Source organism: Lemur catta, chromosome 7 (genome assembly GCF_020740605.2).
Source record: "Lemur catta isolate mLemCat1 chromosome 7, mLemCat1.pri, whole genome shotgun sequence".
Lineage (NCBI taxonomy): Eukaryota > Metazoa > Chordata > Mammalia > Primates > Lemuridae > Lemur > Lemur catta.
In genome coordinates, this window is record NC_059134.1 from 21429216 (window position 1) to 21498624 (window position 69409).

The 69409-nt window shown below is 54.1% G+C and overlaps 2 protein-coding genes across 6 annotated transcripts; one reads left to right on the forward strand and one right to left on the reverse strand.

Annotated features, from left to right (window-relative positions):
- Positions 1-9860: 9860 nt before the first annotated feature.
- BCL9L (BCL9 like) lies at positions 9861-38286 on the forward strand. 5 transcript variants are annotated; one of them, XM_045556332.1, is made up of 10 exons: positions 9861-10545; positions 16850-16907; positions 25394-25495; positions 26702-27087; positions 27773-27892; positions 30956-31166; positions 31322-31406; positions 31523-33812; positions 34255-34536; positions 34966-38286. In XM_045556332.1, exons 3-10 carry the CDS (start codon positions 25470-25472, stop codon positions 36057-36059), a joined length of 4494 nt encoding a protein of 1497 aa, XP_045412288.1. In that variant the 5' UTR covers positions 9861-10545; positions 16850-16907; positions 25394-25469; the 3' UTR covers positions 36060-38286. The 5 variants fall into 5 exon arrangements, with proteins under 5 accessions (XP_045412288.1, XP_045412290.1, XP_045412291.1 ...); XM_045556334.1 differs by lacking the exon at positions 16850-16907 and having other exon boundaries at positions 10016-10545; XM_045556333.1 differs by lacking the exons at positions 9861-10545; positions 16850-16907 and adding an exon at positions 24990-25206.
- An 874-nt stretch (positions 38287-39160) lies between these two features.
- Positions 39161-51094, reverse strand: CXCR5 (C-X-C motif chemokine receptor 5). The gene is made up of 2 exons (XM_045556337.1): positions 50862-51094; positions 39161-40740 (listed from the first exon to the last, which is right to left on the reverse strand). The coding sequence occupies exons 1-2, from the start codon at positions 50910-50912 to the stop codon at positions 39673-39675; spliced, it is 1119 nt and encodes a 372-aa protein (XP_045412293.1). The 5' UTR covers positions 50913-51094; the 3' UTR covers positions 39161-39672.
- Between the last annotated feature and the right edge of the window lie 18315 nt (positions 51095-69409).

Consider the following 69409-nt stretch of genomic DNA (forward strand, 5'->3'; position numbering starts at 1 on the left):
CTAAATGGAATGGGCTGCCATGGGAGGTAGTGAGCCCCCCATTACCGGAGGTGTTCAAGAAGATGCTGATGCACCACTTGGCAGAGATATTGGAAAGGAGGTGAGCATCAGAAAGAATCTGAACTAGGTGGTGGTCTTTGAGATCCATTCCCATCAAGAGCTGTGATTCTTCCTGCTTTTGCTCTTTCTGTGACTCTTACCAAGCCTTCTGTGCACCCCTGTACCTGGCCTGTCCTTCCAGGCTCAAGTTAGTTTCCTCTTTCTCTACCAGGTTTACCTGAAGATGCAACCTGCACTGACTGCATAAACTTCACATCTTTTAATTATTTAGCATCTCTTATTTTTCTTTCTTTGTCCTCATCTTATAAGCCCCTTGAGGGCAGGTACTTGTATTATCTATGACAAGAGAAAAACTCAATCATTGACTGGTCCCAGCCCCCAAGACAATTTTATCCCTCTCCTGTTGTTGGAAATCTTGTCTTGGCCTGCTCTGACCCAGGGCTTTTGTGATGCAGAACTGAGAGGACAGGAGGTGAGAGATAAGACTGGGGAGGCAGGAGGAGGGCAACTTGCTGTGTGTTAGGGATAATCGGAGTAATGGGTGGAGAAAAAGGAACATAATGAAACCTGAGCTGGCTACTCCAATCCATACAACAAAGAGATGGCAGTGGACAAAGAGAGGCAGAAAAGTTCTTTTGACAGCAGAGAACAGAGAGGGGCTGATCTGGGGTTTGCAGAGTGACTCTAACTGCTGCGAGGTGGAGCAGAACAGCAGAAGAAAGGAAATTGTAACAAGTGTTGCACTCCCACTGCTTCACTTGACCAGCCTTTAAAAAAAAATTAAAACAAAACAAAACCAAAAACAAGTGTTGCTGTGGGTTATGAAGCTTGGACCACCTTCAAGAGATACATATAAAATTTGGAATTCCTTTTTGAAATTATTGTTGGTATTTGGGTTGCAAGGTCTCAGAATATATTCAGTTTATATGTCCTGTCATTTTCACAGGACCCCAGCACGGTGCCAGGGGACAGGGTATAGGTGCTCCAGTAAGCAGCACTCCGGTCCCTTCGGATGGAGCAGAGGTGGTCCTGAGGCTGCGGGATCCCACAGGAAGACAGAAACATGAGGCTTATTCCCTTACCTCAGTGCTCTCTTTTAAAAACACTTCCTGATCTGAGATTTCAGATCTGGAATTACAAACACCCTAGGAATTAGAATAGGTTATGGGTCTTGACAGATGAAGAACGTGAGGCCCAGGGAAGTTAATCAGTTTGCTTGAAGTCACAGAGCAGATTTTAGGTCTGGCTGGGACTGGGACTATGCCTGGTCCAGGGCTTTGTCCACAATCCAGGGATGCCTTTTTGGGATGAGTAAGAGCGCCACATAAATATAAATAGGGTCATGATGAGAGAGAAAAGGGGGGCCTGGGGGAGGGCGGGTTTGGAGCACCCCTCCAGGCTCTGGGGGATGTCCAGATAAGGAGGCCAAGGCTGCCTTCCCAGATCTTATGGCCTCACAGGGAAAGGAGCCAGACACAGGAAGAAGTCCAACGGAAAGTTGGAAACAAGCACTGCAGTGGTGTCGTGGCAAGAGTCTGGATGGGGAATTAGGAGGCCTGGGTACCTCTTCCAGCTACCATTCCCCAGCCATGTGAGTTTAGGCAAAGTCCTTTCACCACTCTGGGCCTTCACCACTCAGTTTCCTCACCTGAGAACATTCCATCTCTTAAAAATAACAGTCCTATAGTGCTACATATAAGAGCAAATTAACGCAGTAACTAAACATATTCTGTGAGTGCTGTCTCCAATGTTCTCCACTCCAGCAACAATCTCACAGGGCTCTTCCCTTCAGTTAACGGCAAGAATTAAATGCTCCCAGGACTTGGAATTGCCAGACCAACTGGGCAGCAAGAAACAGGAGGTGACTGGCTGGGGCTTTCTCTGGGGCTCTGCCTCTGATAGCCACTCCTGGGTTTGTGAACTCTGCTCTGCCCAAGCAGATCAGAGGTAAGTGAGTGTTTTTCTCTCTTATTTGTTTGTTTGTTTATTCATTTTAACTTCCACCTCTCCCCCTGTGGTCTTTTTCTTCCAACAAGCCTGCTATTCAATCACTATCTTCAGGATAAAGAAGAACTTGGAGATAAATTCACCCAACCCTCTTGTTTTACATTTGAAGAAACTGAGGCCCAGAGACAGGGAGTGACTAGGCCAAGGTCCTGGACTTTGGATTCTCAGGCCAGTCTTCTTTCTTGGAGGACTTGGAGAATTAGAAATGGGTTGTTTGAGAATGCAAGCCTTAGAGGGCTCTCATAACATCTGGTGGAACTCCCTTGCGGGCATCCTGTTTTATCTTTAGACCTCCAGTGAGATGCACTGTTTGCCTGGACAGAACCATATCTGAAGCTGGAAGTCTCAGCTCAGGTGTTGGTCCCTGCAGCAAACTTTCCCTGACTCTCAAGTCCATGATAGGTATCTGTCTCTCCTAAACATGCCCCAAGCCCTCATCACACAGAATTAAAATCGCCTGATCACTTGACCCTGACCAGGCTGTAAGCTGTGGGAGGGCAAGGGCCACATCTACCTTGTCACTGGAGTAGACACCAACATATGCCTCGTGTCTAGTCCAGTGCTTGGCACATAGTAGGTCCTAAGTAAATATCTGTTGAATAAGTAGGTGGGGTTGGTCAGAGAAAGCTTCCCTTGAAAAAGGCAATTTTTTTTTTTTTTTTTGAGACAGAGTCCACTCTGTTGCCCAGGCTAGAGTGCCGTGGCATCAGCCTAGCTCACAACAACTTCCAACTCCTGGGCTCAAGCGATCCTCCTGCCTCAGCCTCCCAAGTAACTGGGACTATAGGCATGTGCCACCATGCCTGGCTAATTTTTTCTATATACTTTTAGTTGTCCAGCTAGTTTCTTTCTATTTTTAGTAGAGATGGGGTCTTGTTCTTGCTGAGGCTGGTCTTGAACTCCTGAGCTCAAATGATCCACCCACCTTGGCCTCCCAGAGTGCTAGGATTACAGGTGTGAGCCACTGTGCCCCAGCCAAGGCAATTTTTTTTAAAAGAAAGTGTCTCACTGTGTTGCCCAGGCTGGTGGTATGCAGTGGCTATTGAAAGGCGTGATCCTAGGCCAGGCGCGGTGGCTCACGCCTGTGATCCTAGCACTCTGGGAGGCTGAGGTGGGAGGATCTCTCAAGGTCAGGAGTTCGAGACCAGCCTGAGCAACAGCAAGACCCCGTCTCTACTAAAAATAGAAAGAAATAATCTGGACAGCTAAATATATATATATATATATATAAATTAGCCGGGCATGGTGGCACATGCCTGTAGTCCCAGCTACTCGAGAGGCTGAGGCAGTAGGATCACTTAAGCCCAGGAGTTTGAGGTTGCTGTGAGCTAGGCTGACGCCACGGCACTCACTCTAGCCCGGGCAACAGAGTGAGACTCTGTCTCAAAAAAAAAAAATTAAAAAAACAAAAAAAAACAAAGGCGTGATCCTGTACTGACTGATCAGCATGAAGAGTTTTGACCTCTCTGCTCCATTTCTGACCTGGGCAGGTTCACTCCTCCTAAGGCAACCTGGTGGTCCCTCACTCCCAGGAGGTCACCATATACTGATGCCAAACTTAGTGCGGATGCCCAAGGACGCCCAGTTGGCATATCACATGACGGCCCAGAGCTCCTGGGCTCAAGTGATCCTCCTGCCTCAGCCTCTAGAGTAGCTGGACTACAGGCATGTGTCACCTTGCCCACCAAAAAAGGCAAATGTTGAGTCCAGTAGCACACCTGACAAAGGAGGACAGAATTGTCCCTCGTTGGGTGAACTGCCTATGCAAAAGGCAGTCTTGGATAGAAAGTAGTGGGAAATGAAAAGAGGGAGAAAAGTAAGACGGTTGAAAGCCCAGCGGGTGGGAAGGAGCCCTTCCAGCTTGCTGGCTTTGCTAACCTGGGAGGGCTTCTGGGTAGACGGAAGGAAAGGTCTCAGCCATGCTGAGGATAAGAGGAAGTGGTTGTGAGCACCTAGAATAGCTCAAGTGGGGTCTTTTTATGGGAGAAAGCCAGAAGGCAGCTTGGCTGGAGGGGAGAGAAGGTAAAGGTGTGTTTGGGGGGGAGGTGGGTAGCTGGCAAGAAACTCTGAAGCCTAGCCAGATGTTTGCGTTTGACACTGGGATCCGGAGGGAATGGGAGCTCTGGGAAGGCCTGGGGCACAGAAAGAAAACGAGGTGAAGGCAGCTTCCTCCTACTGACCCCTTCTATTGTATGGAGACCCTGGGAGGACCAGGTGTCTGAGCACTTGGGACCCACAAGTAGAGTCCTTAGGGCAAGGAGCTGGAAGTGGCTGAGGCAGCCTGTGAGTGGGGATGGTGTGGTGGGGACTGTGGAAGCTCCCTCCTCCCACCAGCCTTCCCAGAAAGATCTCTTTCCCTCGGAAGGTGCTGTTCCCGAAAGAGGAGCACTCTACTGTCACCAACGTCTTTCTTCCGCGAATCTCCACGTGAGCATATTGTTGCCAGCGGCTGCTAAGCCAAATCTGGCCACCAGGGGGCAAAAAAGGCGGCCCTTAAGGTCAGTGTCCCTTCCCTTCCCCACCCACACACACACCTGAAGGCCAAGATGGGCGGTGCCTCACCTGGCTCCCACGTAGAGCCCGGTAGCTCCGTTAACCCCTTCCTGCCTAGTTTGCGGTACCTCCCTGGGGCAGAGGCATTCACAGCAGAACTGGGGGCGGGGGGGGGGCAAATCTGACAGGGGAGGGAATGTTGGCTACGGGAGGGGCTAGGGTAGAGGTGAAGTCAGGGTTTCCAATGATTCAGGTCCCTGTCCTAGCTGGAGCTGAGAGGCTAGCATTCCCTGCCTCAGTTGGGTAGCTAGCCCCTCGGGTGGGTGAAGGAGCCCCTCTAGAGACATGGCCTGTGGTCACCTGCGCTGGGCCTCAGGCGGGATATACAGAATGCTGAGGCAGCTACAGAACCCAGACTTCCGGGCTCCCTGCAGCCTTCTATCTGGCGAGGGCCTTGGCTGCAACGTGGGTGTGGGGGTGAGCCTGGGGTGGGAGGGACGGCCAAAGAGTAGAGGGAGAGACACAGAGGATGGGGGTGGGGAGGGTAGACAGCGAAGATTGGGCAAGAGACGGGACTGGATTCTGCAACGCTCAGGTGCCCTGTTTTGCGTGTTGCTCCTTTAGAACGAGAGAGCCTTTCAGAGATCTGACCAGCCCGAGTTCCGGGATTGCGTTCCGGGCCACAGAGTGTTAAACCGTGCGTAGGAGTGGGGTCCGGAGTCCCTCCCTCCTTCCTTCCCTCACGGCGTCACCACTCCGAGTCCATGGGGCTGGCACGCAAGGAGTTAAGTCTGCCCGCAATCTGCAAGACTGGAGCCGGGGAGGAGGAGGAGGGGGAAGCGGAGGGGGCAGAGAAGGAGAAGGGGGAAGCGGACTGCAGGGAGACAGCGCCAGGAACCCCCTCCCCAGGGACCTGGCCCCTGGGCCCCCAGCCCCAAAAGAGGCCCTGCCCTCCCCGGGGTCGTGCTCTCTTCCCTCGCCCTGCCCCCGCCCTCCAGCTTTGTGTCCCCAGGAGGGTGGGCTGCAGGATTTCCAGCCAAGCCTTGGCTGCCTGCTCAGTTTTTCCAAACCCTCCAGTCGGGGAAGGCGGGAGCCCTGTCAGGATAAGAGTCCCTCCCCTCTGCCCCTACCGGCCCCCTCTCCCAGCCTCCGGTTTCCTGCCCCCGCACCTTTTCTAAACTCCTTCCCCTTTCTGACCCTGGCCCCTGCGCCCCCTAGCCCCACCTCTACTGGCTCCCAAGTTCCAAGTTCAGGTTGGAGGGGGCCAAGTGGGTCCCACAATCCTCGAGAGGCGCTGGTAGAGCCACACTCCGCAGGCCGACCCTGAGACCTGCAGGGCGCCGACCCCATCCCAGGACATGACCCCAGGGTGGCCCTGGCGTCCCCCCTCCCCGGGATGGACGTAGTGCTCGGGGCGCCGGCAGAACTGGACAGCAGGTTGTGTGCGGCAGGTGCCAGGCCCTGGGGCAGGCTTCGAAGAGGGGGCAAAGTGTTCCGAGCGCTGGCACCGTTCTGTCCAGCAAGTCTATTATATAATAATCACCATCTATCAGGAAGCCAGGCAGCTGGAGTGAGTGGGGAAGCAGGATGCCCGGATCCGCTCCTCCTCCAGGGCCCAGGAAGGTGTCTCCATCAAGATGGGGGTGTGGGCGCACCCAAGCAATGCAATGATGTGGGGGTCGAGGGGCAAGCGAGGGGCGCTGGGCAGTCCGACTGCGGCCCCGAAAACCCCGCCCCCGGACCTCTAACTGACAGTGGCCTGAGCCAATGATTGAAGTCACTGTGGGGCTCAAAGTTAACCCTTTCTTGGGTCCCTAGTTGCTTTAGGAGATAGAGTTCCTTCCCAGAAACCGTTCTCCTGGGCTAAACCCCTCCCACCTTCTCTGGCTAGTGCATCAGTCGGTGAGGAGTACCGGGTGGAGGATCCTTTTGTCCTAGTAAACCCAGGAACAGGGTGCCTGATCTCAGAGAATCAGCAGCCCTAGCACCGTTCCCCCACCCCAACCCCAAAGTAAATTGTATCACAAGACGTGGTGTGTGTACACCCTGTATTTCCAGAAACAGCCCCGCGTGGCGCTGTGACACCCACGCTGCGCCACAAACAGCCACTCTCGCCAGCTCATACCCATGCCGGTACTTCCACCTGCAAACTCCGACACTGACACACCTGTGACACCCCTTGTGACACAGTGACACACAGATACACGGACACACGGTGGTTCCCCGAGTTTGCCAGTAGAGGGAGCCGCTCGATTCCAGCAGTGGGCCGCCTGCTTCTCTCCTTTCCTCCTCGCGCACTCCAGGGTTCCACCCAGAACTCGTGGCGGCGCGGAGCTCCTCGGCTCCGCATCCCAACCTGGAACCTACGCTGGGGCAATGAGTCACAGCCCCACCCAGGGGAGCGCTCCACATGGCGACTCCACAGGACATGCCGAGCACTCTTGAACTTTACTGTGTGCCACATTTAAGCGACCCCTTGCAACACAGCCATTATTCAGCCCTACTGGACCTCCTATGAACCTGAAATTGTGCCAAACGGATCATAACAAGCCCATGTGGTTTGTCATAGAGGTTACGGGGGACTGAGCCACATAAATAGAGCGGAGCCTTCTAACAAGTATTCTGTTTGAGAACTGGGGCTCATATTATTCCCTCCTGGAGAGAAGAATTTTTTTAAACTTCAGAATATTATGGGGGTACAAACGTTTTGGTTACATAAATTGCTTTTTTACAGTTTGAGTCAAAGTTATTGTACCCGTTAGGTGCAGATTTACCCATCCCTTTGTCCTGCCTCCCACCTGCTTGATTTCTGATGAATGTTGTTTCCATATGTATACATTTAAGTATTGATCGATTAATTCCAATTTAATGGTGGGTACTTGTGGTGCTTGTTTTTCCATTCTTGTGATACTTCACTTAGAATAATGGTCTCCAGGGGCAGGCGTGGTGGCTTATGCCTGTAATCCTAGCACTCTTGGAGGCTGAGGCGGGAGGATCGTTTGAGCTCAGGAGTTCGAGACCAGCCTGAGCAAGAGCGAGACCCCGTCTCCACTAAAAAAAAAAAAAAAAAAGAAAAGAAAGACATTAGCTGGACAACTAAAAATATATATACAAAAAAATTAGCTGGGCATGGTGGCACATGCCTGTAGTTCCAGCTACTCAGGAGGCTGAGGCAGGAGGATCGCTTGAGCCCAGGAGTTTGAGGTTGCTGTGAGCTAGGCTGACGCCACAGCACTCACTCTAGCCTGGGCAACAGAGTGAGACTCTGTCTCAAAAAAAAAAAAAAAAAGAATAATGGTCTCCAGTTCCACCCAGGTTAATTCAAGAGGTGTTAGTTCACCATTTTTTTATGGCTGAGTAGTACTCCATGGTATACATACATTGCATTTTATCAATCCACTTATGTATTAATGGGCACTTGGGTTGTTTCCACGTCTTTGCAGTTGTGAATTGTGCTGCTATAAACATTCAATGCGGGTGTCTTTTGTATAAAATGTCTTTTTTTTCTTTGGGTAAATACCCAGTAATGGGATTGCTGGATCAAATGGCAGTTCTACTTTTAGTTGTTTGAGCTATTTCCATACTACTTTCCATAGAGGTTGTAGTAGTTTGCAGTCCACCAGAAGTGTATGAGTGTTCCTATCTCTCCACATCCACGCCAAGAAGAGAAGAAATCAAACCCCATTCCTGTGGGTCAGGTACTATCCTGGGTGTTGGGATCTTTCACACCAGAAGCCTCTCTGGGCTTCAACTTTTTTTCCTTTAAATGAGGATAAAACCTACTTCACAGGATTGTGATCACTGAACCTCTAACCTAGCACAGTGCTTAGTATAGCAGTTAGTAGGCACTTGGGAAGGTTTTGTTGTTTGGATCAAAGCGTGGTCATGAGATAATGTGCATGAAAGTGCTTTGTAAACTGTGGTGGGACACACAAGGGGTCATGATGTTACTTTCAGGGTTTGTACCCCCCTCTACCTGTACCTCCCCAGACTGTGCCCAGTGCCCTGCTGCTGGCACCATTAACTCATCAAGTCAGTATGCACTGAAGTCCTCCAATAAACCCATCTAGCACTTGAGTGTTGTGGGGAATATAGAGGCTAGAAGGCATGGTCTGGGCCCTCAGGAATCATTTGGGGCCACCAGACATACACACAGGAGAAACAAGATAAAACACAGAAGGAAATACTCAGTTGGATGTTATAGACATGACAGGTGGTCAAAAGAGAGGGAGATCAATGAGGGCTACAGCTATCTGGGGACCCTCTGTGAGGAGGGCCAGGGGAGAGGGCAGAGGAAATATGTCACAGGAGCAAGCAGGCTTGCTAGTGACTTTCCTTTTTGAAGCAGTCAATGCTTGTCACTTGTTGCTATTAACTCTGAGTGGATGGGGGCAGTAGGCTACTAGTGCCCTGGGATAAGGAGACTCAAATTCTACTCCTGGGCTTATCACCTTCTAGCTGTGTAGCCCTAAGTCCTTAGGCAATGTAAACCTCAGTTTCCTCACTGCATAATGGGACCATAACTTCTTTCTCGAAGGTTTGTGGTGAACACTGAAATAACATGTGAAATGCTTTTAAAAAGTGCTTCACAATTTTTTTCCTTTGCTTAAAAAGTGCATCTGCTGTCCTATAGGGTCATGTGTGTGTGTGTGTGTGAGAGAGAGAGAGAGAGAGAGAGAGAGAGAGAGAGAGAGAGAGAGAGAGAGAGAGAGAAGCACTTTGAGGTTAGGAGAGAGTTCTTTTGAGAAGACAAAGGTTTCACTTTCACAAACATTTTCTCAGCACCCACTTCGTGCTGCTGAAGATTGAGATGAAAAAATTCAGTCTGTGTCCTCGAGGACCTCATGATCTACTAGGAGAGAGAGACGAATAAAGAGATGCTCAGTGCATAATGGGTGTGGGTGGGTACAATGAAGAGGGGACTCAGCCGTGTGTGTGTGCGTGTGTGTGTGTGTGTGTGTGTGTGTGTGTGTGTCTAGGCAACTCCCACTATTTCCAATCAGTGCAGATAGGAAGGTAGGTTTGTCAAACCTCTCCCTAGCCTGGGATGTTGTTGACGCATCTCTTCCCCAACCCTCAAGAACGTGGAGGAGAGCAGGGTAGAAGGCCCCCTCCCGGCCCCCAGGCCAACCTGCCTCCCGCTAGCCGGCCGGGCGCCTTACCGAGTCAGACCACTGGGAGGCTGGGGGAGCCGGGTTGAGCGAGGAGGCGAGCGAGATGGGGGAGCTCTTATTTTGACAGGGGCCTCTGTGGGCTCTGGTATGAAGGCAGAAGGAGGCAGCCAGAGAGCCCCGATGCTTATTCAGGCTGGGGAGAGGAGCCGAGTGGAGGGGCGAGCGAGGCTCCGGCAGTGCAGGGGAGCCCGGGGAGGCGGCGGCGCGCGGCGGAGCCAGTGGCCGGACATGCCCCGGACTCGGGGCCGCTGCACCACCGCCGCCGCCCGGAGCCAGCCAGCTGGACGCCCGCACGCCTGGGTCCCCCGGCGCCGCGCCGCCCGGGGGCTGCGACCCGGACCCTCGGCGTCCGACCAACAATAAGCGCCCAGACAGCCCCCTCCCCGCCCCGCGCCTGCCGTCCCCGCGGGCCTCGGGGAAAGTGAAAGGAGGAGGCGAAGGAAGGAAGGAAGGAAGGAAGGAAGGGAGGAGGAGCAGGAGCAGGAGCCGGAGCCCTGAGGTTCGGGGCCGAGACCCCAGCCCCGAGCCCCGGCCCGGGCGGGTGTGCGCGCTCTCCCGCCGCTGCCCGGCGCCCAAGACCATGCTCCGCGGTTGGGAGGCAGGAACCCAGGAGCCCTGCGATCCCCGGATACCCTCTCCCGGGCCGGGCTGGTATTGAAATCAAGGTGTCCGGGTTATCAAAAGATCACCGCCTGCCCGCCCCCTCTGCACCTCCAACTGGCGAACAGGAGGACCCCCATCCACCCACCGACCCTGACCTGGTCATGGCGTCCAGCTCCGGCCTGGCGTGAGGACCCCCAACCCGCGCGAGGTGAGGGGTGGGCTGGGGACGAGGGCGAAAGTCATGCCAGGCCAGCAGAGGCGGGAGGAGGGAGAGCCAGTTTGAATTGGGGAGGGGGAACACAGTCTGATTGTCTCTTGCTCTGTGGCACGCACCCCCAGGCTCTTTAGGGGGCAGGGTACGCCCCCAGGGTCACTGGAGGCTACTCTTAGGCCCCCAATCAGGTTGGCAGCCCCAGAGCACAGTGGGGAGGACTTAGGGGCAGCCAGGGGACCCTGCCACCCTAGCGCAGAGAACAAGGCCGGCCTTGGGCCAGCTGGAGCAGCGAACCCTGCCCTGGGGGCTTCTGGGAGATGTAGTCCCCCTCCCAGGCTCACCAACCCCGTGGGTCTCGGCTCCCCAGTACTCTTCTCCTGGCTGATGGGAGCCTCCAGAAGGAGGTAGGTTGGGATTGAGGAGAGCTGGGGGTCATCCTCTGCCCCCAGGCAGTGCCTAATGAGCAGCAGGGGCTGTGACTGAGGAGTCTCCCCTGCCGAGGATTCTGAGTGGTGTGGGCTTGGCTGGGGGGTGGGGCAGTCACACAGTTCCTTGGAGGTGTCCCTGCACTGTTAAGGGGAGGTGGCCCCTGCCTTGGTCCAGAGGAGCCCTTGAGGGAAGAATGTGGGGAAGAGAAGTGAGGCTTAGGCTTCTTGCTTGGCTGGGGTAGGTCCTACTCCAGGGCTGCTGGAATTTGATTTCAGGAGAGACTGAGGAGGCTGGGAAAGAGAATGTCGCTCAGAGTCTGGGAGTCTGGAGGGTGTCTTTCTGGAGCAGTGAAGCCAGGATCAGCTTCTGTCTGTCTGTCCAGCTTCCTTCCTTCCGGGTTTTTCTGACACCCCCTCCCTCCTCTTCTGTCTGTCTGCTGCTTGGGGTGTGTGTCTGTATCTGTGTCTGGGGGACCTCTGCTGCAGGGAGGGAAAGAGTGTGGCTCAGAGCGGTGTACTGAGCATGTGTCCGAGCACTCAGAAAGGGGCTCCAAGGCCCCCTTGATCTTTTGCTCACCCCCCAGCCTTGGTTTACTCTTTTACCTAGGAAAGCTGTCTGCACTGTATCTGCTATAACCCTGCAGATGCCCCTGAGCAGCTCTCGGAATGAGACCTCCAGGCTGGGTTGGCTTCCACTCCCCTTCTTCTCCCCCTCTCCTCAGCCTCTCCAGGGAACAGCCACTTCTGGGCAGGGGCTGCCTAGCTCCTCTGCTGCTCCTCAGCACAGGAGCTGCGTTCTCTGGGTCAGGACCATGATTTCATGGCCCCAGGGGAAGAGCATGCTCAGGCCCTGTCTTCCTGGTGTCAGCTCTGAGGTCCTGCTGCTAGAGGCCTCAGGACAGGGTGAGAACTGGTGAGGAAGGTGAGGAGTCTGATGCCAGGAAGGAAGGTGCTACCTCTCCCAGGTGGTCTGCCTCCTTGGCCTTGGAGGACCAGGCCTGGAAGTCCAGCCTTCTGGGCCACCTCCCTTTAGGGGTTCTCTGCTTACCCATGTTGCTCCTGTTTGGGTTGGTGTGGGGGTTCATGATGGATGGCATGCTGGTGAGGGGTAGAATACCTATAATCTTGGATCCCGAGTGACTCTTGTGCCTGGGGTAGCAGGGGTCCTGTGGCTGGAGATGGATTTTGAAGGCTCAGAATGAGTCCCTGGCTACTATGGTGGGGAGTCAAGGGAGAAGAAAGATATCACAGGGTCCTAGAAAAGGATTGGTGGACCACAGAAATCTGGGGCTAGCGCATCAGTGGCAATTTGGGACCCAGTGATCTTGCCTGTTGAATCTGCATTGGGCACCCATGACTCCACTTAGCAGGTTCCTGTCTTCCAACTCCTGGTACCTGGGTTAAGCAGGAGCCCTAGGCTGGGGGCTCAACTTCCAGGACCAGACAGGGCAGTAGCCTTCTGGGCAGAGTCCTAGGGGGTGGCAGTGTTGACTCAGCAAGGGCTGGAATGCCTGGCACCTGCTTTAGATTAAAGGAGATGCTGTGCAAAGTGGGGCTGCCCGCCTGTCGGGGCAGTGGCTGGGATGGAGCTCCGTGCAGCCCAGGAGTGGGGTGGGCCAAAAGGACCAGGGCTGCCGGCAGCAGCAGCTCTGGCAGGAGCGGAGGGAGCCAACTGTCACCAGCTCTGCAGCCCCTCCTCCAAGGAGTCTAAGAGGAGGAGCTGGGGGCACCCCACACTGCCTCTGGCATCACACGCTGAAGTTCTGTCCCAGCACCCTTGGGCAGCTCCGGGGAGCCAGGGTGTCTGAGCGTCCAGTCTTCCCAGGATGAGAAGAGGCCGCAAAGAGGTGGGGGCACTCCGGGGTTCTTTCTTTTTGCCCTGATGCCATGTTTACTCTTTCTGGAGCTCCTTGGTTGCCGGTAGTGAGGCACCTCAAGAGTGTCAGCACCCAGGGTGACAGGGAAATGGCATCCTTTCTTTCCTTGTACCAGGGCCCTGGGCACTGCCCGGGTGCTGACCTGGGGGGAGGGGGCCGGGGGGTGGATGGCACCGTGGGAAAGTGGGCAGCCGTGGGAGCCAAGCGGGTACAGGCTGGGTGCCGCGGGCAGAGTGCTTCTGCCAGGCCCGCTCTCCCTGGGGTGGGGCAGCTGTTCCAGGGACTGGCTCAACCTGTTGAGCACCTGGCTGCTCTTGCTTGGCATCTCTGCCCCTGCCTGCCAGGCCTGACAGCTGCCCACCCATAGCCACACTGTGGGGGCTGTCCCCAGGGATCTGGGCAAAAGAGGCTGACTGGCCAGAAGGGCCAGGATGGGACTGGTGGGGGCTCCTGCCAGGACTGAGGAGGGGGACTAAGTTCCCCCAAGGCCCGCCCTTTAACTCCCAGAGCTCGGGCTGGAGCCAGTTGGAGGACTGGGTGGCCAGGGTCAGGAGTGGAGGGGCTAGGTGAGGAAGACCACAGCACCAGAGCTCCTGAGCTGGTACATGTCACTTGGATGGGTGGCCCTGGAGGGAGCCTGAAGTTACAGCCTGGAATTTCCTCTGCCTGGTGCCAGGGCCAGGCCTCCAGAGCCCCACCCCCAGCCTGGACTGACCTCCCCTCCGTCCCCTCCTTGGAGAGCTCTGCCTACTTTCCCTAGAGGCTGGAGGAGGGGCCGGTAAGGGCATGCTGGCTGCCTTGGAAGGGGTGACTTCCTGGGTGTGGGTGTATGTCACACTGCCTAAGTCCCCCAAGGGTCCCAGGAAGCCCTGGGTTTCCAGGGGGATACCCCCCATCCTGCCTTGAGTAGGGGGCACCCTGGATCCCATGGAAGACCCCTGACTCCTGCAGGCCTTTGCTGTCCCCAACCTGCTCTGACCCACTAGTTTTGGCCCACCTTGGGGTTCTGCTGGTGGATAGGGAAGGGGAGCCAGGGTGCCACTCTGGAGGGGAGAAGGTGGTCACTGCTGCCTATGAGTAGGGGAAGGGACACAGAGGGGTTCTCCCCTACTGTCAGTCTTGTGGGGAGAGGAGGCCCCCTAACCCCTTCTCACTTTTCCTATCGGTGGCAAAAGCAGAGCCCTCTCCTTTGCCTCCTTCCCAGCAGCCCAGGCCCTCCCTGCTTGGCCCTGGGCCAGTGCCTGTCCTAAACTTGGTGTCTCTTTCTAGGCCCCCTTCTGCAGGGGCTGGGACTCCCTCTGTCCAGCCCCTCTCCTCCTCCCTTGGGCTGGCAGCCCTGGGCTGGCTTGTCCTCCCTTCCCCCTCACTATCCACCCCCCCCCCCCAACTGGGAATGGCCCTGAATCCAGCATTTCCAGCATTTCGAAACCAGGATTGTTTTGAAATCCCTGAATACTTCTCCACCCCTCTCAGACTCCCCTCCTCCCCACTAGCGCTTTGGAACATTGTCCTCTAATCTGACTTCACGCTGTGCATTGCAAGGTTGTGTGTTTGAGTTTGTGTGCTAGCACATGGCCGCGTACTACCGTGTGCGTGTCCCAGTGTGGGTATATCTTCTGTCAGTGGTGTGTGTGTTTCTCGAGTTCTCCTGGGCTGTCTCTATGAATATGAGAGTCTCTGTGGGTCTTAAGGGGCCACTTGTGGAGAGTTTGGAGTTATTTTTAGATGTTTTTGCATGTACGTCTTTGGAAGTTGTGTCTGTCTCTCAGCTACACGTGTCTGGGATATCTCTGAAAAGTGTGTGTGCTGGGGGTGTGTCTCTTTGATGTGTGTATGTGCGTTTGTGCACACACACGTGCGCTTTGCTCCTCTTTCCTCCTTTCTCTTCCCTGGGAACATGTCTGGGTGTGTAGTCACAGGTCTCCCTGCAGCTCCCAGGGACATGGAGTTCTCTGCCCTTTGATAGGGAGGTTTCCTAGAGTGAGGCCAAGGCTCTGACAGTTCTGTGGTCCTTGGAGAGAGAGCGGTGAAGTGGGGGAGATTGGGATAAACTGTCCCTGAAGGCTGGGCTCTCTCCCTCTGGTCCTCACAGATACCCACCACCTAGAGGGGTCCCCACACCAGCAGTCCACCCTCTTCTTTTGTGTGTGTGTGTGTGTGTGTGTGTGTGTGAATGGTAACTCTAGTAAGTCCACCCTCTTCTTGTGCTGATACAGTGGTGGTTGTTACTCTGGGTGGAGACCCAGTGCTCTAAAAGAAAAGAGTTGGGAAAAGGGAGTTAACCTCCATCCATGGGGTCACTCGCTTCACTGGGGGCAAGGAACAGCCAATTCCATCAGACCTGGAAGCTTGGTGGCAAATTTAAGGTTTAGAAAAGTTGACTTCCCCAAATAGCTAAGCAAGATAAGATACTCATATTTCTAGCCTGAGCAGAAGACAGAAGGGCCTGGAATCTAGGCATTTGGGGTGGGGCCAGCTGCCATTATAGCCTTGATCCTGGGAAGTCCTTCTTGATGTTTAATCTCATTCCCTCCTGCTGCAGCTAGACAGTGTTCTACAGAAGGGGAGATTCCTGAGGTTTTTTATTTTTTGTTTTTTGTTTTGGCTAAAGCAAGGGTGGTCTTAGTGGAGCTATGTTGGCATGGGATGCAGGCACTGGAACCCCTGATACCTCCCTATGAGCCGTTCTGGGATCCCAGGCTGTAATTGTATGTGTTCTTCTAGAAGCTCTTGTGGCAGTGAGGAGGGCGAGGGCTGGGGCAGGGGTGTTTGTAGGAGTCAAGGGCCAGTGGAGACAGCAGCAGGAGGTGGACATAGGGTAACCTGTGTCTTTTGCACCCCCACCCTGGTCGCCTTTGGTCCCACAGCACAGTGGGAGGAAGGGAGGGGTAGAGGCACAGGTTGGTACAGTGCTCTGTGACCCAGCAGAGGGAGGGCCTTGGCAAGGAATTTTTAGTTTATTTCTCAATCTCTGTCTCTGAGACACGCACACACACGTCATGTCATTGTAGACACCTTCAGGAGATGGGCCCAGAAAAGTCACCCAGGTGGCGGTAGGGCAGGGCAGTGCCAGACGGGGCCATGTGGAACCAGGCCTCTTGTGCTGGCAGACACCCTGTTCTTCATGAGTCTTGGAAATGAAAGTTGAGCCTAGCCAGAGGTCCCCTCCCCAAACAACCCCCAGTCTGGGCCCGGGAGCCACACAGGCTGGAGTGGGTTAAGTCTGGTTGGCAGGGACACCCCCCCCACCCCAGTGCAGTGAGAGAGAGGGAGGGGTGGTTAGCAGCTTGCTCTAGTTGGCGTCTCTCCCAGAATTCTTCGGAAAAGAACTCCCCTTTGACCCCCCAGTACAAACTGAGCCCAGCCACCAGCCTCCCTCCTGCCCGCTGTGGGAGCTTCACCCAGCCCCCTCCTACTGAACTGCTAAACCAGAGTCCCTCGCCCCAGGCCCTCCCAGCCAGACCAGGTCCCCAGGACTTTGTGTCTTCAGGGGGCCAGGGCTGTAGCCAAGGAGACCACACAGGGAGGTAGAACCCACAGCCGTCCTTTTCCCTGACGCAGGCTGACCCTGGGATGGCTGGTGCTGGAAGCTGGGGTCCTCAGGCCTCCTTATCCTTCCTCTCCCTGCAGGATCCTCAGGCCAGGTCCTGGGAGTCGTCCCCCCCTTCTCTCTCCCTGTGGGCCAAGCGTTAAGGGAGCTCTAAGGTCTTCCAGTGCCTTCTCCTTCCCTGCTTCCAGGGCAGGGAGGGGGAGCAGCGTGGTGGGGCAGCCGGGTCAGGCCTGGCTCCCAGCCAATCCACAGAAGTCCTGGGGGGGTGGTGTCTGAGTAGCTCAGAGACTTCCTGGAGCTGCAGGCTGTGTGTCCGTGTGTACGTGTTTACATGCTGTGTGTGTTGGGGTTGGGGCTGGGGTGATGGGAGGAGCAGGGACACAGATTGCTGGGGCGGTGGCGGGGCCGGAAGGGGGCTTCTAGCTGTGACCCTTTCTTCACAGGGAGCCCCCATCCCAGACCACACCCTTGAGCCTGAGCCTGACACACATTATTCCTGAGGTGAGAGGTCCGTGTGCTTACGTGTGTCCTTTTCAGCCTCCCCGATCTGTCCGCAGCCGCCGCATCATCCTGGCTTAGCCTCCCGCTTGGCTTTTTGTCTCCTGAGCTGCCTCCTCCTGGCTTCCTGCCCCCACTTCTCCTTTCATTCCCCTCTGGCCAGAGGAGGGAGGTCTCCTCTGGCTCCTGGTGGGCAAAAAGGCTTCGGACCCAGGGCCTGGTAGGGAGTGGGGGTGGGGCTGGACCAGAGGGGTTAAAGCTGGACTCCAGTGAGAGTTGCAGCCCTTTCCTAAGTGGGGTCTTTCCCCGGTGCTGTGCGACTGGGGCTAGGTGGGGAGATTCAGCGCGGTGGCTCTGGAGGGCAAGGTATGATTCCCGGTTATCCCAAGTACTTGCTCCTCCTCCCTGGCTTTGGCCTCTACAGCTCCGGTGGCCCAGGGTGGTTACCAGCCCCCATAGTGTGGTTTCTGCCCTGGTCCCCTAGGCGCAGCGCGTGTACACACACACACACACACACACACACACGCACACACACACAGCCTCCCTCCCTCCCGCCAGCCCCCTCCTTCCTTACTTAGCAACAACTCCCTGAATTCACAACAAACACTCCTGTGGGCTCCTGGTCTGACTAGGGAAAGCTGGAGAAAGCTGGGGACAGGGAGGAGGTGCTTAGCTTCTCCTAGACTGTTCTCAGGAGGGAGGAGCAAGCAGGCTTCTAATCTACTCAAGGAATGCCCCCACCTTCCCCACTGGAAGCCACTGCCCCTGGGGATAGGGAGGAAGTGGTCCTGCTTTCAGTTCAGGCCCTGAAAAAAGTGGGGGGCAGTGGCCAGGTGTGGCTAAGCAGGTGGGTAGGGGCAGGGCTTGGACTCCACCCTTCACTGGTGAGTCCCACTTGACCTTTGACCCCCGCCTGGGGCCTGGGAGGGGCAGCAGACCTCTCCCTAGCCTGGGACTACTCAGCCTGGCCCCATGCCGTCTGTCCTCCTGGTAACTTGCCTTGCACCCTTCCCTGACCGTTAGGGACCTGGGTAGCTGAGGATGTAACGGATTGGGGTGGGCGGGGCTGGGGGAGGCCCAGGAACTTTGCCCTGTCTGGGAGCACAGGCCCAGGCCAGGCGGGGCACCTGTGTTGAGGGGGTAGGGAGCCGTGCGCTGTCTTTGATCTCTTCCCTGGGCAGCAGCTTGCCCCAGTGCAGGACCTGGTACACATCAGGCACGGAGGGAGGGGTGTGGAATGAGTGGGTGAGGCCTGTGCACCCATTCTTTCATCATAGCTCAGAGGACTGATACCACAGTGAATCTGTAGCATTGTGAAATGGTTTAGAACCCAAATGCTAGAGTGTCTGGGTTCAGATCCCGGTTCTTCTAATTATGGGCTGTGTGCCTTAGGCAAGTTACTTAACTTTCCTATGTCTCCCTTTTCATATTGGTAAAGTGGGGAATATAAAAATACTTTCTTGTAGAGTTGTTCTGAGGATTAGATAACGCATGTGAAGCATCTGGGACTGTTGCAGTTACAGAGTAAATGCTCAATAAATGTTGGACATCTTCCTCCTCGTTATTAGTCAGAGCGCTTCACAGGAACTTTTGGCCCTCCCAGGGGCTTTAGCAAGGGAAGAATTGATAGAGAGGGAGGGAGTGTGGGGGTGGGGAAGAGACAGCCTTTCCAGCACTTCAAATTGCTGGATTCCTTTCCAGATCCGCCTTCTTGCTGCCTCAGTTTCCCCACTGGAGGTGCTGGCTGACATCTTGATTGCAAGTTTGCCAAATAGCCATGCGCCTGCAGGAGGCCTGGGGAGCTTAGGACACGTCTCCCTCTCCCTGGCTGTCTCCAGGGCCAGCCCTCCCTCCCTGAGGCTGTTTGCTCAGTTCAGCTCCAGCACTCCTCCCACCGCCCCAGCCCCTGCTGCTCTCTGCTCTTTCACCAGCCGAACAAGACATTCCGTCCTTAAATGGCTTAAATGGCCGCCTCCTGTCTCCTTCCTGACCTAGAGGACAGGGACCTTGCTTGGGGAGAAAAGTGGCCCTGTGGAGCTGTGACCTGGATGGCAGCTGTTAGGTCTGCCTCAGGGTCTGGGGTCGCTGGATTCCCTGTACCTGCCTGGACATTTTCCCTGAGCGTGGAAGGGCAGTGCCCAGGCCTGTGATGTGTAGAGGGACCCCAATGGGCATGCCTGGTGCCTGCTGGACACCGATGGGCAAGGAGGGGGCATCCTCAAGCCCATAAACGGAGAGGGGTCATATTAGCATCCACGGTGTCCAAAAGACACCCCCTGAATCCTTCCCTGGGCTGCATGGGCAGTGCTACAAAAAGTTCTGCCTTTGCCCTGTGTGCGCTGGGACAGGGGAGAATGCTGAGTGATGCTAGGCGGCCAGGGCTCCTAAAGGCCCTTGGATGGGAGCGGATGTCGGAGGGGCTGAGGCTTGGGAACTTCCAGGTGAAGAGCCCAGGGGTGGGTGGCAGGGATGGGGTGTCCACCGTGAGAGTGAGAGGGGAGCTATGCAGACAGGTGGTTAAAATCTTCTGGGGATCAAGATGTGGCAGAAGTGCCTAGGATGCCAGGGCTCCTGGCTCTGAGGCCTGGGCTTGGCTAGCAGGTGCCCTCTCTGGCCTGGTCCCAAGACGGGTGGGCCCCTCGCTCCAGCCCACTGCCTCTCTCTGGGTCCAGAAAGGACACCTCCCTTCCATGGGCCTGGGGCGTGAGGGTTCAGAGTCTGCTGAGGCCATGCCTCACTGTTGGGCTGGCCATGCTCCTGTGCCCAGCCCCTGGGGCCTGTTCCTTGGGCAGGCTGGGGCTATTTTTGGGATCGGGCTGGGGCTCTGGGGCTGGTTTCAGATGTTCCAATGTGAACGGGAGAAAATGGGAACAGATGGCTGGAGGGTTCCGATCAGCAGGTCCTGCTGGGAGCAAGTTATTTTTAGGGACTTGTTAACCCTTTGGGGGCTTGTGGGGCCACCCGGAGAGGTACAGCCCTCTCTAGTTGAGAACAAGTCTTCTCCCTGGACCCCGTGCTTTCCAGTACTGCTTGTCAGTTCTTTCTCTCCTAGACTCTCCACCCTTCAAAGAGGTCCATAGCAAGAGAGTAAGTTCCAGCAGGTCCCAGGCCAAGCACTGCAGGTGACTGCCACAGGGTCCGGCAGGAAGAGGGGCGCCTGGAGAAGGGAGGCTGGCCATTGTTGAAGGGATTCCCCCTTTACTCACCTCCTGGGGTTTCGAGACCTGGACTGAGAGGGTGGACAGCCGCTCTCTGGGTTCATGCTCTGGGTTTGGGTGTGGTGGTGAGCCCAGGGATGCCCAGGGGTGTGCTTGTAGAAGGGGCTTGAACTTGGTACCACTAATGTGATGCCCATGGGCCCCGCTCACCTGGACACTCAAAGGGCAAATATCTGGACAACACCCACTTTTACCAAATGCTCACGTATTTGGGTGCTATGGCAGGCGGTAAAGATGGGGACCAGTGCAGAGGTGGTTTGATGGGCTGGTATGTCTTAGGCATTCTGTTAGTTTCACTACTATTATCTCACTCTATAAAATTATCCTCATTTTGCAGATGAGGAAACTGAGGTTCAGAGGGATGAAAGGATGGACAAGGCCACATAGCTCAGAAGGGGCAAGGTGTGATTGGCACTCTGTCTGCCTGACTGCAAATTCAGTTCCCATTCCACTGTGCCACACTGCTACGGTCCCAACCCTAGGGTGAGGCTGCCGTGTAGGGGACCTCCTCAGAGAGCAGGTTTACGGAATGGGCTTGGGAAGGGAGGCCTGGTGGCAAGGGACCCTGCCTGTCCCTGCTCTCACAATCCCCTAAGCCCTTGTTGCCTGAGGGTGCCAGGACTGACACCAGAAACCCCATTTGGCCTTCCTGTCTCCCTTGCAGGAGGATCACAGGCACACATCCTGTCTCATCACCCCCCACCCCCTCCCAGTCCTGGCCCACATGCCCCTGCTTCCTGGAGGGTCACAGCAGCCTGGATGTCAGCGTGGGCTGAGCTAGAGGGCCCTCCAGGTGCTGCTAGTGCCAAGAGTTTGGGCCAGCAGGCGAGGTTAGGGGGCTGGGAGGATGTCTGTGCCTCTGGCAGTACCTGGGGGAGAGAGCAGGCGTTGGGTGAGGTCCCGCCCCGTGGTGCAGTGGCTGTGCCAGCAGTCTGCGGCACTCCACTCCTCCCACAATGGCCCCATTGTTCCCAGCAGCCAGGCAGTTTGGAGGAGGTTCCTCGGCCACCCCTACCCCCCTAAATAGGGGCCACATTAACCCCTTGGAGGACTGAGGCCAGGTGAGGGCCCACAGGGATCTGCCCTGCCCATCTCTCCTTATTCTGGGAGCCCAGGCTTGGGAAGTCACCTTCTACCCACATGTACACAGCAACAGGCCGCCTCCTGAGATCAGGGTCTCCCACAGGGTAAGGAGGAGCACCTAGACCCTCTCCCACCCCCATCCTGGTACAGGTGCCAGGGGGCAGGAAGTGCCAGTGGGGTGGCAGGCGGGGGACCAGATATATTTGGGCCGGTGGGGCTAATTCCAGCCACCACCGCCTGCCCTATTGGCTCCTGAGCTCCTTTCCTTCCTGTGAAACCAGAGCTGGGTTGGGCCTAGGTCAGGATTTCGGTGGATTTAAAGAGGCAGCACCATCCCTGCCAGCCTGGTTTCCTCTCCCCCTCCCCAGGTAGGGTCTGGGGCAGAGAGAGGACTGGAGAGCTTCTTGCTCCTCCCTTGTCCTGGGCCAACCCCTGGCCCTTGCCTCTGTTGGGGTACAAGGCTTTTGGCACTCCTCTCTCCCAGAGCCCTGGGCGGGTGGGGTGGGCGGGGGTGGGCTGTGGTTTCCTGTGTTGGCTGTTTGTGCCTGGCCCAGAGTGCCCGCCGCCTGCCTGGGCTTCCTGCCCTGTCTTGTTTCCTTGTGCCCCCCACCCCCTCTCCACCCCTCCCCACTGTGGGAGGGAGCAGCCAGGGATTGGGCAGCAGTCTTGGGGGGACCCCATTGCCAGGGCATGATTGCTTCCCAAGGCCTGGCCACATTGGCAATGGAGTAGGAGCCAAGAGAAGTGAGGTGACCTCAGGCCTGTCTAGGCAATGCCACTTGTACCTGCAGGCTCCAGAAGGGACAGTGGGCAGAATACCCCTCCCCCAAGCACACTGTTCAAAGATCCCAGACTAGAAAGGGCTGGGAGCAGGAGTTTCCATGGCCCTGCAGAGTTGGGGTTGTCTGACATTACCCTGGGGCTGCAGGTGGGGTGGGGTTGGAAACTCCCAGGCAAAACCTCCCAAGCAAAAATGGTTGATTTGCATGGCCTCCTTTGGCACTGGGTGGGGGGAAGTGGAGAGACCTGCTAGGAACCAGGGCCAGGGGAAGGCCCCCCAAGCCTGGAAGTCCCCACATAGAGGGTCCCAGTGCAACACCTTGGTCCTTGAGCAGATTTCCTGCTGGGCTATGAATCCTTGACCTCCCCACCCGGCTGAGTCACCACCTCAGGAAGAGGAAGTGACCTGAGTGGTAGAGGAGAGCTTCTAAGGACCAATGAGTCCCGATACCCAGGAGAAAGGGGACTTGGGACCTTGTTGTTCCTCAGGACTGTATCTCCCTGAACCAGAGGCCAAGGATCTTACCCCACCCCTTGCTCCCAGCAGGGGGTCCTGACAGCACATTTTCCTCTCTGGAGGTGTCTGCCGCCTGCATGGGGGAGCGTGGACCCTCCAAAGCCCTTTCTCACTGCCTCTTTGGGGAGCTTCTGAGCTAGGCAGTGAGACTGGTGGGCTAGCTGGTGAACCAAGCAGAGGCTCCCAGCCCAGGGGGCAGCTGGAAATAGGCAGGTTGCCACTGGATGTGGGAGTGCCTGCCCTACCTGTGGCAGTTCTGTGTTGAGCAGAGCTGGGATGTCACACCTGGAGGCTCTGGGCTCTGGGCATGGGAGCCTTCCTTGTCTCCCTCCCCCAGCCAGAGGCAGGGCCACTGTAACTTAGGTTGCCAGCTCCCCACCCTTGTGTCACACAGAGGGGGCAAATGATCTCAGGCTCTTTGTCTCAGCCGCCTCCTCCGGGCACATTCTCCTGGGTATGCGCCTGGCCTTTCACTCAGGTGACTCGCACCTGCTCCCTGTTTATGAGCACGTTACCCCTCCTCACCCTACCCCTAAGAGGGAGCCACAGCGATGTGTTTCCAGAGCCCCATCGCTCTGCTTTCTCCATCTCAGGGGTTCCTGGCCTGATACGAGGAAGCCCCCTTCACTCATTTAAAAACTGCAAGGGCCAGGAATCAGCCCTCTTGGCTCCTGTGGCCAGGCCTTCCAGGTGTCTTCTGGGACTGAGCGTGGTGGAGGAGGAGGGGTCTTTGGGAGCTGAGGCAGACTCCTGAGGGGCAAAGGGGGGAGGTGTGAGATGGGAAAGTCCTGACTCATGCATGCTTGACTCAGCTCGCCCTGCAGCTGGGTGGGAGAGGGGGTGGAGTCCTAGAGGGGAGGGTGACTGACTCTAAGATGTTTCTGGGGAGGAGCCTAGGCCTGACTGGCCACTGGAGAGGGCCCTCCCCAAATTATGACAGGTCCCCAATTTTTGAGGCTGTAAACATAGGAGGTAATGAGTGACCCTTGCTCTTCCCCTCCTCCTCCCTCTTACAGGGGCCCAGGCACTGTGGCTGGAATGTAGGAAGCCCACCCATCTGGTGTAGGCTCAGAGGAGTAGTCATGGGGGGGCAGGTGTCACTGCAGTGTCTGGAATGAGGGTCCTAGCACTGCCACGTACTGGTTACGTGACCCAAGAGCACATTACTTCCTTTCCCCAGACCTCAGTTTCCTCATTGTGAGATGGGATAGGTAGTTTGGGGAATCAGCCAGGTGGTGAAGGTGAGAGCCTGAGATGCATGTCAGCCACAGATCTGCCCCTAAGCCCAGGTGTCTCCAGTGACTCCTGCCTCCCTCTTCCCTGGTTGCGATGCAGGAGATGGGGGTGGCAGGCTGCTTCCCAGCTAGGCCCTGGACTTTGGAACGTTTCCCTGAGAAGCCTTCCTCCCCAGAGACGGAGCTGGAGTGGGGACGCCAATGCGCCCTAGGGTTAAACTGAGGTTAGACTCCCACAGGGTAACAGGTGGGGCCCCCTCACCCTGAGGTCCCAGCCCAGCCCGGCGGGGAGCAGCGGAGTGTGAACCGGTGTCTGGCTGGGCCTGTCACCGGGACAAAGCTCCTGGGTCCAAGACTCCTCCCCCTCCCCCCCTACCTTTTACCGGGATGGGCTGCTGGGGGGTGGGGGGTGCGGACGAGGGCTGAGCCGGGGCAGGGGGTGGTTGGGTGAGGCTTCTGTGTATGTGTAAGTCTGTCGATGTATCTTCTGTGGCCGTGTGTGTTTCTTTGTGACTACCAGGCTCAACTTTCTACGACTCCCTGGTGGCCGGCCTCAGTCTTTGCATCTGTTCAATGAGTCGGGGAGCTCCCACTCGGCCCTCGGGCAGCCTCGGCGTCTGCGCGCGCCCCAGGCCGCCCCAGCGGTTCGCGCTCGGGCCAGTGCTTCCCTCGCCCCCGGGCACACCTCCGCGGGTTGGGCGTGAGCGCGCCTCTAGTTTCCTGGGCTCCGTGCGTGTCTTTGTCTCCCTGTCCACGTGTGCGCTGTGAGTGTGTGAGAGTCAGACTTCGGCTGCTTGTGGGTCTCTGCGCCCCTGCCCGGCGGCGCCCGGGGCTCGCCGAGCCTCCGCCCGGCCGGCACGCGCCTAGCCCCTCGCGGGGCTTGTCCGTGTGTCTGTCCGCGCGCGCGCAGGGCCTGGAGAACCACGCTGCAGCCCTGTCCGCCTCCCGCTTGCTCGCTCGCTGCCTCGCTGGCTGTCGCTCGCTCGCTCTGCCTCTCCGCCCGGGCTCTGCCGAAGGGGGCGGGGTGGGGGTGCAGGCGGGGGGAGGGGAGGCTCCTGCATTCTTGCGGTCGGGGAGGAATCTGAGCCAGCGTTACTGGTCTCCAGAAGAGCCCAGCTGCAGCCCCGGGGCCCCGCCAGGCCTCTTGCTGCCCGCCCGGGCCTGCTGGGATGGGCACGGGCTAGGCCTCGAGCTGGGGGCGGGGTGGGACATTGCCCCCCCCCAACCCCCGGGCCCCCTCCGCGGCTGGAGAGCCCCGGGGCTGGGCGCAGCGCTGGGGGCGGGGCGCCAGGGGTTCCCCACCCTGGGTGAGGGGCGCGTCTGGGAGCGGGAGTCCCTCCCAGGGGCCAGAGCAGACCTCACGGCCGCCCCACGCGGCACCTTTGCAACCCAGCCTTTAGTGAATTCTGCCTCTGCAGCCCGTGGTGGGGGAGAAGCTTGGTGGAGACTGCAAGCTCCCTGAGGGCAAGGTGCGGGAGGGATGGGGACAGGACTGGCCTCTAGGATCAAGACCCCATCTCGTAGTCCTCCCTTTCCAGTCCCACCCTACCCTATCCAGTTCCCTAGTCCCAGGGCTGTTGGGTCCTCCCTTCTCCCCTCCCCTCTCACACCCCCTCCCCAAGTCACGAGTTTTCTCTTTGGGGCTTGTTGCTGCAGTCCGTGCTCCAGTACCGAGTACCTGGCTGGGCCCTGGGCACGCACAGGGGCCGTAGCCCCACTGTGTGTGGGAGCCATGAGGATCCTGGCTAACAAGACAAGGTGTGTGGGTGTCGTGGAGGGCGGGATGTGTGTGTGTGTGTGGAGTGTGGGGAAGGGACGGGCCCAGTGGTGATGAGGCCCAGGCTGTGCGGGCGTGGAGAGCTAGCCCCCCTGGGCACCTGGCTCCCAGGCCACCAGTGGGCTAAAGGGGTTAGCATGGGAAGGCCTGGACCAGGCAGGAGCCGCAGACAGCCTTGGTGCCTGGGCCCAGGGGGCAGAGGGCACTGGCAGCCAGCTATGCCTGCTGCTTCTGGTCCCTTCTCGGTCTTCTCTCCTTAAAATGGCTTGAGCAGACTCCTGCCCGCCCTACTGTGGGGTCCGATGGCAGCCTCTGGCCTCAGTCTAGCTGGGGGTGGGAACTGGAGTTGGGGGGCGGTGCCTGCCTCCCTCCCCCTCCCCAGGAGAAGCCGGCAGACAGGGCCAGGCGGCAGCAGCAGGACAGCAGAACTGAAATAAATCTGAGCTGGTGTGGAATGAGGGGGGATAAATATCCTCTCCCGTGATGTGATCTTTCCAGCGGCTATTAATAGGTCTCCGGGGAGGGGGAGGCTGCGGGGGGAGCGGGCTGGAGCTTAAAGGGCCCGCAGCCTAGGCTGCAGGAATCCTTGGCTTCAAGCTGCACTCCCTTCTGCTTGACACACCGCTCCCCTCCCCCTCTCCTCCTGCCCCTGCCTGCCGGCCCACCCTCTTCAGGCCTTCCCCTTCAGCTCTAGGGAGCTTTCTGGACCAGTGGGTACCACTCTTGGGTGTGCTATTCCCCACCTCCCCAGGGGAATGGGACTGGGGCATGAGCAGTGACCCCCAGGTCCTGTGGCCCGTCTCTGCTGATGTTGGGACACCTGAGAGTTGAGGTTTGAGACCTTGGAAGGCGTCGGAAGACAGCAAACCCTAGAAGAGAGGATGCTTAAGTTCTGTTCGGGTGCCAGAGGAGAGGGGTGACCTCAGAAGCTTACAAGTCTGATGGATGTTGGGGCTGGGGGTGGGTAGATTCTGCCAACTCAAAGCCCTGGTTTTCATTGTAATTGGAGGTGGAGGGGGCATCAGTCCTTGTCTGAGGGGCCATAGAAGGAGAGTGTGAATAGCTGGCTGTCTTGAGATGCCACTCAGCTCCCCTCCTTTAGGTGAGGCAAGATGGGGCAATTAAAGTCCAGGCAGGCATAGCCTCTAGCAAGATTAACTTTTCACATCTCTCCCACCTTCTCCCAGGTTACCCCACCCCAGGAGGAGAGAAGCTCCAGGGAGCCCGCCGCTGTCCCCCCGCGGCCACTGCCCCCCTGCCCCAGCCAAGCCAATGCACCCAGAAAATAAATTGACCAATCATGGCAAGACAGGGAATGGCGGGGCCCAATCCCAGCACCAGAATGTGAACCAAGGACCCACCTGCAACCTGGGCTCAAAGGGCGTGGGGGCGGGGAACCATGGGGCCAAGGCCAACCAGATCTCACCTAGCAACTCAAGTCTGAAGAACCCCCAGGCAGGGGTGCCCCCTTTCAGCTCACTCAAGGGCAAGGTGAAGAGGGAACGGAGCGTGTCTGTGGACTCTGGAGAGCAGCGAGAGGCTGGAACCCCGTCCCTGGATTCAGAGGCCAAAGGTACCCCATTTCCCCGATTTCCAAGACCCTAGCATCTTCCACAAGTCCAAGGCCCAGACGTGCTGTGCTGGGAGACCATCTCTCTGCCCTCCTCGGCCAGTCCTCATCCCCTGCTCCTCTCCAGCATTTATGCATGGGCGTCTTTCTCTTACCCCATCACCTCTGACAACCAGGTCATTCAGGATTGAGGTTGGCCAGGGTGCCACCCATGGAGGGATCACACGGAGCGATGGGGCTTCTGATCTCATCCCCCTCTGCTTTCCCTCCAGTACCCTACAGGGGGAGAGGGAGGTGCTCTGGGGTGAGGAGCAGACCCTCACACCTCCCAGGAGCCTCCTGGTATCCTGCCTGGTGGGAGCGTTTGGGAGCAGGCACTGATGCCTGGAAGAGTAGCAGCGGCTTCCCCCTCCCCCCCAGCCCTAATTAGAACCAGTTGTGGTTGGGGATTATGCTGTGCTTGGTGTTGGGGGGGAGGGGAGACAGGCAGCCAGGGCTATAGAGAGAAATCAGAAACAAATGGTGGTGTGGTGGGGGCCAAGGGCTGGCAACGTGCCCACCATGGCCTGGGCAGTGCCCTCGGGTGGGGCATCTCAGAGAATGGGTCTGGAAGGGACCCTGGGTGTGGGAGGACAGGGCCTCTGGGCCCTCACTCTGACCCCTGCTTGCCTTCATCCTGCCTGGGCAGAGGTGGCACCCAGGAGTAAGCGGCGCTGTGTGCTGGAGCGGAAGCAGCCGTACAGTGGGGACGAATGGTGCTCTGGACCCGACAGTGAGGAGGACGACAAGCCCATTGGGGCCACCCACAGTGAGTGCCCATTGATGCCAACATGCTGTGGCCCATGGTGCCCCTGGGGGATGGTGCCCAGAGGGAGCCTCCCTCTCTTTACCTGGGACTTGAGAGGACTGAGGCTGGGCAGGAAGTATTAATACTATGGGCCAGGAGCCCAGGCTCCTTGTCTCCCGTCCCACCTCTCAGACTCTATCCCTCTCTGCACTGTGACAGCGCAGCCCCTGCCTTCTGGGTGGTCAGTGGCCCCCTTTCCCTAGGGACTTGAGGCGGGGTGGGGTTCCCTCAGGTGGCCACATCACCTATGCCTCTGCCCACTAATTCCTAGCCTATGCTGCCACCTACTGGCCAGCAGAGGGAGGGCGGTGAAGGTCCAGCCTCCCTGGGAGCCGGACAGTTGCCTCCGCCGTGCAAAGCCCTGCTAAGCCTGGGTGTGAGCTGACACTTGGCTGTGTCTCTGGTGCCCTTCCCTAACCTCTGATTGACTCCTGGCAAGTACCCAGGCTGCGTCACCAGGACCAGGAGTGGGCGCGGATGGTGCCCACCCCTCTTGGTCTTTTATTGATCCGTGTATGTTTGGGCCTTCTGTGAGTGATGGAGAGGGCCACACACAACCCCTGCCCCTGGGAAGCTCATAGCCGTTTATGTGGTATTTTCCCTCAGAGCTTACAGCTGTTTGGGGGGACAGATAACTTAATGTATAAGAAACTAGCCAGAGAATGTTCACTTGTGAACTTCTCGAAGGCAAGGACCATAGAAAGAAGAAAGTACGCCGGACATTTCGTTTTATTTAATTCTTACAACAGCGCCGTGAGGCAGGCGTTGTTATGATGCCTGTTGCAGAGGAGGACACGGTTAGCAATGTTGAGGAATGAGCGGACCATGTCTATGGAGATGGTGCTGGCTGGGAGTTCAAAGGCCATCTAGTCCCAGGACTTCCCGCTACCCACGGGCCTAATTAGTGGTCTCTGAGCCTCTGGCTGTCCCCCAGGACAGACACCCTGCACCCCCCTCCGCTGCAACCCCCAGTTCACTTTTATAACACGAGACTGCACTGTTGTAGAAACTTAGGAAAATACAAAGAAGAAATTGCTGACATCCCACACCTGGGCAACCATTGTGACAATTTTAATTGTACTGCCGTTAGAGTGTTGAAGAGTCCTTAAGGGAGGGACAGTCTAATGCAGATGTGAATAGCATGGCCTCTGTGATCAGGCTGCCTTGGTTTGCATCCTAGGTTATTTGTGTAAATTTGGGAAAGGGCCTCGGTTTTCTCATCTATAAAAATGTTGTTTACCTCATAGGGTTGGTATGTGGAGTAAATGAGTTCATACACGTAACATACTTAGAACAGTGTTAGCTTTTTTGGTTGTTGTCATTGTACTAGAAAGTTCCTTATTGAACTAAACCCTGCTTCCCTCCCGATAGCTCGTATCCAGGAGCCTTGTTGTGGGTACTGAGTATACACCTTCTCTGTCTCCAGGCAGCCTTCACACACTGAGGTCGGCTTTGAAGCCCCCCCCCAGACTTCTGCCTGTGTACTTCTGTGCAAAATTGGAGCAGCAGGGTCCCCTCCATTATGGGGTAGATCTGTCAGGGAAGGTTTATCCAAGGAGGGGAGCTTGACACTGGGCCCATGGGACGGTGGCTGCTGTCCTGGCTCAAGTTTAGAGATGGAGTCTTACTCTGCCACCCACACTGGAGCACCATGGCCTGACTGTAGCTCACAGCAACCTCAAACTCGTGGGCTCAAGTGATCTTCCTGCCTCAGCCTCCCCAGTAGCTGGGACTACAGGTGTGGGCCACCACACCTGCCTAATTTTAAAAATTTTTGGCAGAGACGGGGTCTCACTATGTTACTCAGCCTGGTCTCAAACTCCTGGCCTCAAGCAACTCCTCCCACCTCAGCCTTCCAAAGTGCTGGGATTATAGGCACGAGCCACTGTGCCCAGCCAGGCAGTTTGTCTTATTTTAATTGAGAATGCTGTCATTTACTGTCTGGAGGCCAGGCACTTTGACTTGTTTTTCTTGGCATGGGAATGGGCCTGCCACTCGCCTAGACCCATTGATCACCAATTGTAGATTTTTTTTTTGGTATAAATTTTTGCGGTACAAGTGCAATTTTGTTACATGGCGTAGTGGTGAAGTCAGGGCTTTTGGGGTGTCCGTCAACCCAAATAAGATATATAGTACCTATTAAGTCATTTCTCATCATGCATCCTCCTCCCTCCCCTGTGGATCTTTTCTAGGCTAGGACTTAGAGTGAAGTTTGTCACCATAGAACAAAACTTCTCTTGATGCTGAGGGTGGTTGGTCTGTCCTGGGAATGTTCCCAGTATGTCCGCCTTTTCTAACTCTCTGTTTTTCAAGTTGATCTTTTACTTTGACATAGTTCTGAACTTGCTGATAAAAAATATATTTCTCTGGCCTGTCCCCTGTGCAAGGCAGGGGTTGGTATTTCCATTTTACAGGTGAAGCAGCTTAGGGGGAGGATGTGCCTTATTCATAAAATCACAAAGTCAAGTCAGTTTGCATCATCAGTTTGTGAAGCCTCTTTGCCTTCTGCCTGCTGCCCCCACCGGGTCACTAGACGGGGTGTGTGTACATGTGATGACAGGATCCTGAGGGTGAGAGTGGAGCTCAGGGCAGGATTTGGAGTCCTGCCCTGGGTTCAGATCCTGGATCTGCACTAGCTGGCTGTGTAACCATAGGCGAGTTACTTACTTCCTCCTTTGTAAAGTGGAGTGTGGCACATTCCTCCCAGGGGTGTGTTGATGAGATAAAATTATACCTGTTAAGTACCCAGTGGAATGCTGGGCACATGGAGGCCTGTTGGAAAGGGCTGCATGCTCCTTCCCCTCCTCTCTACATGGTCACCAGCCTTGCCATCCTGGTCAAAGACTGATCTCGGGCGAGTAAGTGTGGAAACCAGACTGAGGAAAGCACTGGATTGCAGCAGCAAGTGACCCTGGGGCATGAGCTGTAAGACAGTGAGCTTCCCTGGGAAGGGGGGTCCCAGCTGGATCTGCTCCCTGCATCTGGGCCGCTCACCCCCTTTCCCTCTCCTCTGTCATCATGCAGATTGTAATGTAGCAGACCCAGCCATGGCGGCCCCACCGCTGGGTCCCGGCCAAACTGCCCAACTGCCCCTCAGCGAGAGCAGCGCACCAGGCCCCCCACATGGGCCCCCGCCAGGCCTCCGGCCTGATGCTCCTGGGGCCGGGGGCGGGGGTGTCCCCGGAAAGCCTCCCTCACAGTTTGTGTACGTCTTCACCACCCACCTGGCCAACACGTAAGTGCCTCGGGGAAGCCAAGTTCACTCTGGTGGGGCAGCACCCCTCAGCCTGGGGTCCTGAGGGAGCTGTGGCAGGTGGGGCTGAGCCGGGTGAGGGTGTGGGCTCCCTCCTGCCCCCCTCTCTGAGTCCTGCGCCTGCCTGTCTGGTGCAGGGCTGCGGAGGCAGTGCTGCAGGGCCGGGCGGACTCCATCCTCGCCTACCACCAGCAGAACGTGCCTCGGGCCAAGCTTGACCAGGTGAGCGTGGTGCCTGGTGGGGCACCCTCATAGGCTCGGGCACGGCGCCTCCGTGAACAGCGGGTGGGTGGGACATCCCCTTACCCGTCTCACGCTCTGCCTTTGTCCTCCTGCAGGCCCCTAAAGTACCCCCCACCCCAGAACCGCTGCCCCTGAGCACACCATCAGCGGGCACCCCGCAGTCCCAGCCACCTCCACTGCCGCCACCACCACCCCAGGCCCCTGGCAGTGCCCCGCCTGCTCTGCCCCCAGAGGGGCCTTCTGAGGACACCAGTCAGGACCTGGCCCCCAACTCGGTGGGAGCTGCCAGCACCGGTGGTGGGGCAGGGGGCACCCACCCTAACACCCCGACGGCTACCACCACCACCAACCCTCTGCCTCCTGGAGGAGACCCCGGTGGTGCTGCCGGCCCTGCCCTGCTGGGGGAGGCCGCCCCCACCGGAAATGGGCAGCACAGCCTGGTGGGCTCCGAGGGTCTGTCCAAAGAGCAGCTGGAGCATCGGGAACGGTCCCTCCAGACGCTTCGAGACATTGAGCGGCTGCTCCTGCGCAGCGGGGAGACCGAGCCCTTCCTCAAGGGGCCCCCAGGAGGAGCGGGTGAGGGGGGCCCGCCGGCACAAGCCCCTCCTGCGCCCCAGCAGCCGCCCACCGCCCCTCCCAGCGGGCTGAAGAAGTATGAAGAACCCTTGCAGTCCATGATTTCGCAGACGCAGAGCCTGGGGGGGCCCCCGCTGGAGCATGAAGTGCCTGGGCACCCCCCGGGCGGGGACATGGGGCAGCAGATGAACATGATGATGCAGAGGCTAGGCCAGGACAGCCTCACACCTGAGCAGGTGGCCTGGCGCAAGCTGCAGGAGGAGTACTATGAGGAGAAACGGCGGAAGGAGGAGCAGATTGGTCTGCATGGCGGGCGTCCCCTGCAGGACATGATGGGCCTGGGGGGCATGATGGTGAGGGGGCCCCCACCGCCTTACCACAGCAAGCCTGCGGATCAGTGGCCGCCAGGGGTGGGCGCACAGCTGCGTGCGCCCATGGATGTCCAGGATCCCATGCAGCTCCGGGGCGGACCTCCCTTCCCGGGCCCCCGTTTCCCAGGCAACCAGATACAACGGGTGCCTGGGTTTGGGGGCATGCAGAGTATGCCCATGGAGGTACCCATGAATGCCATACAGAGGCCCGTGAGGCCAGGCATGGGCTGGACCGAAGACTTGCCCCCTATGGGGGGACCGAGCAATTTTGCCCAGAACACCGTGCCCTACCCTGGTGGGCAAGGAGAAGTGGAGCGATTCATGACCCCTCGGGTCCGGGAGGAGCTACTGCGGCACCAGTTGCTGGAGAAGCGGTCAATGGGCATGCAGCGTCCCCTGGGCATGGCAGGCAGTGGCATGGGGCAGAGCATGGAGATGGAGCGGATGATGCAGGCGCACCGGCAAATCGATCCCGCCATGTTCCCTGGGCAGATGGCTGGTGGCGAGGGCCTGGCGGGCGCTCCCATGGGCATGGAGTTTGCTGGAGGCCGGGGCCTCCTCAGCCCTCCCATGGGGCAGTCTGGGCTGAGGGAGGTGGACCCACCCATGGGGCCAGGCAACCTCAACATGAACATGAATGTGAACATGAACATGAACATGAACCTGAATGTGCAAATGACCCCACAGCAGCAGATGCTGATGTCGCAGAAGATGCGGGGCCCTGGGGACATGATGGGGCCCCAGGGCCTCAGTCCTGAGGAGATGGCCCGGGTTCGGGCCCAGAACAGCAGTGGCATGATGGGTGGCCCGCAGAAGATGCTTATGTCTTCACAGTTTCCCAATCAGGGCCAGCAGGGATTCTCTGGGGGCCAGGGATCCTACCAAGCCATGTCCCAGGACATGGGCAATACCCAAGACATGTTCAGCCCTGAGCAGAGCTCAATGCCCATGGGCAATGTGGGCACCACTCGACTCAGCCACATGCCTCTGCCCCCTGCCTCCAATCCTCCTGGGTCCGTGCATTCAGCCCCAAACCGGGGGCTGGGCAGGCGGCCTTCAGACCTCACCATCAGTATTAATCAGATGGGCTCACCGGGCATGGGGCACCTGAAGTCGCCCACTCTTAGCCAGGGGCACTCACCCCTAGTCACCTCGCCCTCCGCCAACCTCAAGTCTCCCCAGACTCCCTCACAGATGGTGCCCTTGCCTTCTGCCAACCCACCAGGACCTCTCAAGTCGCCCCAGGTCCTCAGCTCCTCCCTCAGTGTCCGGTCGCCCACGGGCTCGCCCAGCAGGCTCAAGTCTCCCTCCATGGCGGTGCCTTCTCCAGGCTGGGTTGCCTCACCCAAGACGGCCATGCCCAGCCCTGGAGTCTCCCAGAACAAGCAGCCGCCTATCAACATGAACTCTTCCACCACCCTGGGCAACATGGAACAGGGTGAGTGAACTGGGCAGGCAAGTGGGCACTGGGCTCTGGCACGGGAAGCCCCCGAGGTGGGTTTCCTTGCACTGGGGCTGGGCAGTGAGTTCAGGTGTCTGTACCAGGGGCACAGAGGTGGGTGGCTCTGCTTGCAGGGCAGATGGTGGGAGCTGTGTTGCCCTTTCTCAGGGTGTGCTGCACTCATCTCCCGGGTATTTTGAGAGGATGTACTTGGGGCTTGGGGGTCTTCTCGCTGCCCAAGGCCCTGAGGTTGCAGGGATTGGTTAATGACTGGTGGACTGTGGTGACGAGGGAGCCTGTGTTCAGTGGGACATAGGTGTGCCCGGAGCATCAGATGGACATCTGGGGAGCTGTCTCTTCCTGAACCCCCCAGTGTGAGCACCCAGATCCATCTTGCTCTCCCAGTCACGCCCTGCTCTCTGTCTCTCCGCTTCTGTAGGTGCCCTCCCGCCTAGTGGCCCCCGGAGCAGCTCCTCGGCGCCTCCCGCCAACCCTCCCAGCAGCCTCATGAACCCCAGCCTACCGTTCACTTCCTCCCCAGACCCCACGCCTTCCCAGAACCCCCTGTCACTGATGATGTCCCAGATGTCCAAGTACGCCATGCCCAGCTCCACCCCGCTCTACCACAATGCCATCAAGACCATCGCCACCTCAGATGATGAGCTGCTGCCTGACCGGCCCCTGCTACCGCCCCCACAACCGCAGCAGGGCTCCGGGCCAGGTGTGAGGACAGGCAGGGGCCCGGGGAGAAGTGCTGATGTGGGCACTGGGAACAGGGAGAGTGGGCACAGCCAGGAGTCGCCCTGTGGACATGCTGGCTTTTCTGTGCTTTTGAAGGGCCCTGGGGGTTGGGGTGTGAGGTCCCAGGATGCTGTTCCACCCGCTGGAGTCACTCAGTGCCACCCATCCCAGAGCACTTGAGTGGTCTTTCCAACACCCAGCCACATGTCCATGGAGAACTGGGCCCAAACTTGGTCTCTTGGCTTCTAGTTTAAACACCTCCAGTCCCTTCCCTCCCAGCCAGGGGAAGCCATTGGTGACTGCTCTCACCCCTGGCACCACCTGGCTGGGTGTGGGAAGGACTGCATTGTGCACCCTGCCCCTTCTGGGTGCACACAGTGTCTGACCTCCTCATCCTCTTCCCCCACAGGGATCAGCAACAACCAGCCCAGCCAGATGCACCTGAACTCAGCTGCTGCCCAGAGCCCCATGGGCATGAACCTGCCAGGCCAGCAGCCCCTGTCCCATGAGCCCCCGCCTACCATGCTGCCCTCCCCCACCCCTTTGGGCTCCAACATTCCACTGCACCCCAGTGCACAGGGGACAGGAGGACCCCCTCAAAACTCAATGATGATGGCTCCGGGGGGCCCAGACTCCCTGAATGCCCCCTGCGGGCCTGTGCCCAGCTCCTCCCAGATGGTGCCCTTCCCCCCTCGGCTGCAGCAGCCCCATGGTGCCATGGCCCCCGCTGGGGGCGGGGGCGGGGGGCCTGGCCTGCAGCAGCACTACCCTTCAGGCATGCCCCTGCCCCCAGAGGACCTGCCCAGCCAGCCACCTGGCCCCATGCCCCCCCAGCAGCACCTGATGGCCAAAGGCATGGCTGGGCGCATGGGTGACGCATACCCACCAGGCGTGCTCCCTGGGGTGGCATCAGTGCTGAACGACCCCGAGCTGAGCGAGGTGATCCGGCCCACCCCAACGGGGATCCCCGAATTCGACTTGTCAAGGATCATCCCCTCTGAGAAGCCAAGCAGCACCCTCCAGTACTTCCCTAAGAGCGAGAACCAGCCCCCCAAGACCCAGCCCCCCAATCTGCATCTCATGAACCTGCAGAACATGATGGCGGAGCAGACCCCCTCTCGGCCCCCCAATCTCCCGGGCCAGCAGGGCGTTCAGCGGGGGCTCAACATGTCCATGTGCCACCCCGGACAGATGTCCTTGCTGGGCAGGACAGGTGTGCCCCCACAGCAGGGCATGGTGCCCCACGGCCTGCACCAGGGCGTCATGTCCCCTCCACAAGGCCTCATGACCCAGCAGAATTTCATGCTGATGAAGCAACGGGGCGTGGGGGGAGAGGTCTACAGCCAGCCCCCCCACATGCTCTCCCCACAGGGCTCCCTCATGGGCCCCCCACCCCAGCAGAACCTCATGGTGTCCCATCCCCTGCGGCAGCGCAGTGTGTCTCTGGACAGCCAGATGGGCTACCTCCCGGCGCCGGGCAGCATGGCCAACCTGCCCTTCTAGAAGTCCCTGCTGGGGACTGAAGCCGGGGCAATGTTGCAAATATGATAACCTTAAAAAGTTCTTCCCCTCCAGTGTTGGGATGGCCTGGGTCAAGGGGTGGGGTGGAGAGGGTGGGAGGGGGCTTGTGTGGGGAGTGGCATTTGTGGAAACCAGATGTGCTGGCAGCTTAGGGGAGGTGGCAGAGTGGGGTGGGGGATTTTGGTGTGGGGTTTGTTCCATTTCGGCCACCAGGACTGCCCCTCCCCACTGCCCCCAATTCCTATGGAGCCTCAATTTTCCCTCTTCCCCTGAACCCTGTCCCCATTCAGCTATGCTTTTGGAGTCTGTCTGGGGGCCTTGGGGGAGAGAGGAAGGAGAGGTCTCCCCCATCCCTTTCTGCCACTATCTCGTCTCTTCATTGCTCAAGCCCTACCTTCCTCCTTTTGGTTCCTCTGCACCCCCCGTTTTTCCTTCTGTCTTTTCCTGCATTTCCTCTTCCTGCTGACGTGGCTGATCCCCTCTCCCACCCCTCCCTGCAGGCGGCTGGCCAGGTGGGCAGGTGCCAGCCATAGCTGTAAATAGAGCGCTGCGCTTTTGTGCCGGTTTGTGTGTGTGCTGTATTTCTGTGTTTTGATAGACGTCACACAAAAAAAAAGGATAAAAGAAACCCTTCCCCCTTCTTCAAATTATTGCCCCCTCCATTCCCCTGGACCCAGGGATGTGCAGCCCTATGCCCCCACCCACTGTTTGCAGTGTCTCTGAGTCCAGAAGGGATACCATTCCTGTCTCCTCCCCAAATGGTAAAATGACCTAGATGCCCCACACCGAAACCGAGATCAGACCACCTAGGCTTCCACCTGGTGAGCCCCAGCAGGGCTGAGACCCCCAGGGCGGCAGCCTGTCTGCTGCTGAGTGATTCAGGGAGAACATGCATGTACGTGCCTGCGTGTTTGCCCACACCGGTGACATGGGGCCCTGACATCCCACTGTGGATGTCTGGGTGTCCCCTGCTGCTACATCTTAGCCAGAACTTGAAGTCCTTTGTTCCCCAGTCTGGGATGAAGGAAAGGAGGAAGAGGCGGTGGCTGTGTGCCCCGTTGAGTGGAGCCATGGAGGGCTGGCATGGTGCCTCTGGGCCTGTGGCCACAGTAGCCCTGGGCCAGGTAACCTCCAGGGCCCTGACTCTTCCAGAGGCTGCCACCTACTTCTTACCAAAGAAGAAAGGAACAGGGTTTGTCTGAGTCAGTCTGCCTCCCCTCCAGCCTCCACCCCTGAGGATGGAGTAGGGAAAACAGCATCCTGCTGCCTCCTCTCTGCCTGCCAACTCACCGGCAAGGCCCCTCTGCCCAGGGCTCAGGACCATGTACCAGATCTGTCTGTGCCCACCCAGGTACAGCCACTGCCTCCCCCTCAGCTCCCTGCTTTTCCCCAGAAGAGCTCCCCATCTGCCTCTGGTCAGAGATGAAGCCATATACGACTGGGTGTTTTGCTCCCCTTGGCCCCAGGAGTAAAAAAACTTCTCCTTTTCTCACTTCCTTTCCTGCCTTGTGAGGTGGCGGGGCAGTTCCCTGGCAGGGCCAAGGGCCATTCTAGACAGGGTGTCTTCTACCAGGGCCCCGTCCCCAGCCTCCCTGACCTGCAGGGCCTGGTCTCACATTGGCAGCTGTAACGCAAAGGGAACTCACCCCACTCCTCCCAGTCTGGTGCTGTGCTCTCAGTCCACCGCCAGCCGGGCCTAGCGCTTCCTCCGGGCTGGCTGCAGGCTCCTGACTCCCCGGCACCTGCCAGGGGCCATGGCCGGGGCCTCTGTGTGCAGGGGCCACCTGCCCTCCATCCTGCCAGGCGCTTTGCCCGCCTGCCCCAATCTGGGCCCTGTGCCCGTGAGCCCCCACCCCTGTCCCCAGACTTCCCAGCCTGTCTGACTCTAAATGTTTCCTGCCCTGAGGAGAGAGGGGTCAGACCGTAAGAGGCCCAGTGCCCTCCCTGTCCCCTCTTCTCCCACCTCCGCCACAGGCCAGCCTACTTCTTCCCTCCATCCATGGCCATATCCCCAGCCATTTTGTACCATTATATAAATATATATATATAAATATAAATATATAAATACAATATGTGAAGACATCTTCTTGGTTTTTATTTTGAAACAATTTTTAGGCTTGTTCCGGGGGTCTCTGTGCTGCCTGTACTGTATTGACCTATTGACCTGTTTTATAGGTGCCTTTTTATTAAAAAGAAAATTCAAAATCCAGCCAATTGCCTGTTTGTGTCTGTGTCTGGCTCCTTCACTGCTGTTAGATGCTGGGAGAAGAAAGGGGGACTCCAGGGCTTCCTCAGTGTCCCACTGTGAAGACACAGTCCCCTGGGCCACAGCTGTGGTTTCCCCAGCAGGGGCCTCCCAGGGAGCGTGGCTGATTGGCCTGAGTGGGACTTGCTCTCAGCAAGTGCAGGGGTCCCTGACTCCCGCCCCTGGGCTGGGGAGGAGGTGGGGAGAGCCCAGAGCTGCCTGGCAGGCCCCACCCCAAGTGAGCACGGAGCAGCTTCCTCTGGTTCCATCTGAGTGTATCCTCTCAGGGGCAGGGCATGGCCTCCTGGGGCCTGGGGACTTCCCTGCCCCGGCCTGTTTCTTGCACTCCCCTGCCTGAGGTGACGGCATGGCTGGGGGCTGGATGAGATGACTCCCAGAGGTCCCTTTCGGTCTGTCTTTCCCCTCAGGGGTCTACATCTCCATTCTAACTCACAGCTCCCTCTGCTGTGGCCGGGGGGGCCCTCTGCTGCTCTAGCGATTCCACTGGGCCTGTAGCCTGTGGGAAGGAGGAGGGGAAGACAAAACTGCCTCCTTCCCCATCAGTTGCACGCCCCACCTCCCCTGGGCCACCCTGGGCGCTCTCCATTCTACTGCTAGGTCTTACTCTGTCACCCAGGTTGGAGTGCAGTGGCGTCATCATAGCTCACTGCATCCTCAAACTCCTGGGCTCAAGCGATCCTCCTGCCTCAGCTTCCCGAGTAGCTGGGACTACTGGTACATGCCACCTTTCCCAGCTAATGTTTTCTATTTTTGTTGAAGACAGGGTCTCACTCTTGCTCAGGCTGGTCTTGAACTCCTGATCTCAAGCGATCCTCCCTCCTCGGCCTCCCAGAGTGCTAGGATTACAGGCGTGAGCCACCATGCCTGGCCCTCAGCCTTAACTTCCAGTCATCCCCTGGTGCTCAGCTTCTCCTGTCTTTGTTTGGCAGGTGGCGTAGGAGAGACAGGCAGCTATGAAGGTTAGCGGCCCTTAAGATGATGGAGTGCATTCTGGAATGGACCAACTTTCCCTTTAGGCAAGGGCAGAAGTAAACGTTGTTTCTTGAGCTCTGGATGGTTCGGATGAGAGGTGTGTGGGGCCCTCTCAGTCCAAGGAGATGCAGGTGGGTGTAGATATCCTTTGCTTTGCCGTTGGGCTGCTTTCCCCTTTCTAGGCTCCAGCCTAGCCCCAGGGCTGGCAGAAGAGCTGGCGGGGATGTCCTAGAAAGAGGAGTTGGTCCATCTGAGGACGCTGGCCAAGGTGAGCTCTTAGGATCCCAGCTCCTGTTGGAAGGGCTTCCGGCATCACTGTGTGCCCCAAGGAAAGCAGAACAAAGCGGGCACTGGGACCTAGAAGGTGGTGAGGGAGGTGGCATTCTCTGACTCAGAGAGACTGCTCTTGCGCCAGCTGGGGAAGAGCTGGCACAGGGAGGCAGGGCCCGCACAGCCCAGCTTGGTCAGAAGCCGAGACAGGTCGCTGCGGAACTTCACGCCGGCAAAAGTGTAGAGCATGGGGTTGAGGCAGCAGTGGGCCAGGCCCAGGAACTCACACGTGGTGATGGCCACAGGGAGAGAGCCGTTCAGCTCACAGCTGTTGCCCACGGCCTTCAGCCTCGCCAGGGTGTCCAGGAAGATGACGATGTGGTAGGGTGACCAGCAGAGAAAGAAGATGCTCGTCACCAGGATGGCCACTCTAACCGCCTTCTGCCGCTGCGGGCGCCGCTGGGCCTGGCGCAGCCTGTGAACTACCCCCACATAGCACCAGCCCATCACCAGCATTGGCAGCAGGAACCCCCCGACGTGGTACAGGAAGCGGGAGATGAACCAGGCATTGGTTTCGGCTTGGCTCTCTTGGGAGAAGGTGCAGCGCGGCAGGGAGTCATTGTGATGGGGCTGGCTGACCTTGGCGAAGAGAATCTCTGGCAAGGCGAAGATGAAGCCCGCCACCCAGATGGTCGCACAGGTGATGTGGATGGAGAGGAGGCGGCGGTGGCGGTAGGCGTGGACGGCATGGACGATGGCCAGGTAGCGGTCCACAGCGATGCAGGCCAGGAGTAGGCTGCTGCAATAGAAGTTGACCTTGTGCAGAGCAAACACAGTTTTGCAGAGGAAGGTCCCCAGGACCCAGCCCACAGAGCCCTCGGCCACCGCAAAGGGCAGGATAAAGACCAGCAGGAGGTCGGCCACGGCCAGGTGGAACAGGAAGGTCTCAGTGGAGCTGCGCGTCTGCCGGTGCCGCTCCAGGATCACCAGCACCAGGATGTTGCCCATCAGACCCAGGAGGAAGATGAGGCTGTAGGCCACGGGCATGAACACGGCCTTGAAGGTGGTCATTACGGGCCCCTCCACGGTGGAGCAGAGGTGATTTTCCACCAGGGGGGCATCCGTGCTGTCGTTGTAGCTGCCCAGTTCCCTGTACTGCAAGGGCAAGAAGACAGGAGAGTGAGGAACCCTAACTCCCTCGGAGATTGTTCCCACCCCTCCAGGCTCACTGCTTCTGTCCTGGCGCTCCCATACGTCCTACTTACCACATTTCAAATTTCAAAGGTTCAAATTTCAACTTTGAACAAATCACTTTGTCTTTTCCAACTTCAGTTTTTCATCTGTAAAAGGGGCTCATTCCCCAGAGAGTAGTGACGAGAGGAAGGGAGGAACGTGGCGTAGACCTGCTTCCTGCACTCTGAAGGGCTGTGTCCCTCTGAGTTATTTTGTGTTTTTGTGTCCTCAGGTACAGATGCCTGCAGGCTCTGGAATCACAGGACTTCAATTTGGGGAAGGGATCTGGTTGGGACAAGGAGGCATCTGTTCCAATTCTGAACAGAACAGCGGGCAGGATAACCTAGGATCCCATGGTGGGCTGAGGGTGGGAGTGGGGCTGATGGGGCCCTCTTCTTGACTGTCTTCATTATCATCAAAATGGTAGTAATAGCCTCCCATCTGGGTTTAATCCACACCCTAAGCTCAAGGTATGTAATATTATTCCTGTTTTATAGATATGTCTTGCTGAGGATCAGGTTTGTTTGAACCGACATTTACCTCCAGAGCCAATACTTCCCACTAAGCAGCACTGCCTGGGCTTCCCTCTAAAGGCGGCCGGGAGAGCAGCAGATGCAACACTCACTGCCACTTCCCATCACTGGCAGGCTCCCTCCAGCAAGGAGAGCTCAGAAGCAGAAAGCCCGGACAGAGGCAGAGGGGCAGGAGGATGGGAGGGAGATACAGAGAGACCAGGCACAGGGCAGGGAGGTAGCCTGTTCCAAGTGAAGGGATCATGCCCACTATGTCTACGGAAGTTCCCTCCTCCCCATCCTCCTCCCCTTCCTCCTCCTTGCCGCCCCATTGCACCTCCTCATCACCCCAGCACTCAGGTTGTTTACCCAGCTAACCGCAAAGGAAGACATAGTGCCTGTTTTCACACCTTTCACTCGCAGCTGTCCCCTGCACCTGCTCCTCCTCATTTCCCAGCTCTGTTCTTCCCACTCCTCCCCTGTAAGCCCCCTCCCCATGGCAATTCAAAACTAATTAGAACCAACTCAGGTAGGTTCAAAAAAGCAATTATATAAATGATGAGCCCCAGGGAGGCTGAGGATGGGATGGGGTACTCTGTCTCCCAGGCTCTGGGTGGTCTCACATTGCTCCCCTTTCAGGAGAGCAAGGGTTCCCCTCAAGCAGGAGGTGGTTGCCTTGGCTACCATAGGACTTTTCTTGCCAGGGGCCCCAGTTGTGCTTCACACACTCCCAATGTGGGCAGACCCATTCCCCCACCTGGGTCTTTCCTTCTGGTCCCTGGGGCAGGTGGTCTGTGAGAAGGGGGTGCAGGAGATACATTAGTGCAATGGCAGAGCTCTCTGCCCCACCCCAGCATCCTCTGCCATTGCCTCGTTCTAGTCCTTCTTTGCCCTAGTGCTCAGGACTACTGTCTCTCCATGGGTCCCGTTCCTGCCAGCTTCCCCACTCCCGTCCACCTCCTGGACGGAGGACAGGGTGAGTTTTCCAACACACAAATCCCACCACTTAGTGTCTTGCTCAAAGTCCTTTACTGGTTCTTCATCACCTGTAAGCAGTGTTTTTCTTTTCTTTTTGTCTCTCTTATAAGAAAAAGTCATGTTTGTGATAATTTTCAGTCATGCAAGGTTGGAGGAAGCCAAATTCAGTGTGTTCACACAAAAGAATACAACAGTGTTTGAAATGAGGTTTGTTGCACATCCTCTTAGGAAAAGATGTTTAACACACATTGCTAAATTTTAGAACCAATTGCAGGGCATCCCATACGGCATGATTGCATGGACTGTCTTCCTTTTTGTAATTTAGAGACAGGGTCTCACTATGTTGTCCCGGCTGGAGTACAGTGCTAACTGACAGGCTTGATCATAGCTCGCTGCAACCTGGCATTCCTGGGCTCAGGGATCTTCTGGCCTCATCCCCGGCGAGTAGCTGGGACTATAGTTGCGCGCCACCATGCCTGGCTCTGTGGACTTTCTTTAAAGAGTACCAGTGACTGTGTGTGTATTACAGGGTTCCCCTGCGGTGGGGATGGTGCTGGTGCTGGTGGTGGTAGTGGGGGGCTCCAGGCTCCTCTCCTCGCCTTTAAACTGGAGCTCTCCACTTTGGGCTTGTGTGTTCACACATAAGCTTTTATTTAAGAAAATGGTTCTACTTTCATTTGAAAACCATCGACCTGTAGGGTGACGTCTAAACTCCTTAACAGGTTTCCTTAAATTTCTCCCAAATATACATTCTTCTAATCTGTCAAACTTTATCTTCTATATTATTGCTTTAGGCCACCCCCCAACTTGCCCCTAACACCTGATTTACATTCCTGTCTCCAAACCTTTGCTCAAACTCTTCCTTTTGCCTGGCAGGCCTTTCTTCCCAAGTTTGCCTATCTAATTTCTACCCTTCCTTCAAGGCCCATTTCAATTCTACCTTCCTACATTCTTCCTAGCTCCTTCCATTTGGAATCACATTCTCTCTTCTCCTTTTTTTTTTTTTTGAGACAGAGTCTCACTCTGTTGCCCAGGCTAGAGTCCCGTGGCGTCAGCCCAGCTCACAGCAACCTCAAACTCCTGGGCTCGAGCAAATCCTCCTGCCTCAGCCTCCCGAGTAGCTGGGACTACAGGCATGTGCCACCATGCCCGGCTAATTTTTTATATATATATATTTTTAGCTGTCCATATAATTTCTTTCTATTTTTAGTAGAAATGGGGTCTCACTCTTGCTCAGGCTGGGCTCAAACTCCTGAGCTCAAACAATCCACCCGCCTCAGCCTCCCAGAGTGCTAGGATTACAGGTGTGAGCCACGGTGCCTGGCCCCTTCTCCTTATAATATGTGTGTGTGTTTGTGTGTGTGTGTGTGTGCTTCCCCAGAAGACAGGGTCTCCCTCTGTTGCCCAGGGTAGAGTGCAGTGGTGCTATCATAGCTCACTGTAACCTCAAATTCCTCGGCTCAAGCGATCCTTCTGCCTCAGCCTCCCAAGTATCTAGGACTATAGGTGCCCACGGCCATGGCTGGCTAATTTTTAAAATCTTTTTGTACATATGGAGTCTCACTATGTTGCCCAGGCTGGTCTCGAACTCCTGGACTCAAGTGATCCTCCCACCTTGGCCTCCCAAAGTGCTGAGACTATAGGTGTGAACCATTGCACCCAGCCTCATGTGCATTTATTACAGCACCAAGAGTTGGGATGTCCATTTCCTCACCAGATGGTGAGGTTCTGGAGGCCTTCTGTGTCCCCCTCCCAAGGCCATATGTTTTACACATGACAGACATGCAGCAGATGTGTGCTCACTTGCTCTGAAAGCAGTTTCCCAAAGAAGGCCAGGGGCTTTTATATCCTGGGACTTCAGGCAAGTGCCTCAGCAGGGACTCAGTTCTGTGTCCTTCTGCAATTCCTACCTCCTCCCAGTGCCCTTGACAGCCTAGATCCTAGCTTGAGTTCTCTTTGCCTGTTGGAGGCTATTTTCAATGTCGTCATTGAATGCAGCCACTTAACTCATACTGGAACGCAGCAGGAGTTCAAGGAAAAACACTGTGAGATGAGCAGTCTTCACACAGAGCAAAGTCATTCGGACAGAAAGAGGACAGGCACAGGGCCTGGGGCGGTCAGTCAGGCTGGACTCCCTACCTTGGCCGCGGTGAGAGCCTGGAGGGCTGCCTGCTACCCGATGGAGGGCTGAGGTCCTGCCCAGTGGCCCTTTGTGAGACCCGCTCAAGTTCTTGCCCTCCAAAGCATCCAGGCTGATTGATTTATGACTTGTTTAAAGTCAATGCTACCAAGAACCGGGGTTCAGAGGAGGGTTGGGAGAGCTCTGTCTCCTCCTCTTGGCCAAGAGGTATTTGTTTGGCAAAGTGCTCGGGCAGAGAGGGGACAATGGGAGGAGGCTGCTTTGAGGCTGCTGGGAGTCAGCAGTACATCTCAACAGGAGGTGTCAAACAGACGTTTTGGGGGCTTGGGAGTGGCATGTGTTAAAGCCACTTCCCATACACAGGGGTTCTGGCACCCCCCACACTCCCCCAAACTATGGAGACAGGTAATAAAGCCAGGTTGGCTTGGGGCCTGGAAGGAAGTTGAGGAATCAGGAATCCTAAATCCTGGGGGATGTGGTGCCAAACGGAGCCCTCCAAGACACATACCCAGAGGGAACACAATGCAGGCAATTTGGATCAGTGGCTCACTCATTCTTTGACATAAAAAGCCACAGGAACCCAAGGCCTTTTTGCATACACACTGTCTGATAGCAACATGCCCCCTGTATAGACACAGACATGTGCCCAGATGGCGCCACACCAGCACGCGGTATAGGCAGGCACTCAGCAGACAACGACCTATACACAGGCCAGGGACTTGCCCCAAAGAGGGCAAGAAAACACAATGACCAGAATGAGGCTGAGCACGGAGCTAGGAATCCAGTTAGGAGATACTCTGTGAGCACCAGGGTAGGAGTAGGGGCTGTAACAGTGTCTAGTGCTGGCGGGGTGGGGAGAGGTGAGGGAGAGGGAGAGTAGAGAGATGCAAAGTGCTTGCCCCTCTACTGGGATCCACAAATGTTACTCTTCTTCCCTCTACTGTAGGACGAAGGCTCCTCCCTGGATAATTAAGGTCTCCAGGCCGGGCGCGGTGGCTCACCCCTGTAATCCTAGCACTTGGGAGGCCAAGGTGGGAGGATCGCTTGAGGACAGGAGTTCCAGACCAGCCTGAGCAAGAGCCAGACCCGGTCTCTACAAAACATAGAAAAATTAGCCAGGTTTGGTGGTGCACACTTGTAGTCCCAGCTACTCAGGAGGCTGAGGCAGGAGGATCGCTTGAGCCCAGGAGTTTCAGCTTGCTGTGAGCTATGATGATGCCACTGCAGTCTAGCTTGGGCAACACAGCGAGACCCTATGGCAAAAAAAAAAAAAAAAAAAAAAAGGTCTCCAAGCCCCATCTGTCTTCTCCAAACAACGAGGCTGCCTTGCACTGGTCAGCATGGAGCTCAGCTTGCTTTGCTGACTGTGATTCTATGTCAGCAGGTGTGTGTGGGGTGTCTAGACATGTGCCCAGATGGCACCACACCAGCACGCGGCGTAGGCAGGCACTCAGCAGACAACAGCGTATACACAGGCCAGGGACTCGCCCCAAAGAGGGCAAGAAAACACAATGACCAGAATGAGGCTGAGCACGGAGCTAGGAATCCAGTTAGGAGACACTCTGTGAGCACCAGGGTAGGAGTAGGGGCTGTAACAGTGTCTAGTGCTGGTGGGGTGGGGAGAGGTGAGGGGGAGGGAGAGTAGAGAGATGCAAAGTGGGGATCTGTCCTGGATCCCCTCCTGTTAGCATTCTGAGCCCTCCCTCGGATGAGGACATGACTGGGGAACACTTTCAGACAACACGGAGTTCTCCACAAGCTGGAACCACGGGCCCACGCTAGCTAGCTAGAATTGCATGGGGAAGAATATGGAAACCTAGACTTGGGTTTAAAACATTATCCACCCAGGGACAAGTTAGAGAAGACCTGGCAGCAACAGTTTGTGAGAAAAAGACTTGGGAGTTTGTTGGCTACGAGCTTAAGATGAGTCACTGGGGTGACATGTCTACCAGAAGGGCTACTGTCCCCTTACTCTAGGTGAACAGAAACCTGTAGGTGGGCTGGATGCCAGCCCAGTTTGGTTGGTCTGGACAAGGGCGACCGCTTTGCCAAGGGGTTTGGAAAACCCTGCCCCGGGAGGAAGTTTTCAGGGGTGTGGCATCCGGGACAGAGAAGACTTGAGTCTGTGAGCTCATTTCAAGGGTTGGAAAGAGCCCCCATGGGCAAGAAGGCAGGAACCGACTCATGGCAGGAGCCTCATGGGGCAGACTGGGAGGAATGGGCCGAAGCTGAGGGGTGGTGTTTCGGGCAAAGGAGGGCTAACTTTCCAACAGGCAGAACTGTCCAACAATGGGATGGGGCCCTTGGGAGGGAGAGGAATGTTTGACAGAAGTGTGTGGGAAGAGATTTCTGTCTTGAGAAGGAGGGAGGCTGGACGCTGCCTCCAAATGCCCCTCCGTCCCAGCTCCCAGTTGCTCCAATTCTCTGCCTGTCACGCCCTGCCGGGGACTGAGCTGGCTCTCAGCATGATCCTCGCTTCTCAGCACCTGGGAGCCTTTGCTTTTCTAGCCCATCCTGCAGCCAGTGAATGACCCAGCCTGACCTTGCTTCCCAGCCCTGAGGTGGGAAAGGGCTGCCTGCTGAGGGCGCAGGTCACCCAGGCCAAACCCCAGGACTCTGAGGCCTGAGTCATGCTGGCTGCAGGAGGTGTCTGCACACAGAGGCACAGAAGCTCCATCTCCTTTTATGTCCCTGTGTGGATATTCCCAGCCGAGTCAGGAGCTGTGAGTGAGGCCTGCCAGGGCATCTCTCATTCCAGCCTTCAGTGCGGCGGGTCTGCAGGAGCGAGGCTGGGCTCCGGGGTGTGAGTGTAGGTCTGTACCTCTTCCCCTACTCTTCCTTCAGAAGGCCCACCCTCCCTAAGGACCATCTGAAACGCTGGCTTCCATCTGTCACACCTCCTCCCTTTCCCTGCCCCCACCCTTCAGGAGCAAGCCTCTTCCATCTCTACCCAGGGTTTTGGTCATTAGGAGCGGGTGCTCGCTCTGGCTGTGGTTTTGAGGGGGAGACTTTAAGGTGCCCTACCTCTGCACCATGTCATTCGATTTAAAGGGGCCCCACCTGGCACCCCATCTATTTGCACTTTGGGGACAGGGTCACACAGTCCAAGGCACAGGTAGACACGTCTCCTAGGTGAGTGTAGCAACCTCTTAAAACCAGCTCCGGGGTTGGTAGTGATTTGAAACATCTTGCCCCATCACTCCTGAAGGAATACTGGCTCTCCTGTCCCGATTCTCAGTTCCAAATACATGGCCACCTGCTATGCTGTTCTGCCAGAGGAGGGGGATCAGCCACAGTCTGTGTCCCCAAGGAAGGCGAGAGCTCCTGATGGAGACTGAGTATGTGTGCCTGAACCCAGACTCACACCAACGCTGACCCCTCCCCACGCTGGCCTCGGGTCTCTTCCTCGTCTCTCCCCCCTCCAACCACCCTCCTCCCTGGGGTTGCTCTGGGACTTTTGACATGGTCGGGGGGAGATCCTGTCCTCCCCCAAGGTGAAGCCCAGAACCAGCCTGAGCCAGTTTTAGTTCCTCTTCTTCACACCTCCCTGGTGAAATGAGGTGGTACATGTGGACAGGCTTTGCAGCCTATAATGCTGTGATGGCTCTGGTCACACTAGAGTCACAGTTTGTGGTGATCATCTATGGAGGGGTCAGGGGCTTGGACCAGCTTTTTTTTTTTTTTTTTTTCTTTTGAGACAGAGTCTCTTACTCTGTCGCCTGGACTAGAGTGCCGTGGCATCAGCCTAACTCACAATAACCTCACAACAACCTCAAACTCCTGGGCTCAAGCCATCCTCCTGCCTCAGCCTCTTGAGTAGCTGGGACTACAGGTGCACACCATGATTCCTGGCTAATGTTTTCTATTTTTAGTAGAGATGGGGTCTCACTCTCGCTCAGGCTGGTCTTGAACTCCTGACCTCAAGTGATCCTCCTGCCTTGGCATCCCAGAGTGCTAGGATTACAGGCGTGAGCCACCGCACCTGGCTAGCTGTCTAGATTTTTTTTCTGTTTGAGTCCTCCAGTTCATGAGATTTAGCTGCCCACCTTAAGGAAATGGACTAAGTTGCTTAATATAGCAGCTAGAGTTGATCTTAGAGTTCGAGAGGAGGAAGGTAATACAGGGTGATCAGCACTTGGCCCCAGTTCTTCACCCAGCATTGGAGTAAAGAACCCAGTGTTCTAGGAAAGTGAAACAATACTTGGTTTGGACAAGGATAGAAAAGGGAATACGAAGCAAAAGGAATAGAAGAAGCTAGACTAACTCCAGAGAGAACTAGCTAAGACTTTTACTGCATTACAAATCAATAAATACTTATTGAGAAGCTCCTGCAAGTAAGACTCTTCTGCCTGCTCTGCCATCCCAGGGCCCTTGTGACACTGTGGGACAGTCTGCCACGGCTGCTCGTGGCCCTGCAGCGAGTGGGTGGGGTGGAGGAGAGGGTCTGTGTTCTGAGGGGCAATGCCCCGGAGAGAGAGTATGTAGGTCAGTGAAGGCAGGACAAGGTACTGGTTGCTGGTTGAAGAACCCCAGAGCCCAGGTGGTCCCAGGACTCCTGGGCTCCTGGCTAGACACTGAGTGAGGGGTCTAGACATATTCAAATGCCTGGCCAGGGACCACTCATTGAGGTGTGACATGAAGCAGGTTGCCAGGTCTCTCTCCCTGGGGTAGAGGTTTCCTTTGTGACATGGGACATGCCCTGCTGGCTCCCTGCCCCCTGCTACCACCTGTCTCTAGTAGGTCATGCAGTGAGGTGAGGCGTGCTGTTAGGGGAAACTTTTGAGGTTTCTCAGAAGCCAGGACTGGCCAAGTCTCCAGCTGGTTACTGAGATATCCAACTGGGTCAGGGCTCGTGGTCAGTTGAGCTGCGGGCAGAGGAAGACACCCAGTAACCTAATCAGGTGAGGCCAGCAACCAGGGCGGGGAGCACATTGCCTTGTCAGGGCAGTGGGTTTTAGTCTCATTTGGGTATTGCCCAGACTCTGCGATTAGGCTCAGGGTGGCTTCATGGGTGTGCAACCTGTGCAGTCCCATGGGGGCTGAACCTAGAAGGACCCCCACTTGGTTTACTGCTCTGTTGTTGCCATCTTGAAACTCTTAATATGTTTTCAACAAAGGGCCCCCCATTTTCATTTTGCATTGGGTCCCACAAACTATGTAGCAGGTCCTGGTTAGGTGGATGGCCAGGTACTTATTTTAAGTGGCGTTTGGATCGGAGAGGCCAGACCTTGGCAGATTAGCCCTTCCACTCAGCTTCTGCCCATGTTCTCAACGCCAAGCCTCGGGATCGGGGCAAGTGAGAGGCAGGTCTCCGATCGAGTCTAGGAACACAGTTGTTGGAGTTATGAAACAGGCTCCAGCCCAGGGAGCCGAAGGGAGTCAACAACATTTCAGAGTGAGTTTAGGGTCAGGAGAGCTGGTGGGAGTCAGAGTTTGGATTTTTCATGGTCTAGCCCAAAATTCTTTCCCCAGAGGGAGAAAGGACCATGAAGAAGTTTTCAAGAAACACTTATAACCAGTCCTCTGCTGCTGGCACCTCAGAGCCCAGGGGTCTCTGGCTGAGCTGCTCCCCACACACCCTTTGGGAGCTCAGTGACAACCAAGTCAGCTGAGCCACTATGCTTCGCTGGAGAGACTGGATGGTGGCAGAGGGACATACTGGGGACTATCTTCTTAGCCCACCCAAGAAATCTTTCCAAGAATACTTTAAAGATTCCAGGCTTTTGATGGAGGCCACAACATGCTGTAAGACATTTTTCAGATTAACACAGAGTTCTCTCACTCTGCTCCCCAGCCCACTGAGTCCTCTCCCTTGCTACCATCTGGTCTCATAATCCCTCAGTTTAGCACTTAATCATTGTCCAAAACCTTCCAACGAATGAGCATTTGCTTCTGGCTAGACCATAAGCTATTTGAGGGCAATGACCAGGTCCTCAACTTCTCCTTCCAACACGGAATGTAGTGTCTTGATGACAAAATCATACGGCAGGAGAGGAACTACATGTTGAGTGACTGATTATCCATGCCAGCCTCCTGACATTAAGAAAAATTCCAAAGTACTGTCCTGTCTAGTCCCTTCCTCTAATCCTAAGGCAGAAGGAGAGAATTCCTCCTGAAGAATGGAGAGGCAAAGTATCGCATTCCCGGCCCCATAGCTATTCAGGGGAGGATGCAGGGGAAGACCCAGGTCTTCCAACTCCCTCTAAAGGATGACTATTAAGGGCAACTTCTCTACTTATCTGCTTCCTTCACAGAATGGAAAATAAAATCTTAAACAGCAGGATTCTCCAGATTCTATAGATCCACAGTGAGACAGGACTCCCAAACTGTCCCCTCTCCCCTGGACCCTGGCACAGGCTATTTAGAATTCCAAGCAGGGCCTGGGCAACAGGGAACCACCTGCACTTACTCACCAGGTCCTCCAGGTTCATGAGGTCCATGTCCAGGGTTAGGGCGTAGTTCATGGCTGTGGCTGTGAGTCACCAGACTGGTCACTGATGTCGAGAGACTCTCCGCCAGGTGCCTCTAGAGAGGTAGCTGCCAGCCAGCCAGCGTCAGCTGCAAATTTAAGCAAATGAGCTGCGCACTGTCTCCTGGGGCTGCGTAGGGCCCGCTGCCTACCTCTCAACTCATCACTTTTTTTTTTCCACTGGGTCTTTTCTGTTTTTTTGAAGAAAAAGGGAAAATCCCCCACAGCATCAGTGCTAGTCAAGCATTTCAGCTTCTTTCCCGGCAACAGTTGGCTCATCTGGGGCTTGTGACTAGTTTAAAGGCTGCCCCTCACTTGTCCTCCCTGGTGCCCAAGTGAGGGGGTCTTATCTTGTGCTGAAACCACTGCACAGGTCAGCTGGCCAAGGAGGGAAACTCCAGACAGAAAGGGAACAGGAGAAGAGCTCTTCCAGCAACCTCTCCTCCAAGCTACCTCCAAACCTTCATCTTCCTCACCACTAGGGAGACCAACCAGCCTAATTTGCCCAGGATTGAAAGTATCTCATCATGGGAAACCCCTCAGTCCTGGGCAAAGCAGGGCACTAAGTCAAACTACTTGCCACCATCCTTTGCCCAGGTAGGGGCAAAACCCCTGCCCATCCCAACTCAAGTTCAGAAGAGACAGGTTAGAACTTCTCAAAGGGAACAACAGTGAAACAGTACTGGAAGATAAAAATGAAATCACCAAAGGAAGACACAACCACATAAAGATAAACCCGAGTCATTTTCTGATTCAAAAATAATGATGTTCTACCTACAAATTAACTTGATTGGCATATAAATTATTAACTTCATAGATTACCCGGCTAGAGAGGACTCCAGAGATCATCCAGTCCAATCCCCAATTTTTATTTTTATTAATTTTTAATTTTTTTTTTTTTTTTTTGAGACAGAGTCTCACTCTGTTGCCCAGGTGAGTGCCGTGCCACCAGCCTAGCTCACAGCAACCTCAAACTCCTGGGCTCAAACGATCCTCCTGCCTCAGCCTCCCAAGTAGCTGGGACTACAGGCATGCGCCACCATGCTTGGCTAATTTTTTCTATTTTTAATAGAGACAGGGTCTCACTCTTGCTCAGGCTGGTCTTGAACTCCTGAGCTCAAGCGACCCTCCCACCTCGGCCTCCCAGAGTGCTAGGATTACAAGTGTGAGCCACCACACCCAGACTCAACTCCCAATTTTCATGCAGGAGGTCCATGAGGCCCGGAGAGGGAAAGTTAACTTACCCAGGAGCCCACAGCTAACCAGTGGCAGAGCTGGCACTTGAACCCAGATTTTCTGACTCCATGTTTAGTGTTTTCTCTACTATACCAGACTGCCACTCTTGCAGGCTCACCTAACCCCTGCCCTTTCCCTCGGCTCTGCCTCTTTCTTTAAGAAGCCCCTTTGTAGATGTTGACTACTTTCCCCTCCAATTCTGATCTTTGTGCTTTTTCTTCCAGGAGGGGCCATTTCCTCTCTTGGTCCACAGCGATGTAAAAACAATGACTGCACACACAGAAACTTATTCCTCATGCTGAGTCAAAATACGTCTTCCTGTAACTCCTCCCCAGAGATCCTGGCTGTGCCTTCTGTCCACACTGTTTAGCTCCTCTTCCAGTAAGTGTCTTCTGAAGACAGCACACCCCTGCGAGCCTTCTCTTCTCCAGAACACTAGTCTCTAGTGTCTTCATTCTTCGAAGACTTGGTTTCTGGGGCCCTTATTAGCCTGTTCTTTGACCTTTGGGTGATTTCTGGTTAATGGTCAAGATATTATCCAACTAGGACAAAATATAGGAAGATATGAGTTTCCTTGTTCAAGACTCTATACTTTTACAACTGCAATTCTATTGGTCTTCCCCGTAGACTCCCACTCCCCTTAACAACATGCCTAATGGATTTCATTTTGATGGTTCTAAACCATCACTTTAGCCTATAAAGGGAAACTTCTGTGATCCTGATTTGGTCATCTGATGACGTGATGACAACACAGATAAGCCATCCTTGCGTGTGTCCAAGCCCTGATGAAAACATGGACAGGACAAAGCCAGAAACAGAATCCTGCTTCATGCCATTAGAGACCTACTATTCCCGGAGGTCAGAGAAGACTTCATGGAAGAAGTAGGACATGAGCTGGGCATAGAAGGCTTGGAGAGGATGAAGGCATGATATGCCCGGAGGAGAGGGGACACGGTGAGGGTGTCGGAGTTGTTGATGACTGCATGAAAAACATGTAGGAAGAATTACCCTGCACATCGTGGGCACTCTGTTTGTGGCATTGTGGTTATGGTGATGATGACAATGATGAAGAAGATGAGAGGGTGCAGGGGGAGGAGGCAGGAGGAGTCCGGAGTGTGCACTGGACAAGGTAGGAGTTGATCTTGTGGCCTGCTCCTCTCCTACTCTTCCCACGGTTGTACGTTTCCCGAGATGTGTTGCAGGCCCAGAAGCAGGGGTTGTGGGGAAGCCAGGACAACTTCTCAGGGGCAACAGCAGCAGACTCTGGCCAGTCGTTTCAACTATGATGGTTGGGGCAGCAGCAAGGCTGTTTACCAGCTTCTCCGTGGCTGACCTGGGCCTTACGGAGTAGACACCCCTGTGACTGTCATCTGAACTCCTCTCTAGTCCTTTGACTTCCTGGTGCTTCTTGCAACCTGGGCCCATTCAGATATATCTTCCTTCTCTCCAGATGTTGGGATATACTGCAGGTTCCCAGGGGCCACTTGTCCCAGCCACTGGCTTTTGATGGTAGATTCAGTTTGCCCTAAATGGTCAATACCTCCTGATTGCAAGTTCTAATGTTGCCTTGGAAGGCTCCAATAACTGCCTCTATCAGTAATGATCATCTTATGATCTTCAAATAGCCAGACTAGCTCCCCAGGATAGAGAGGGCAATGCACAAGCTGTGATCCTTTGACATTACAGATGAGGTGACAGGGGCTCTACCTGCATGTGACAATCAAATGGGAGGGGAGCCTTCTAGGTAAGGCAGCCCAAATTTCATTTCAGTTTGCAACTTGTTTATATTTCATTCATGTGTGTCCCAATACCTACCCCATGGGAAACCTAACTGAGGCTGAGTTGTTTTCTAGGCTTCTCATGAAAATGATTACTGGTGGATCTGCCGGGACTGGGCTTGAGTCTGGTTTGGGTGTGGGTGGCTGATTACATCAGCTCAGGTGGATTTTTCTCAGTAATTATACTTTGCAGTTCATGGATTATATTAAATTTCTATTTGTTCCAGATATTAGACACAATCACTTGTCTTACAGTTCATTTCTCGTATTCCTCAGAAAAATTAAGTTATTCAACAGAGTCTTGGGTGCTGTTGCAAGGCAGGGGTTGGGGTTTCCTGCCCCCCCTCCCACCCCACCCCCCACCCCACCCCCCACCCCCACCCCCCTTTTCTTTCATTATCCTGGGATGCTCTCCCTCTCTGACCTGGACAGAGACCTTGTTCTCTTCTTTCTCTGGATGTTTCCCTGCAATTGAGAGCAGAGCTCCCCAGGCCCCCACCTCATCAGCCTCAGGAAGAGTGGGCATCCCTCTTGGCACTCAAGGAGAATCACAGTAATACTCGCATGGCACTTAGCAGCCCACACAGCCCTGCAGTGTGTAAATTTAACTGTACTTCACTTCATATTTCACTTAATCTTCACATTTAATTGTATGTCATCCTCCCATGCAAGTACTAACCAGGCCTGACCCTGCTTAGCTTCTAAGATCAGGCGAGATCGGAAGCACTCAGGATGGTATGGCCATAGACCATATGTAATCCTTGAAACACCTTGTGAAGGAGGGCTTGACGTCATCCCTGGGCATATTTTGGGGGGATAAGGAAACAGAGTCTCATTTTCTTGCTCATGACTACAGGGAGGGTAATTAGCAGAGTCAGGGCCTGAAGTCAGCTCTGCAGACCCAAATCCAGGGCTCTTTCCACAAGACCACACAGCCATCCTTCTCTCAGAGACTGTTTTGCAAAGGACAGGAACTCACCTGGCTGTCTAAGGGGAAAACTATGCCTACACCCTGTGTGGGCTGTTTATCAGGTACTTACTATGTGCCAAGAACTGTGCCAAGGTCTTTATACACGTCACTTCCTTTCATTTTCTGAAAAGTCTTTAGGTGTTGGATATTTCATTACTGTATTGCAGATGTGGAAAATGAGCTTCAGACAGTAAGGGGAGGCAGCATGAATGTTCACAGCACACTCAGGCAACAGGGACCCAACAGCCCAATATAAGTCAACACAGGAAGTGGGTGGTGAAGCACCCACGCACAGCTCCCCCCTCACTAGGTGACAGGTAGAGTCCTGCGGGGAGGAAATGGGCTGCAGGTGCTGGGGAGGCACATCAAGGTTACTGCAAGGTTACAGGGGCCATGAGTGTGTTTGGGAACATTGGCCTGGGGGTGGGCTGTGTGACCAGGGTTAGAGAGTGAGTCAGGTGGCTGGATCAGGTGTTTGAATACTGAGTACCGAGCTGAGCACCAGCCAGAGGGGAGACTGCCCCAGGAGCGCTTTGTCTAGCAGAGAAGGCAGAGCAGATGCATGCATACAAGTTTGCACACTCATACGCACATACAGCTTGAGAACGTTTTCAAAGCAGCATACCAGACTGTACCGTGGTGATGAAAGCAGTGTGGGTGAAGTCCAGCCGTGTGGAAGGCAGTCTGAATAGGAAGGAAACACGTGGCATTCCTTCACACAGAAGAGCGGTGTGTGAATGCGCCGGACAAACTGTGAGGCCGAGTGGGTGGCGGAAAGAACGCTGGCTCGGCTATCAAAAGGCCTGCACTGGAGACCCAGCAGGACCACTCGTAGAGCAGACCCTGCCTAGGTATTCTAAGACACACCGAACACAGGATGCCAATCAGGCGTCTTTAGGACAGTGGTTCTCAAACGCTACACCTCAGAGTCACCTGGAGGGCTTGCTAGACCCAGACTGCTGACCCCACCTCTGCAGCATCTGATTTAGGAAGTCTGGGGTGGGGCCCGAGAATGTGCATCTCTAACAAGCATCCAGATGCTGCTGTTGCTGCTGGCCTGAGAACTAGACTTTGAGAACCGCCGTCCCAGCTGCACGGGACTGCTACACACAGATGTACCAATTGGTACACGTGCCCTGACATAGCTGGTGTCCCAAACTGGAGCTCCCAACCCACCCCAGCAGGGCTCGCAGCCCTCCACACAAAGGCTGCCATAGCTGGGGCCTCTCCAGAACAACACAGCACCGCACATAACCAGCAGCACGACAGCCGGCTGGCCTTCCCCAGAGCACCTGGCTTCCTGGGGCCCCCTCTGACCCGGCTGAGGGTCATGTCACGCCTCCCAGACTGCAGCTGGCTCCCACCTCTGGACCTCTCTGGTCCATCTCGGCTCCACTGTCACTGGTGGTGCTTGAGCTCTGCTAGTTAATCTTCAGCAGGTCACGTAATCCTGTCACTTTGACCATGACCCATGGTAAGAAATACATATTTTATATCACAACATAGTTGGCACACATGCATGTGTGAACACATACACACAAACACATACATAATAAGTTTCATAAACAATACTTAGTAGGTAGTAATATGCTCATAGTTTCTTTCTTTTTTTCTCAACTCCCTCTTTATGAAATATACTCTTACATCTTCTACTCTTCCTCCCTCCTTTCCTTCCCTCTCTCTTGCTCTTGCTCTTTCTTTTTTTAATGGAGGTCAACCCACCAAATTGCTCTCATGGATCCACACATAAGTCACAGCCTCTAAGTTGGAAATTATGAATGTAACTTCTCTGAGCCTTAGTTTCGTAATCTGTACACTTGAAAAATGCCTGCATGGCCAATCTTGCTATTATTTGTCTTGAATAATACCATGTATGTGAAAGCCTTTTTTTCCAAACAGAAATCTTCCATAGGTACAAAGCGCTACATCTGTCTCTCTCTCTCTCTCTCTTTCACACACATAAACACACACACTTTTTCAAAGGGGATTGGGAAGGAAGGAACTTGAGGCAGGACTTCGAGGGAAAGGAAAAGGGAAGGCCTCAGCGCCCACGGAGGTCAGCAGGTGGTCGAGGCACATCTTGGGGGGGGTGAGCAGTGTGTCTGGACTGGAGCGGAGGAAGGCGAGGAGGGTGGGTACTGAGACACCCACAGAGCCTGTCTGAGCCTTTGGATGGAAAGGTGGGCAACTGAAAGACCTGGCAGAGTCTTGAGCAACAGGACTGCACAATGGAGCTGGTATTTAAGGTGTAGTCATTTCAACTTCCAAGAAACATTTAGTAATTGCCTACTACGTGCCAGACTTCAGCAGGGAACAGCACAGACTAGCCTAATAAAAGTCTGTTGTGAGGATGCGTGGTGGGTCCTCAAATAACTCCTCAGTTAATTATTCCTTAAACGTCCGTGACGTTCCAGGCACTGAACTGGGCGCTGGGAGAGTGATGGGAAACCAAACTGAACGTGGCTTCTGCTCACCCGCAGCTCACGCCCTGTTGAGGAGGGAAGCATTAAACACATAAACTATGTGGTCAGTAACAATAATAACTTAGAGTTATAAAAATCTATAATTTCTATGAGGAAAAAGAACAGGGTGCTAAGAGAGCAAATACAATGTGAGGTCAATCTTCGTAAACCAATAACCACAACTGTAAGAGTCCCACATTAATTGACAGTTTATGAAGGCCTCTCACATTCTTGTCTCAGGAAGGCCTCATCTCAGCCCATTATATTTATGAGAAAACTAAGCCTCAGCGGGTCTCACGAGTGGAATAAGTCTATCCAGTTAGAAAGGAGTCCCAGCTAGTTCTGACTTGGAACCCAGGGCTCTGTCCTCCAAGGAGCAAAAGATGAATGAGCTCCTGCTTGATCTAGACAAGATGCTAAAGATGTAAAATGACAGAAAGTGCCATCCTCCCCGTTCTCAGTCTTCAGAGCCTCTTGATGAGGCTAGCGTGAGGAACTGTGGTTGGCAGCCGAGGTCAGGGGCTTGGGCTTGGGTGGCCCCAACTGGGTCGGGCGGGACGGAGCGACCTTAACAGCAAAGGCAGGAAATGCTGAAGCAGGATCGCGAAATGGCATCGTCAGAGGCAGCTGCACAGTCCCAGGCAGTGAAAGTGAACCAGGCCCAAGGCGGAGTTGATGGGCCAACGAAACTCCTCACCGCAGTCACCCTCAGACTGAGGACACGGCGAGGCTGGCCCACCTGCCGTATCAGCACCTTGATCACGGAGCTCAATGGGGAGAGGTTTCCAAATGACTCGGCCCTGCTGCCCCAGGAAGGAAGCTTTCTGGGCTGCACCGTGGGGGCCGCTGGGCGGGGGCCAGGCACTTGAAAGTGAGTAAGTGATGACACAGCAGTGCGGGACAGGGCTGCTGACACTGTGGGACCCGCTCTGGAGAGGGCAGCGAAGGCACAGCCACCTGGCCCTACCCGCCAGTGGGGGACAAGGTCAGATCCCATCAACGGCTCCCCTTAGCACAGAAAAAGGTGTCCCATTCTGTAGCGTGGCATTTTATGTCCTTTATAACCTGGCCCAAATTTATCATTTTTTGTTTTTCAGGTAATACTTATAAAATGTTTACTGTTTGTTTCCAAACTTATATCCTGCTACTCCCCTGGAGAGGCACTAACTTCATGATACCATGTGAACCCTAATAGTCTTCCCTTCCCTTGTCCTACACCCTCCACCCCTGTCCTGCCTCCACCCCTGTCCTGCCTCCACACCTTTGCTTAAGATGTTTCCATTTCTGGCTGGCATCTGGACAGCCCTTTCCCCGTATCTCTACATGACCCAAACCTAAACACCCTCAAGGCCCATCTCAGTGCCCCTTTCTCTACAAAGCCTTTCCTAAATCAACGTACCCCCCACTCTGAACCTGATCTAGCACTTTATCTGTATTTCTTACTTTTTACCCTGTGCTGTGGTTATTTATGTACTATACTCTCCTATTAGGCTTCTAGAGCCTTTGGTAACAAAGCCAATTATGATTCATCCTTTCCTTCCTTCCTTTCTTTCTTTATTTTTTTCTTTTTCTCTTTTCGAGACAGGGTCTAGCTCTGTTGACCCAGCTAGAGTGCAGTGGCATCATCATATCTCACAGCAAACTCCAACTCCTAGGTCAAGCGATCCTCCTGCCTCAGCCTCCTGAGTAGCTGAGACTACAGGTATGAGCCACTGTGCCCTGCCCTTCCCCAAGAGCTTTGCACCTAGTAGGTGCACAGTGTTTGTCTGTGGCTGAATGAATGAAGAGGGAATGAGGTTGGGGCAGTGGAGGAGGGGTGGGAAGTCTGTGGCAAGGCCAAGTTTGGCTCTCCCTGGTGGTTTTCCTTGGCCTAGGGCTGCGGTGCTACTGCTGCTCAGGAGAAAGGACATGTGCTTTGGATCTCAGCTTTGGTACTCAGTAGCTGCATGTTGTTTGGCACGTGTTCATCTTCTTCCTCATATGTAAATGGTACAACGCCTACCTCAAAGGTGAGGGTCAATGTGGCATCAACACACGAAAACACTCAGTACCTGGTAGGTACTCAATGAAGTTTGTTGACGAGTTATCCAATGAAGGGTAATGTTTCGTTCTCTTTTTTGAGGTGGGGGGTGGGGCTGGGGTGGGCATCTGCCTTTATCGCTCTTTGCAGTGTAGACATCTATGCATTTGTCACATCTTTCCTACTAGATTGTAACCCCTCACAGCGCCGGGCACGTAGGGCAGAGTAAGCAGTCACTAGAGTTTTGGTGAATGGGTTGATGAACACATGCATAGTAAATAGATCAATAGTCTCTGGAGTCTAAAATCCTATGTCTGATTAAGCAAGGTGGTCCAGAAACTAAATGAACATAGCTGTTGCTATTACTGTTGTTCTACCTCAGGACAAGAGGAATTTTGTCCTCTGGGCGGTGATCCAGCCCTGTGATCCTCCAGGGTCCCCAGCCGGGCGCTGAGGGGACGACCCCAAGACAGAGTGGCTCGGAGTGAGGCGAGGCTCATCCATGAGAACAACAGTGTTTGCTCCATGGCTGACCCAGAAACAAACTGGTGCTTTTTGCCCTTCCCAGGCCTGTGGTGGGGAGGAGAAAGCCACAGTGCACTGAGCCCTGTGAACCAGCCCAGTGCCCAGTAAATGGACACTGGCCAGGCTTCAGTGGCAGTGGAACTTGCTGTCCTGGAGGGAGGCCCAGGCACTGAGCCCTGGTCAGCCTCAGAGGGGACTTCATGGGCTGGGCAAAGGGAAAGGGACTGGCTGGGAGGTGCCTAGGTGTGGGAAAGAAGGGGCCCCAAATGGCCTCACAGGCTTTCCGTGCACTCAGTTTCTTCTCTGAGGTGAGCAGAGTTTGAACACATCACAGAGAGGGTCTCAGAAATGACCAGCGGCATAAAAGGCGTATGCAGGGCTCCGCTCTGTAATCTGAGGCTGGCACACAGTGCCCTGGTATGCGTGGGTGTGCCCTGGAGAGAAACCAGCTGTGCTGCTGCCCCGCGGTTGCTGAGCTGCCGGAATCTGAGGTCAAAGGACCCCAGGGAGGCCGCAGGCTCTCTCCAGTCTTTTTGACTCCAGGCAAACTAAACCTGTGTGCAACTCGCTTCCAGGGGCCCATCGGGGAACTGATGGGAGTTTCTTGCAGCCCTGCTGGAAGCAGGGAGAAGTGGAGAGGGTGTCCTCACCCCGTCCACATCCAAAACAAGCCGAAGCCTTTGGGGTATGTCACCTGCAGCCATAGTCTCAGAGGACACAGAGAGCGGCTCCAGGCCTGTCTCCAGCCCTCACATGTGTGCTTAGGTGAAGGCAACTTGAGCCTGAGCAGGAAAAGAAAGTTTTGTTGCTTTGGGGAGCCTTTAGTTACAGACCACACTTTGTTCTCTTCAAGGACTTTTAAATGATTTCTTCTGACCTTATTTTTTTTTAATTTTTATTTATTTATTTTTTGTAGAGATGGGGATCTTTTTTTTTTTTTTTTTTTTTGAGGCAGAGTCACACTCTGTTGACCTGGCTAGAGTGAGTGCCGTGGCGTCAGCCTAGCTCACAGCAACCTCAAACTCCTGGGCTCAAGCAATCCTCCTGCCTCAGCCTCCCGAGTAGCTGGGACTACAGGCATGTGCCACCATGCCCCACTAATTTTATATATATATACATATATATATATAAAATATATATATTTTTTAGTTTTCCAGCTAATTTTTTTCTTTTCTTTTTTTTTTTTTTTTAGTAGAGACAGGGTCTTGCTCTTGCTCAGGCTGGTCTCGAACTCCTGAGCTCAAACGATCTGCCCTCCTCGGCCTCTCGGAGAGCTAGGATTACAGGCGTGAGCCACCGCGCCTGGCCTAATCTTATTTTTTTTAAATCGAATTATACAATATAAGAATACATTATTTTCACAAATGATTTAAACATTGTAGCAAAAGCTCTTTGATCAGTATCTACAATCACGCTTCTTGTTCTTCCCAGAGATGACCACAGTGGCAAGGTTAGTGTATTACCTTTCTGGACCTGTTCTATGCACTGCAGAAAAGATAAGGTATAGTTTTGCTTTGTTTTTATGTAAAGGATATTATGTTGTTCTTATTTCTGTAAGTTAAAATTTTATTTTAGAATCAACATTACATATAATCAGAAAATTGCAGGAAAAATCTGTCATAATGGTATATGGGAACAAATATAACTTTTGTGCATCATCTTTTTTCTTACACACATTTTGCAAATTGTAGTCATAGTACACATGTAATCTTGCAGTGTGCCTTTCATGTAGCATGTTCTCATTAACATCGGAGGTTTTCAGCATGAAATATCAATGCTTAAAATTGTTCTTTTCCTGCCTGGTACTGTCTCCAAAATGTTAAAATAATAATTAGAACTAACATATATTTGTTAAATTTAGTCAACAATTATTATAAAGAGCCTACTACTATGTGCCAGGTTTTGGTCTAGCTCTGAGGATATAGCAGTGAACAAAACAAAGATTTGTCTTCAAGTCTTCATGGAGTTTACTTTCTAAGGAGGAAAGACAGACAATAAACTAAATAAATAAGTAAATTAAATAGTACATCAGACAAAAATTATCTAGAAGGGCATGCATGTTATTAAGAAAGGCAACTCAGGAAGGGAGGATGGAGGGCTGGAACTGTTGGGAAAGATTTAATATTTACAAGAGGACTTTTAAGCAAAGATTTGGTGTTAAGAGCATGAGCCATGAGGATACCGGGAGTAAAAGTGTTCCAGGCAAAGCAACTAGAAGTACAAAGATTCTGAGATAAGGGAACTTGCAAGGAGGCCAGTGGGCCAGGGGTTGTGTAAAGAAGATGGTATCAGAGAGGATGAGGTCAGATCATGGAAGACCTCATAGGCCCTGGTAGGAACTGTGGCTTTTACCCTTAACTGAGATGTACTGATGGGTTTAGGGCAGGAGTGACATGATGCAATTTCTGTTTCAATAGGCTCACTCTGGATGCTGCACTGAGCATAGACCACAGGGGAGTAGGAATGGAAGCAGGGAGACCAAGAAGCTATTTCATGAGTCCAGCTAAGAGGCAATGGTGACTTGGCCCAGTGTAGTTACAGTGGGGAGGTGAGAAAGGGCCAGATTCCAGGATCCAAGGCCTTTGGATAGATGGATGACTCTAAGGCCTTTGGCCTGAGCAGCTAAACCATGGAGTTGCTATTAATTGAGATAGTCAATGAGATCAGGAGGATCTTGGAAAGAGCAGGTGTAGGGACAGAAAACCAGAGTTCAGTTTGGGGCATGTTAGGTTGACCGTATCTATTAGGTATCCATGTGATATTTTCCATCAGGGAGGTGACTTTTCAAATGTAGAGTTCAGAGGAAAGGAATGAGCTCAAGATGAATATTTGGAACTAGCCAAAATAAATGGTATTGAAAGCCAAAGAAGTGAGTATAGGCAGAGAAGAGATTAAGGATTGTGGCCTAGGGCACACCAAGGTTCAGAGGTTAGGGAACTATAGTAATGTATCTAATCCTCTAATAGCAACCTTCTGAGGCAATTGCTATTCCCGTATTGTCATCATTTTACAAGTGGTGAAATTGAGGCATAAAGAGGTGAAAAAACTTGCCAAAAGTCACACAGCTAACACATAGCAGAACTATGGAACCAGCCAGTCTGGCTCCAAGTGTCATATGACCCTCAGGCTGTGTGGATAGGCACTATTAAATGAGCATGATTTATAGGTAAAGAAACTGAGTCTTAGGTTAAGTAATTTGTCAATATTGGTGGCAGAGCTGGGATATGGACTCTCTCCCTGGCTCTCTGCTTTGAGGGATCTCTGCTTTTTAAATCACTCAGCGGTATGCCCTGTACAACATTGAAAAGATGGAGCGAAAGCCTCTGCATCTCTCAAATTATGGCCCTTAAGCAACTGCCTTTCCTACTCACAAAAGGGGGTTTTCTAGCCCATCACTGTACTTGGAGAAATGGGATGCCAGGTCTAGGTGCCAAATCCATCTCTACTCCTCCCCCACCCTTCCCCCTCTCCTGATCAGGAAGTCCACGGTTGGACGTGATTCCTGATTTCCAGAAGTGCCAGTCTTAAGGTAGTTCTATAGAATGGTTCTGCATGGCCTGCAGCAAGTTGCTTCCTTTCCCGGCTCAGTTTCCTCCCCAGTGAAACAAGGGGACTGGGTCGGGACAGTGGTTCCCAATCCTAGCCATGTGTCTGAACCACCCACATAGGGCTTGTTTAAATCCTGCAGTGCCCACTACAGACCTATTGAATCAGACTCTTCAGGGGTGAGGCCCACACATGAATATGGCGGCTCCAAAACCCCCTTGGCTAAGAAGCCCTGGGTAAGGTGATCTTGAAGGTCTCCTAGTCCTAACACACTGTGGTTTTGTGGTTTTGTTCAATAAATGGCAATTACAATGATAACAACCATGGCACTGAGGCAAAAATCAATAGACAGATCAATGGAACAGAACAAATAACCTAGAAACAGATCTCAGAGTTTCTATAAGCTTCAGAAGTGAGGAAAGGGTCCATATCTTTATTCACCATTGTGTCATTTCCCCCATGCCTAATATACGTATGGCATACAGTAGACACTTTAAAAACATTTGTTGATTAGAATTTAACACATGCTAAAAGAGGACTTATTAATCAGCAGTGAAAGAACTGTTCTTTGAATGATACTGAGAAAATTCCTTAAATTTTGGGCTAAAATAGTCAGATTTTATCATTTCATTCTATAAAGAGGCTTTCATATTTTTTTTGACCATGACCCACAGTAAGAAATATGTGAGACATCTCATCCCAGTAAAAATGTTCATAAACCTAAATTCATAGCTAAAGCAAAAGTTCATAGAGCAATATTTATCCTCATTATGTCAGATGGACTTGGATATTTTCTGTTCTATTCCATTCCATTTCTATTTTATTGGAAAGAAAATTCTGATCTCTATGCAGTAAATTGATCTTACAATTCTGTGGTGAGTAGCTCCCAGCAGTTTGAAGAATACCATGTTATACCAAAATTAATATCCAATTTAAAAAGAGAAAAAAAATTATTGGTAAACAATATAAGGTCTCGAGGTGAGAAAGGTCTTGAGATTTAAAAAAATAATGGAAAAAAATCACAGAGGGAAGTGTCAGCAGCTTTGACTATACGAACATTTTAAATGTCTGTTACAGGGCTTGCATATGGCAAAGGCAGCAGAGACTGAGACAGGATGTGGCCATCACAGGAGAAAAGAGGCCAGTTATTCTTGACATCTGTTTGTTCTTCACACTCCCCCCCATGGAACCCATCAGCAGGTCTGTGGATGCTGCTCTATTTGTGCACTCTGCCCCCTTCTGCAGCCCCGATCTTAATCCAGACCCGCACTTTCTCACACCCGAACTGCCACCGCGGCCTCCTAACTGGTCTGCTTGCTCCCACTCTGCACCCCACAATCCACTGTCTTCACAGTGGCAAGAGCAATCCTTTTGAAAGAAGCATAAATTAAATCATCACTCCTTTCTTAACACTCTTTATAAAATTTAAACTTTGAATGTGGCCTCCAAGGCTGACACAGCCCAGGCCCTGTCCACCTCTAACCCCACCACCTTCCTCTTCCCCTGGCCTTTTCTCGGTTCCATCCACATGGAATGTACTTACTTCCCTCAGAGCCCATCCTCCTCCTGGCTTCTTCGCAGCTTCAGAGTCACCTCCACCCAACCAAAGGAGGTACCCCTTTCCTAGTGTTTTTTCTTTTTTCTTTCTTTTTCTTTTTTTCCAGAGACAGGGTCTCCCTCTGTTGCCCAGTACAGGTGGCGTGATTATGGCTCACTGTAACCTCAAACTCCTGGGCTCAAGTGATTCTCCTGCCTCAGCCTCCTGAGTAGCTGGGACTACAGGTGTGAGCCATCGTGCCTGGCTAATTGTTTTGGTTTTTTTGTAGAGATAGGGTCTTGCTCTGCTACCCAGGCTGATCTTAAACTCCTGGCCTCAAGCCTGCCTCAGCCCCCCAAAGTGCTGGGATTATAGGTGTGAGCCACTATGCCTGGCCCCTAGTGTTTTTTCTTGTGCAAACATTTTCTATTTGTTTGTTCACTTTGTTATTGTCCATTGCCTCCCACCCCCAAAGTATAATGCTCTTGAGGGCAGAGACCAGTCAGTCTTCAATACCCGGCACAGTCTCTGGCATGGAGTAAATGCTCAATAAACACTTGTTGAATGTAGAATACCCTAAGACCAGAGCAAGAGGGGCTCCTATATGGGGCCTGTTCTCTTGCCCTCTTACAGTCCTGCTCCTCCCTATGGGGAGGACAGAAAATGTGTCCACCAGGAGCCTCTTACCCCCACACCTGGGATCCTGCAGTTCCTTTCCCAGCTCCCTCAGCCCACTCCTGGGGTCTTCATGGGCCTCTTCCCCAAGCCTGTCACCCCAAAGACAGACTTATATGTACATCCCTAGGCCAGAAAGGTGGCCCAGGGTGACTGTCAGTGGGGTGTGTGGTGGGACTTGGATGTGCTAGTTGGGTGTCCACAGGCAGGCCCACAAAGCCCCATGCAAGATGGGACGTAGGTGTGGTACTAGAAGGGGACAGGCCAGGCCTCCCCACACCTTCACATTCTGAGGAGACACTGAGGAGTCCAAGAATTCTAAATTCAAGCTGGGCTTTCTGGTTGTTCAGAAGGTATATTTGTCAAGGTAGGAGGATAGACCATATTTGGTCTAATAGTCTCTTTATAACTTTTAAGTATGAGATATATGGTCTATGGGCCTCCATCTGTATTCTTGCCCAAGCTGCACCTTTTGGCTTTATGGATGGATGGCTCGGGCTGCTCTCTCATTCCTGTGGATGGGAGGAGAAGGACACACACACACACACACACACACACACACACACACACACACACACGTGTGTGCCCAGACCCTTGGAGCTAGAGCCCCCAACTGAAACTTGAGCCTAAAATCTTCGAAGCCTTGATAGGAATGGGGAGGAAATGAAAACCTGTCATTTCCAAGCTGACGTTAATCCATTTTCATTCTAGAAAAACCACTTGAGGGGACTTTTAGTTATGCAAATGCAAAGCTGAGCTCCTCTTCAGAAAGGGAGAGGCCTGTGGCCCCAGGGCTCCCTGGCACACCGTTGTCTGGTCAGCTAATGGAAGGGCCTGTGTTGTAGGCAGAAAGGTGCCTCTTCAGATCATGTTTGCCTTTTAAAAAGTTGATATAAAATATGATTTATACAATTAATATTTCATAAATGATTACTGTGTGCCAAATACTATGATAAGCACCTTACATGAATTATCTCAGTCTTCATAATACCCAATATTAATTTCATTTTATAAATGGGGAAACTGAGATTCATAGCATTTAAGTAACTTGTGGGCCAAGTGTGGTGGTGCACGCCTGTAGTCCCAGCTACTCAGGAGGCTGAGGCAGGAGAATCACTTGAGCCCAGGAGTTTGAGGTTGCCGTGAGCTAGGTCGACACCATGGCACTCTAGCCCAGGTGACAGAGCGAGACTCTGTCTCAAAAATAAACAAAGAAACAAACAAACAAAAAAAAGTAACTTGTGCAGAGGTCATACAGTTAGCAAGTAGCAGAGCTGGGATTTGAACCAACCTCTGACTCCAGAGCCTGCACTCTACCTTTATCATCCTCTGGAATTTTTCCAGGTCATTAACGATCCCTACTGTGGAGGACCCAGACTAGAATGCTGTTCTCAAGATTGACTGAGAGGAGAGCACAGTAGGAGAAACCATCACCTTCTGTTTAGGGTGGGCCAATCTGGGCCATTCTGGCTAACTTTTGGAAGAACTTGTTTCTTGACCCAGGAGGAACAACAAAGGCACAAAGACGCTATCTTGGCAATAGGCAGGAAGGACCCAAACCCTTTCTCTCTCTAGGCCAGGCCAAGAAGAGCTGGGCTCCGGGTGACCATGCCAAGTTCCAAAGGGTGATGTGGAAGGCTGCAAGATGACGTTGAGATTGAACCAGGGTGTTTTGCAGAAGCATACAGACCCCTGGGTAGAGGCCTCTGGCCACAGCAAACTGCTGGGGGTAAGCAAAGTTCAGAGAGCCAGAACAAATCTGAGAACAGCCCCCTGGCAGCCTGGAGCCACATTCTGGACAGGGCTGCCCCCTTGATGCAGACTGCAGCTGGACACTGTGGTGGAGACCTGTGGATTCAGCATGGGAGGATATCCTTGTCTTTTTGGCTATAAAATCCTATAGAACTTGAGGGAACTTTGTGGATTTAACTTTCTTTTCTTTCAACCTTTCCAAACCACATTGTTAGCAGAGTGCAAATGCTGAGTACCCCCTATCTACTCCGCTGCAGTTTCTGGGTATCCAAGTGGGGGGTTGGAGCAGAGAAAATGTAACTACTCTCTCCTCTTCCCACCTTTCCCCCAGATAACCCTGCCTGTCTTCCCCAGCTCAGTGATTACACTTAACGTTATGTTACAAGCTGTTGGTTCATATTTAGCTTGTGGTTGACCTAAACCGCCAGATCTTTCTCATACAAACTGCTCTCAGGCCAATTCTTCCCATCCCATGCTTCTAGTACACGTGCAACTGATTTAAAATAAAGCAAAATGCAAATGCAAGACATTCCACATGAAATTTAATTTTGGCTGGGCATCGTGGCCAAATTCCAATGCTTTGGGAGGCCAAGGTGGGAGGATCACTTGAGCTAGGAGTTTGAGACTAGCCTGGGCAATGTAGGGAGACCTTGTCTCTACAGAAAATAAAAGAATTAGCCAGTCATTGTGGCACATGCCTATAGTCCAAGCTACTTGGGAAGCTGCGACAGGAGGATTGCTTGAGCCTAGGAGTCTTCAAGGCTGCAGTGAGCTACTGATTGTGCCACCGTACTCTAGCCTGAGCAACAGAGTGAGACTCTGTCTCTAAAAAATGATCTAAAAAATTTTTTTAAATTTAATTTTATTTGATTCTGGTCTGCTGCAATCAATAATTGCAATTTCTCGTTCCATCACCTTTTATAATAATCCCCTTGCCAGCTCTGTATCATCTGCCAAACTGGTAAGCATTGATTATTTTGTCTTAATAGGTAATGAAAATGCTGAATAGGACAAAACAGAGTCCTGCAATACGACACTACAACAGGGGTCCCCAAAGTGTAGTCTGGGAATCCTGGAGGTCCTGGAGAGCCTTTCAGGGAGTCTGCAAGATCAGAACTATTTTCATAATAATGCTTACAGGGTTTTTCTTTTTTTTTTCTTTCTTTTTTTTTTTTTTTGAGACAGAGTCTCACTGTGTTGCCCGGGCTAGAGTGCCGTGGCGTCAGCCTAGCTCACAGCAACCTCAAACTCCTGGGCTCAAGCGATCCTCCTGCCTCAGCCTCCTGAGTAGCTGGGACCGCCGGCATGCGCCATCATGCCCGGTTAATTTTTTTCTATATATATTTTTAGCCGTCCAGATCATTTCTTTCTATTATTTTTAGTAGAGACGGGGTCTCACTCTTGCTCAGGCTGGTCTTTTTTTTTTTTTTTTTTTGAGACAGAGTCTCACTCTGTCACCTGGGCTAGAGTGCCGTGGCATTAGCCTGGCTCACAGTAACTTCAACCTCCTGGGCTCAAGCAATCCTCCTGCCTTAGCCTCCCGAGTAGCTGGGACTACAGGCATGAACCACCACGCCCGGCTAATTTTTCTATTTTTAGTAGAGATGGGGGGTCTCACTTTTGCTCAGGCTGGTCTTGAACTTCTGACCTCAAGCGATCCTCCCGCTTCAGCCTCCCAGAGTACTAGGATTACAGGCGTGAACTGCCATGCCCGGCTTTAAAGGCATTTTCCACTGTCATTCTATCACACACTGTGGAGTTTTTCAGAGGCTATATGAGGCTGATGTCGCAAAGGACTATACACAGAAGTAGTTATGAGAATCGGCTGTCTTCTATGAAGCCAGAGATTAAAGAGATTTGCAAAAATATCAATCAAAGCCACTCTTTTCTAAGTTTTTTTCCTTTTGGAAAATATAATTAGTTTTCATAAAAAGGTGTCCAAGTCCATTTGGGCTGCTATAACAAAATAACTTAGACTGAGTAATTTATAA

Bases quoted from the DNA above. Each gene is read 5' to 3' on its own strand.
- BCL9L (XM_045556332.1), top strand. From the start codon at position 25,470: ATGAGGATCCTGGCTAACAAGACAAG. The intron at 31,167-31,321 runs GTAAGTGCCTCG...TGTCTGGTGCAG, and splicing joins ACCACCCACCTGGCCAACAC to GGCTGCGGAGGCAGTGCTGC. The intron at 31,407-31,522 runs GTGAGCGTGGTG...GTCCTCCTGCAG, and splicing joins CTCGGGCCAAGCTTGACCAG to GCCCCTAAAGTACCCCCCAC.
- CXCR5 (XM_045556337.1), bottom strand. From the start codon at position 50,912: ATGAACTACGCCCTAACCCTGGACATGGACCTCATGAACCTGGAGGAC. The intron at 40,741-50,861 runs GTGAGTAAGTGC...TTGCCCTTGCAG, and splicing joins TCATGAACCTGGAGGACCTG to TACAGGGAACTGGGCAGCTA.